This window comes from Netta rufina (assembly GCF_964035555.1).
Source record: "Netta rufina genome assembly, chromosome: 2".
NCBI lineage: Eukaryota > Metazoa > Chordata > Aves > Anseriformes > Anatidae > Netta > Netta rufina.
The window spans coordinates 126428789-126500877 of NC_140124.1; the positions used below are offsets into that span (position 1 = coordinate 126428789).

Consider the following 72089-nt stretch of genomic DNA (forward strand, 5'->3'; position numbering starts at 1 on the left):
TTCTCAGCCAGAGGGGAGAAGAATGTCATAGGGCCCCCAGAATAGCATCAGCAATAAATATGGTCATGCTGTTCTTCCCCTGAGATAGACCCAGATCACATTTGTAGCACCCAACAGGTCTGCTGGTTACCAGACATTCAGGGCCTTTGATGAAACATTTACAAATACAGCTGCAGTTAGGAGGGATCTTCTTCTGCAGTGAAGAAGTTGACATCAAGAAAACAGGAGCAAACAGGATCTCAAGCCAGAGAGTTCAAACAAAACACAATTTAGGGGGAATGCAAATTTAATCACAGTATAAAACACTGCTCCAAGATGTGAGCCTGTTCTTGTTGGACTCCCTTTTCACGTTAACTTGATTATGTTTTTGAGTGACTTGGAACCACTGAAGCATGAAGCTTTTGTAAGGGAGGAAAGGTGGACTGAAAAATAGCTCTTTGTTTAACTGTCTTAGGTTGTACACAATGTCAAAATTGGAATTAATATGTACTCTAACTTGAGGTCAGAGGCTAAGATTAAAGACACCCCTCATCATCTCCCCCTCCCCCCCCCCCCCCCATTTGTTCCAGTTATTTCTCATTTTGTGCAATATATTACAATAAATTGTGATAGCTTTCAAGGTCTATGATGGTGGCCTATCTCACTCATTAGAGGTTAAATTTTAATTATTCAAGTCTAAGAGAAGGATGTGTTCATTTCTTCATCTTCAAAATATAGATTATCCCCCCTGGGCCAAAAGGATGTTCTTTCTTTTCCCTAAGCTCTGTCCATATTGACTATGGACTGACTATGAGCACACCTATTAATATAGACTATGACTATGAACATATCTATTAATACAGCTTTTATTTTTTTTAATATGTATTTTATTATGAGGACTTTGAAATGACAGGAATTAAATTGAGGCATGGTGCATTCCCACCTCCCCAGACTTATGCATCTCTGTAAAATTGGAAAAGCTAGTTTCAGCTTCTCAGTTTGGACTTTGCCTGGCCACCCTGTATACTAGCTGGGGTGTTAGTGGAAAGGGTTTGTTATTTCAGACACATACCATCACCTGCTGCACTCACTTCTCTACACTTGCACAGGGCACGGAGACAACTTCATGCTTTTATTTGTATCAGTTACACACAGGATTTAAATTCATCCCTTTCTCTATATAGCTTTTTTTTGTTTGTTTGTTTGTGTGTGTGTGTGTGTCAGATAACTCGGTAAATGCAAGTGCATTTTTATACATGTTCCATCAGCTGGCAATAATACACTACATCTATTTTCCTTATGAAAATCTCATTGAGATAAATATGATGAAGGAAGTGTGTTTTCAGAGCAGTAGTTCTGGTATTTGTTCTCTATTTGTGAGTGACGTTATGCAGTTAAGAAAAAATCATGCCAGCATGTTTCAGCTAGTGCCAAAAGAACATAGACAGCTATTCAGTGCCCAGATCTATTGCTGCCCAAGACTGTATCTTGTCCTATTTATACTTTCACAAATGAGGGTCTTGCTTACAAGAGGAGGTAGGTGAATATTGTGTGTGCTGTTTGGTAATGAATTTGTCTAGCCACATTTTATATTCTGCTGCTCTTTTATTTCAAGCATTGAAAAATTGACATTTTAAGTGGCATAGATAGTTTATAACAACCAAATGAAAAAATCCCAATTTCTTAAATGATTATTACTCACATTGGAGTTAACTTCACTGGAAATACCCGGGTGCCACAAAATACCTTTGTCCATAAAGCATTAGAGTTGACCTTTTCTTGCTATTCAGTACACCCAAAACACACTTGATTACTAAACTGAGAGATGTTTTAGAAATAAGACTCACCTACAGACTAAATATATATATATATATATATATATATTAGACTCTATAAATTAGAGTGGAATATAGTCCTTTTTGGATCAGGACTCAGGGGTTTATTAAATATAAACCCTCACCTAACAATTCAATTCTTTTGTGCATTTTCATCAATACTCGGCAAGGGGCTGAAAACCTCAAGGAACTATTATCAATCAAATACGGAGTAGCAATTTTGTTACTATGAAGAAAAATCAGGAGAAGAAATCTAAATCTGTCCAAAGGCCTAACAAAATGGGATTCTGCTGTCTGGCAGAGGAGAATGGAGGTTGTGTAACAGGAACTCTGAGTCTCCCTTTGTCAAGCATAGAAATGAGAGCTGGTGCTACTGTAAGTCATGCGTGCACAGGGCCCTCCACTGGGAAATAGCAGGAATAAAAATTCCAGTTGGCTGGATATAGAGAAGTCGAACATGATGAAAATTTCTTCAGCTTTTCAAAATACAGTAAATATAGTAAGTTTATAATATCATAATTGACCGTTGTAGTTTTCTTTGTGTCTGTCATACTATAATTGTGCAAAGATGCTAAAACACATGCATAGTTTATGTGCTTTAGTTTAAAAAAATAAAAATGTTGCTCTGAAAGGGAAAACACTCTATCCATGCTTATGGCCTCTGCCCCTACATGAGAAATCCTGAGCAGGACTGCTCTGCCTGCCCTGATGCTGATACATAGAATCCCTGGGTGTCATGGGGCAGCTCTGGTGTAGCACAGGACAGCCCCTGTTATTGTTCCTGTTCTGGTGTTCCTCTCCAGAACAGAGGGTGACCTAAGCTCTTAAAAACACTTTTTCTTATTCCCATCTAACATGAGTGTCTGACTGTCTCCTGAAGTGAGATGCCAACAGAAATATTTTCCCCTTAGCATTTTTTTTTTTTTTTTTTTTTTTTTAAGTCCAGGCTGGTCTGAAGGTAATGAACAAACATCAAGAATTGAGGTTGAAGAAATAAGAATTTCCTTATTTAAAAACTGTATTTTTTTATGTTTTCTTAACGATTAATGTCGTTTTAAGTAATGGCACTTCTGCAGTGTCAGCTATCTTTTTATTTGACAATGGAAATGTATATGATAACTCTTTAAAGTATTTTAAAACTATTTTTGTGAGCAGTTGGCTGAAAAAGATCAAATGTTTGATTTAAGCTCTTTCTATAAGTTCAATTAGGAGCTTTGTTACCATAGTTTCAATAAAAAATGTGACAAATTTTTTTTAGAAATTTTTGAAAATGCTAAAACTTTGGGCTTATTTCAGACCCTTCAGATTTCCTTAAGGTTCTCTTTGGTTGGTTGTCATCCCAGCTAGGGGATCTTCCAGTTTTGCAGCATGGTTGTAGTAGAATTTGAACAGGCCTAAGACCTGTTATATGACCCACTGAAGTCATTACGGATCACCCCACTAACTGTAGTGGACCTTGTTTCAGCAACTAAATAATCTATTTTACTAGCTCAGAGTTGAATGTTCTGTTCTTGGCCACAGGTATTAGGTGTAAGATACTATTTTGTATTTATACTATACTATATACTATTTATATTATTATTCACTATTTGCGCTGTGTTAGTATGTAAATTTTTTTAATGGGCAGCCAAAACCCAGTGTGCTAGACAGTGCTGTGCCATTATGTAACATGATGTCAGTCTTTGCTCAACAAACTGTCATCACTGTTACATTAAAAACAGAATATAAATCCACACCTGGATGCTCCTCACAGAGATTCGGAGCACAGGAGAACATTTTAATAGAATTTTTACTCAGGCGAGTAGTGACATTTAAGTTGATGTGAGAAAAGTTGAGCATATGGAATTATTTGCAGAACTGTTCCTCGGTTCCTGGGGAACTATTAAATTCCTTAGCCAGCATATTACATGTATGCACAGAGACAAGAAGCACAAAGTATGTTTATAGCTTTTGATCTTTTGAATTTGGCTAAGAGATTTTATAATTTGAAGATATAGTTTGTATTGGATAAAGCTGTAATGATAATACCAACATTTTAAGCTTTATTCTTAAGAAGTTATGTTTTTAAGAAGTTTTGTACTCCAAGGAAATATATTAAATGTATTTCTGTCCTTGTTTAAAAAGCCTGATGTTTCAGGAAAACTGATTACAATCATTAAAACTGTGGAAGTTCTTAAAGTGTTAGAACAATGACAATTTTTATTGTATCTCAAGAATTAGAAATGTCTGCAGTCACTACTAATTATTTTGTAATAGGCTTTCTGTATAACTACTAACAATAATTTTATAAAGAAAAAAAAAACACGTTATTAGGCAGTATTTCTGAAGTGTCAATATTTGAAACTTCTGCATGGAACATTCATTTAGGGAAAAATTCAGCAGAATGTTATGGTGAACACCCTGAAGAAAACCTAGTATGATATGGCAAGTAACTTTGAAAGTGAGTAAATAAGTTCTATAGATAGCTGGATTTTGTTGGATGTAAATTGGTAACTCAGTAATTATATTTCTTAAGAATATGCATGAACTATCTAGGATTACCTAGGTTGGCACCCTTCCATGGTTTTATACACAGTTACATTAGGGCACAGATATCTGAACTGTGGCTGTTGGGATGTAACTTTGCTCTGTGCTCTCACTGTTTCTAAATAGCTGCATATCTAATTTATCAGTCATATTAAAAGTCATATAAAAGTCATTCATCAGTCATATAAAAATATTAAAGACATTTCTTGTGTCAATATTAAATTCACCTGCGTATTTGAATTTAATGCTCTGCTCTTTTTAACTTATGTCATTGCCAGTAATGCAGAGTCTGCAACTGGGATTTAGCCCAATAAATATTGATGACAGAAGGTTCAGAATAGAATCCATCTTATTTTCCCAACCAGTATTAACTCCTGCAACACTTTCAGTTAGACCAGTTCTGTGGCTGGGTCTGAACCAATGATTCTGCTAGCGATGCACATGCAGATTCCAGCTAATTTTCACCTATAATGGCTATGTCTGCATAGAAAAGAAGGACAAATACGTAAATATGTATTTCTGTAAACAAATCAAACTTGGCTTTGAATCTGTACAAAGAACTGATCATTTTGTTTACTTGCATCAATCATTTCACATATGGCCTAGTTGTTTCCTGACAATATCATGGGGTGCTAAAATAAGGAAGAAAACCAGAATACTGATTTCCAGATCTTTGACCTAATTTATACAGCTGCAACTTCAATTGATTTTTGGTACTGCTTATCTATTGGTAGTATCTGTGTATATTACTTTTTTTTTTTTTTTTTTTCCATGATGTAAAAATAGAGGCACGAAAAACCTTATAGAAGTGTGTGTATATATAAACATTTCTATATATATATTTTTTGTATGTATACAGATATAAAATAAAGAAATGCAAAATGCTAAAAAGAAGGCCCATGAGAGGCCATGTAGAGAAACAGGGCAAGAATATCAGTATGGAAAGAAAAGTGATTTAACACACAATGCCAACAGACTGCTTTCAATGACTAAGTGCTAAAATGCCAACGAGATGTGCAGTTTTATGTTTTTGTGCTTTGTGCTGCTTTTGTAATCATTGCATTCACACATTAAAAAGGACCCTAACAGAAACTAACTTTACTTTTGATTCTGTATAGTTTTGGGGAAGTCTATATAAATGTATTTGGATTAAGGTTTTTCAAGATGCTTTGAGCCTTTTCATTATCTGGCACTTCTGCTCACTTTTATTCATGCATTACAAGTTTTAGGGGTTTAGGAGAAAACATACGTGGATAGGCATGTGTTTATTCAGAATGAAAAGGCATCAACCACATTTCTTCCTAAGCATCTCAAAAGGGAGAATTTGCTTTGCTTCCTATTTTTAGAAAAGGGAGGCCTCTTGTGGTCAGTTCTGAAAACAGCTTCTTGCAAGTTCTGGGGAGGAGGGAGCCCACCGCAAGCACTCCTGACCGCAAGGTATGTACGTATGCCTGCTCTTTCAGCGACCTCTGACATAACCACCAGGTCTGACTCCACCTTTAATAGCATTTCTGTATCTATTGGCATATCCGAAGGGGTTCTTAACCTTAAGTGTTGTTTATGCAAGCCATGAATGTAAACATGGATACACTGGTGGTATTTCATAGCTATAGCTATGACTGGATTTAAGGGAAAAGAAGTATCTGATTATGATTGCACATGCTAAATTGAATGTGTAATTAGTTTTGGATTCTTGTCTTTTTTCAAATATGCCAAAGAAACTTTTTTATTTTTTATTTTATTTTTTCCTTCCCCAATGGATTCTCCTACAAAAACTGGCATAGAAATCTTCAAATTTTAAGACGCAGATGTTGTTTAATCAAAAATATAATAGGTATTCTGTGGGAACATTACAAGCTTCCTGTGTTGGTGTTACTTATGAAACACGTAAGGTGTATAATTTTGAAATGTTTGGATGTGAGAACACAATGCAAAGCATTTTATTAAAATCTAAATAAAATGAAATCTTTGCTGTTATTTGTCATTTCGTGGTTCCTTACAAATTAATTTTAATTTGTTTTAAATGTTATTTATTTGGGAAGTTAAAGTATTGAACTACTTTTAATGTATATTTAATTAAAGAGGTTTAGCACTTTCTGATCTAAGCTTTAATGGCCCCATAAGGGGAAATCTTGCTGCATACATGGATATGTCAGTTATTATAGTTATTATATTACTTCTGAGCTCCTTTCCCAAGATAGTAGGCTTACATTTGCCCCCAATGTTAACTAATAAAATATATATTTTAGAATGTTGTAATAAAGAATTCATACTTGATTGCAGAGCACTTGCATGTGGTTGATGTGATAACCTTAATAAAATAGCCATAGGCGTCACTTTCTGCAAATTTAGGCCTCTAAATCTTCCTATGATCATCCCTTTTGATGTATAAGATGTGTCTATTAAATTGTCTCCTTTAGTGATTTAAATTAATTTCCTTGATTAACGTTAGCTAAAATTTCCCATAAAATCAAATGTACTCCTTGTCATAACGTAGCTCTCAACGTACTGCTCAGTTTGGGTTGCTACCTGCAGGATTCATCGGGTACACAGAAACTGATCGTGTGCATGGCTTCCTTGGGCTCACCTGATGCTGTCACCTTTCCTGCTGCCCCGATGGTGAGGGTGAAGCAAAGCAAAAAGTGTTCCTCTGCATGGCCCCACCGGCTCTCCTTGCTGCCTTGCCACCCTGACACAGCAGGTAGTGCAGGCCTCATCCCTGAGACGTGATCAGCAACTGCACCCCCTGAGCTGTCTACAGGGTGGGGTGAGATATAGAAGAAGTGTTTTTTGTTTGTGTTTTTGTTTGTTTGTTTTGGAAGCTGTGTTTGTTTGTTTGTTTAAATCAAATGCTTTACAGGACATTACTTCATGTACCCTCTTCCCCTCACCCCCCCCCCACCCCAGTTCAATTTTCCTTGATGGTGTCAAAAAAAAATAATAAAATTGACAAGCCTTGTCTCTTGCCATTGAAATGACACCGCTGGAGACAAAAACAATGTGTATTATTCTGCATTTTTACTTCTCCTTGCTATGGCTACAAGCGATGTGCATTTGGCAATGGAGTATGTATACCCACAGGGTCTGATTCAGGAGCTGTTTTCTGGTAACCTTTTTTTTTTTTTTTTTTTTCCGGAGAGCATGATGCCATTGTTCTTGACATTCACGGTGAAAATACCTGTTCAAGAAAAAAAAAAAAAAAAAAGATTTTAAAAAACGCCCTGTGACCTTTTAACCTGCTCCTCCATCTTTCGGCGCCTCCCTCGGGCGGGCGGGTGGCTTCCCCGCAGTCAGGGGCCGGCTGGGGGCGAGCAGCACCCCCGTTACCCTCCTCCCCCCTCCCCCCCCCCTTGCAGCCCCTTTCGTTTAATTTCCCCTTTCGTTTAATTTCCCGTTTCGTTTGATTTCCAGGAGCAGGCCCCGGTCTCCTGCCCCGCCCGGCGCTGCGCAGCGTGCCGTGCCGTGCCGTACCGTGCCGCCGCCCGCTCGGCTCCCAGAGCGGCGGCCGGGGATGGCGGGTCCCGGCGGGGCGGCGGCGCCGCTGGTGCTGTACCACTGGACGCAGTCCTTCTCCTCGCAGAAGGTGAGGCGAGAGGGGCTCAAAGCCGCCTCCATTTGCCGAAGCCGCGCGGTGAGGGGAAGGCGGCTGCGGGCGGGCCGGGGCGCGGCGGGCTGAGGGAGGGGCCCGGCAGGGCCCGGCTTTGGGATGGGCTCCTCAGGGCAGCGGTCACGGCCCCGAGCTGCTGGAGCTCAAGGAGCGTCTGGACAGTGCTCTCAGACACATGGTCTGGGTTTTGGGTGGCCCAGGAGTTGGACTCCATGATCCCTGTGGGTCCCTTCCAGCCCGGGATATTGCCTGATTCTCTGACAATGCCTTTTCAGGTGCGCTTGGCAATCGCAGAGAAAGCCCTCAAGTGTGAAGAACACGACGTAAATCTGCCCCTGAGCGAGCACAATGAGCCGTGGTTCATGCGTTTAAATTCGTCTGGAGAAGTGCCTGTCCTTATCCACGGGGAAAATATCATTTGTGAGGCCACCCAGATTATCGATTACCTTGAAGCAACCTTTGTAGATGGTAATCGTAAAGACGTTTCAATGCATCATCTTTCCCATGTATTTTGCAGCAGTGTCAGAGTCAGTTCTGTATCACTTCGTGTTTGTTTTGTTCATGAACACAAAATGTTTATGATCCCACAGGTAAATGGGCTGTTCTGGTAGCTGGTGGTAAGGATGAAAACACCTTCATTTCAAACCAACTAAGCATGACCTTGTGGTACCTTCACAAGAAGCAGTGTTTCAAAGAAACGCCTCTGTCATTCTTACCTGTTCTGGTGGCACAGAGACACCGATAAAATGACAGCACAGTGCTGTGCTAATTCTGTACTCAGGCCGCCACTGAAAATAATGTTGCACAGTGCCAGCCATTGTCAGACAGACCCTGCTTTTCACCAAGAAAAAAAAAAAAAAGGATAATTTACACTACTATTTAATTCCAGAAAAATCTTGGGGAAAAAAAAAAAGTAGAACAAGTCAATTATTTTTGGAGCCAAAAATGGAATAAATATATTTTAAAAAATGTAGGGAGAAAATTCTTGTAAGTGATTGCTTTTGAAATTCTTTGTGTCTGTATTGCTCAATTTTTAAGAAAATGCAGACTCGTATTATTTGAGGTGCGAAGAGGTGACAGTTTGTGTTTCAGGGGTTTTGGCTTCTGCTATGATTCCTAAGGAATGAAGAAAATTTCACTGTTAGGCCAACATGATATGCATTTTATACTGGCATTTTGCTCAAATGAGGAGGCAGGGCCAAGGTAGACTGAGGATAGGGTAAAACTCAGTGGTGTGCAGGAGTAAAACTTACTATGAAGTTTTGAGTGGGATTCCTGTACCTCAGTTTTTACAGCATTTTGTTGTAATGTTTCAGGCATAGTAGCTTATCAGAACCCATGTTGTGAGAGGGCTGAACTCTAGAAGTACAACATCCATGCTGAATTCCCTGGTTTGAAGGCCTCTTAAACACATGCTTATGTGGGTTGCTGCAAAGGTATAGAATTATTCAATGGTTAAAATAAAGCATTGCATAATATACATTTTGCTGAGCCCAGATAACACTATTGAATGACACTGGGGAAGAGAGAAGCTCTTGATGGCTGTGTCATTTGTGCTGGTTGAACTAACTGAGGTCATGTTGGAAGACTTTTGATCAGTTGCATGATTCTTTCCTAACTTTTATTTTGTAACTGTATTGTAGAGGAAGTGCCAAGATTAATGCCAGAAGAAGGGAGCATGTATTATCCGAGGGTGCAACACTACAGAGAGCTTTTAGATTCCTTGCCTATGGACGCCTACACACATGGCTGCATCCTCCACCCCGAGTTAACCGTGGACTCCATGATTCCAGCCTATGCTACAAGCAGAATTCGTAGTATGTACTGGTATAGATCTGAATGCATGTCATTTAGTAAGATGTTGGATTACATTCATCTTGTGTTTTCAGCAGAATATATTGAGCACGTATCTCTGATTTTAATACTGCAGTTCTAGATAACTTTTGCATATGCTTTTTATTGATTTTGTAGTCTTATGCTTTGGAAATGGAAAAGGTGTGTCATTTTTGACATGTGTATGAAATTAATTTTTCTAATGCTGGAAAATACGTTTCTTGTGCATAGCAGAAAATGACAGCTGTGACAGCTGTAAATATTTTAATTTCTGATTTTGTTGTTTATACTATAAAGAAATTTCCAGGGAAAAGTAGTGGAAAGAAGTAGTCTAGGTTTATCTGGAAAATGGAAATTGTTGAAGTACAATTTAAACCAAAGTCCTGTGTGCAAATAACATAGCAATATAGAACCAGGATAAAGAATGAAGGGTAGGTCTGATAGAATCAGTGGTAAAATGTCCTTTGACTTCCCTGGGGTCAGTATTTTACCTGATACTGGAGGTATCAGGTAATTTTACTGGAGGTAAAATTTTTTACACATACCATTTTCCCATGGAAAAATATGTTATGAGCAGAAGCAATAGCTGCAGGTTTTGTAGCCTGGTTTCCTGAATAACAGAGAACCTTCCTAAATGAACTCCTGATTCAAATCCAGTAGTTTTCAGAAATACTTAGTTTTAAAAAAAGTTCACTGATACTTAGAAGAAAAAACCTTGGCAAACAATCTTTCAGTTCTCGCAGATCTTTTATTTTTTTTTTTTTTTTCTGAGTTTGGACACCCGAACTGGAATTTGGAGTGTGTTCCCTTTGGTATCAATGAGGAGATAAAATTTAATTTTTTATTCTTGTTTTATTACTGTATTACAGAATTGTATGGGTAATCCCTGTTCAGCTGATGTTAAATGATGACCTAGATTTTCACAACTACTTGCAGACTTGCTGCTCTCTCTACAAGAAACATGACCTGTATCTTTTGTGGACTGCATCTTTTGCTTCAAATTATATTTTGTACTGGATTGTATTGAAGCAGGTATTGGTTTCTTAGGCCCAGGTTATCACCCAGTCCAACTACTAGCTATCACGTGATGTTTTTTCTTAAATTATGTTCCTGCTCATCTTAATACTATGGCAGACTTTTAATTAACACTTTTATGTTCCCTCCTAAGAATTAAGAAAAGAACCGAATAGTTCTAAACAGACATGAAATTTCATCTTGAGAACTCCACTGGATGGTGATTCCCTGTTTGCGGCTATGGTTTGAGATCTGATTTTTTTTTTTGTCAGTCAGTGATCAGTCTGATGATGATTTTTTGTATTATATTCTAGAATGCTCCATAGAACAAAGTCAAAGACTGCAGATACTTTTAAATATAACCAAATTTATAACATCACAGAAGATGCTGTGTGAGCTTTAGAAACTCCATTTCCAACAAACTGTTATCCTCCTCCATAAAATTTTCAGCAAGTCAGTTCTCCTATCAGCCACCCCATTATTTTGTCAGAAGTCGTATGATTGTTTCTCCTTGTAGTTACATGGGTTATCCTTTATAAAATATTATCACAATATTAGTTTCTTTTTTGTCTGCTGGAAACTTCTTGAGTATTTCAAAAGTCAGTGTTGCTGTTCCAATTATCAATGTCTATTTAAAAGTAAAATGTGTATAGAAAGTATCTGGTTTGGTCTTGAATAGGTAATTTCAGTAAGCATAGTTAGCATTCTTTTTTTACTGAAATAATGTGAATTATCATATCAGTGTACTTCTCCCTGCACCCCAAATGTGGATGATAGCTGTTTACTGAGCAATTCTGATTTACTCATAGGCATTATTGATAGTTTTTCTGTTTTCACAGGGTAATAGTGCCATTATTACAGTTCATTTTCCAATGTTGACTTTTGTTCTGTCAACATGTGTGCTTTCCCTTCTTGCTTCTAGTTGGTTTTAACTGTTTTCAGTTCACAGGCACATATATGCATGCATTTATGTTGGTGGAGATAAAATTACTGCTTGCCTAAATAGGGAAGTGTTCATATCATTTTATGTTTAAAGCAAAGCCTACTTTTTTGATTTCAGGCGTTGTGTGAATAGCACATAGATGTTCCTAAATAATTCCATTGTTCAGTCTCATTGCTTGTTCAAACTTTTCCCAGATGGTTTAGTTTTCAGCTTTGAAAAGCTGATCTTTTTCAAAGTGCTAGATATAATAACCCATCAGCCAGTTATATATTGTTTGTGCATACCAAATTCAATTAAGTAATTAATTGCATATAGAAGGCTTTAGTTGTGTGATGAAATCCTTCAACTTTTTCATATACTGTGTTGAAAGATGGCTTTCCCAGTCACATCAGGCTGAAACAAAGAATGTATAAAACAGTGAGTTCATTATTCTGTAGAAAGAAGTTTTTATCAGTTCAATTTAAAAGATTTAATTGGAACTAATCTTAATTACCATGTACAAGGAAGGGGTGATTCATGCCCTATAATTATTCTGTTCTCAGTTTATTACTAGAAATATTTATTTTTAGGAGATAACTTCTTATGCATCTTTTGATGCCCTAGGCTTGTAAGTATGTCATTTTCAAGCAAAGCAAAAATTCGGGAGAGAAAATGCTATACATGTGTAACAGAAACCAATAAAATTACCTAAATTTTTAACAGCTTTATTTCTTTAAACCATGTAATGAATATTTTTCTAGTGTATCCATATACTCCCTAATAAACATTTCCAAAATCTATGAATTTAGGTGTCATATTTTAACTGACTGAAAACATATTAGTTCCGTATTCAATAGCATTTAGGCTTTTGTTGTGGAGTTGTGCACATGACTTGCAGTGGCATTATTGAAAATCTCACTATGGGCCTGTCTGTGTATTTACAGCATCAAAAGTATGTTGGGAACCCAGGAATTGAGGCAAAAAAAAAAAAAAATCAGAGACATGGGGTATTCGTAGTAGAATTTCAGGGATTTAACATAGTTGTTTGCAGCAAAATTATTTTATCTGAATAAGATAAAAATAATAACAGGAGTTCTGCTGTTGCCTGACAGATCACCACTTTATATAGCTTATTGCAAACTGATGAGCAGAAGGTTTGGTGGGGTTAATGCAGGCAGCAGTTAAGTTTTCCAAACAGTGATGTTTCTGAATCCCAGCTTGGCAAGGGTGTTTCACTGAAGCACCAGTTCCCATTTCTTTGGTGTGATATTTTTACACAAAGTATCGATTATTTTCTGGGGGTTGAAGAATGAGTACATTTGGATATCTAATGCCATTCCTTTGTCTTTTGTATCAGGCCAAATAAGTAACACAGAATCAGAGTTGAAGAAACTTGCGGAAGAAAATCCAGACCTTCAAGATGCCTATATAGCAAAACAGAAGCGCCTTAAAGTAAGAAATCTCTTTGTGTTCCACCCCTTTATTACCAGGTTGTTAGTGTGAGATTTTTGCTGTCACGATACAAACATTTGTTTCACCTGTCATTACCAGTATAGTCATGCAGTGATTTAACCCTGCAAGGCGTGAAGCACTCTATCCCCCAAATCAGCTACACGCTTCAAGTGTGTGCTGAAGTTTTGGACTGGTCCCCCAGACTTCAGAGGTAAGTACACATCAGCGGTTGTGTTGGGTTGTTGGGTGCCTTGCAGGTTGAGGCAGACCTCAATATCTGACGTCTCTAATTTTTTTTTTTTTGGTGTTATCTGAATTGTTATGAGTATCCAAATGGTATCCAGCGGACTATGTAGAGAAAATCACATTTTATGTCTAAGTGCTGTTGTATCTTAGAAGTTTCTCTTGTAAAAGTATAAACTCTATACAGTGATTAAAACACTAACCTGTATATATTTAGTCTAAACTGCTGGATCACGATAATATAAAATACCTAAAGAAAATACTGGATGAACTGGAGAAAGTTTTGGATCAGGTTGAGACTGAACTGCAGCGACGAAATGAGGAAACACCAGGTAAGGAATTATTCTTGCTAAATCCTCTTGATCCTTATGTTTGGCAAGACTGAGTAAACCAGCTGACAGCACCATTATAGGACTGTCATTAGTGCATCCAGATAGGTACTTTTAGCATACACTGATCTAGGTTCACTGAACAGATCAATACTGATTTTAAATACTTGTTCAGTTTACTGCTGCTGTTAGTGAGTGGAAGTCTTAGTGCTTGGTCACGTTTTCAGCATAGTGTGAGTATAATTGGCTGCACAATTTTTGCAGCCATTTGTAAACAAAACCAGAAAAACTGTAGCTACAAATGTTATTCTTGATGTTGTAGTTGTAGGATTCAGTTCAATACTATAATGTTTGTGATCTTAATGTTAAACACAAGTAAGATAAAATTAAGGCCTTTTTTAAATACCGTACAGTCTTGGGGTGCTGGAATTTGTGGCATGTGCAGAATTAGCAACCTGTGTAAATACTCTGTTGGTGCAATCCCCCACCCTCTTGAAAAGCAGTGGTGCTTACCTGTCATCCACCTAAATACAAGTTGAATATTGTTTAAATAGGATTAGTTATCTTCTTTTTGAGAGTTTAGTACGGTTCCCAGTGGAGCCAGTAGGAATGCCTCTGGCTTCACTGGGAGCTGAATGAAGCAGCAATCAATATCAGCTGCATCTGTTCAGATCAATAACGGTGCATTTGGCTTTATAAATAGCTGTTGTAACAGTTATTGGTTACTATTAAGACAGTAGATTTGAAACAGCAATTGAAAATCGAGGGTAAATTTTCTACTGACTCAACAGTTAAAGAGGCGTGGAAAGAGGTTTAGCTCACACAGGATAGTAGTATTTTGTTTGGCAAACAGTCTGTCACCATTCCCAGCAGCCCCTTGCTTTTTCTGTTAAATAAACTTTCCAGTGAGTCAAGTGGTATGATAGTGATGAGCTTGTGAAAGCTGACAAGCTCACAGGATTTAGTAAAACTTATGACTGTTAAATACTTGAGTTTTGTCTGAGGTATTGACATTTGAGGGGGTTGTGAACAGCACTTCTGTCAGCTGATGGCCAATCTCTGCGTCTGCTGCTTTTACTGCTCAGATCCCTCATTCAGTTATTGCTGCTGCCACTGCAGACCTCTTTCTTTCACACAGCTTACCTTCTGTGGTCTTCCTTTCTGTCACCTTAACACACTGGGTTATCCCCAAATACCTTTTCAGCGAAATAGGACAGACTCTCTCTTTCTTCCGGACCTACATAGCCAGTTGAAAAGGATAGATACCAATGGTGTGCTGTACTGTGGTGTGCTTTCCTCAAGTGGCAAATGGGTTGACAGGGATATTGCAGAGTTCCTCTGCTTCTGCAGAGGTACAGGTGAACATTCATGCCAGTGGTTCTGTAGGCCTGCAGTGTGGGAAAAACTGCAAAATGTTGCAAATGAGGAGGGAATGGCATAGTTCTGTTTGAGATCTAAGCTAGAGCAGATTACTCACACTGGCAGCTATGCTAGATACCTAATTTCATATCCTAGGTTTCAAAAGTTCCCTGTACAATCAGTACAAATAAGCCCCTTCAGATCATCTCACTGAAATTAGAGGTGTGATGCTGCCTAGCAGTGCAGCTCTGAGTCATCTCAGAAAGATTAACCTCTTTCCTTTGACTAGAGAGGGAGCCTGGGGTCTCCAGTTGTGCTTCTGAGTAACGGTGGACGGTGTGAATATCCATCAGTTCTCAAACATTTCAGTGTAGACAACAAGGTTTTGGGTCAAGAAAGGCACAAAGTAAGGATAGGTAACACAAACTGTTTTCTTGATGAGCCAATATGTTTGGTGCAGATTAGTCACCAGACTCATTTCCTTCTGATTTAAAAGTCTGTAGCAAATTAGAAGATGTTGAGTGAATACCATAGAGCTGAGTTATATGGACAAGATGATAAATTCTGAAGGCAAATGGTAGCTTTTAAGCAAAAGCTAACCCGCTCCTGTTTCCGCTCCTGTTACATTTAATGTAGATTTGAGAAATGTACTTGAGAAAAATAAGTGTTTGGTAAGGGGGTTAATTCAAGAACCTGAAATGTGGCTCTTTTTTTCCTTTACAAATTTAGGCCAGGCTGCTGAACCTTTATGTTACTGCATAAATAGTGGAGAGAGGGTGTGAACAATGGGAAGAAGACTGGTAAAATGTTAAATTATTAACGTCATAGCTTAGCTGAAGTGTTGGTGTTGTTTATTAACATCCTGAAATAACACTAAACTAAATCTTGGGCCATGCAGGCTTTTGTGTGTTTGTATGCCATCAGCTACTAATTCTTTGTTTTATCTCTAATTAGAAGATGGAAGTCAGCCTTGGCTCTGTGGTGAATTCTTCAGTTTGGCAGATGTGTCACTTGCTGTCACATTACATCGGCTGAAGTTTCTGGGTTTAGCAAGAAGAAACTGGGGAAATGGAAAACGGCCCAACTTGGAAGCCTATTATGAGCGTGTCGTGAAGAGAAAAGCATTTTACAAAGTTTTAGGACATGTCAACAATATATTAATCTCAGCAGTTCTGCCAACTGCGTTTCGAGTGGCCAAGAAAAGAGCGCCCAGAGTTCTTGGCACCACCCTGCTGGTCGGCACGCTGGCGGGAATGGCTTATTTTGCTTTCGTGTGTCTTCGGAAGAGATTTGCCAACATGATGTTGTCAATTAGAACCAGACAAAATTATTTTTAGACCTGTTTGTCCCCAGTGGTGAGTGGAGGTCATCTCTATCTCTATCCCACTAGGAGACTATCCCCAGTAAAATACAAGCATATGAGAAAGGCTATGTCTGTGAGTTAGAATGTTGTCACATGGTAATCATCTCCTGCTGTTGTATAATTGGACTGGCATTGCTGAGATATTTGCAGAAAATATATGTTATGAGGTGACAACAAAGGAAAGAAGATATTCTCTTTTTAGATGAGGAGGTATAAGGACTGTGATGGTGTTGAAGTGGTTAATGTTTCAATCTTCTTTACTCATTAGCTGACCTAATTATAATGTTTTATTTAATAGATATGCAGCAATGTGACAGCTTTTCACTGTGGGTGAAATGCATTACTGTACAGAAACCAGCATTGTTGAAACACTGAAAACAGCACTTAGCTTAAATGCTCAGAGTAGGACTTGAGTGGAACACAGGCTCAGTGCCTTCAGAGCTAAGTGTCTCTGTACTGATGAATGTCTTGGTTCGCAGTTGAACCTTTAGGAATGTGTTACAAAGCAGCCTTGTAGTGCCACTTTTTTCATAGTATGTTCATGCAGTAGTGTAGGAAGAGATCTGATATGCATATAAACATGAATGATTTGTGGGCCACATGAGTGAAATTCTCTAGAAGCATCAGCAGTCAGCAGATTCTGGGCTTCCACTGATACACAGATGGGTGTGAAAAACCGGACGCTTGTCTTTTAAATGTCTTTTGGGTAGCTTTTGGCCCAGCCAGATACTCAGCTCAACTACCAGCCCTGCCAGCACACATCTCCTGCTTTCACTCCTATTTGCTCCTTCTCTCTTTTGCTCTTGTGGTGGCTTGGTACAGTTTTCTCCGTGGTAGTGTCCCATGTACCTGGTTTCCACTCTGAGCATTGGCTGTTTTTTGCACTCTTCTTAACTGTGTTACTAATTGCATGTGCCTCTGAAACGTTTGCTCACAATGTGCCACAGCCATCAAGATAAGGTATGCACAACAACGCCTTTTGTAGAAGTAATTTAAAATAGTTCACTATGTTTCAGCGTGGTTGGGTAGCCTAGATTCAAAGTGAAACTAATTTAGCAATCTGTTCACTTAGGGAGAGTTGTCGTATTGGTGATAAATGAAAATATAGGTCAGTTTGGTGGCAGATGATTTGTACTGCAGATTTTTTATGAAGCTACAGTCTTGTAGGTAAGGTATAGAAAAACACTTAGATACTTTTCACTGCTCAGTAGGTAATGGCACTTCTTTTACGTTTGAATTGAGCTCCTGTTTCAGTTAGAGATGCCCATTTACTGGAAGGTAGACTTTGAATCATTTTGCAGAGAGGAAGCAATTAGGAATGGCTGAAAATTCTGATGGCAGTTGAGTAATTTTACTGTATTCTGATGAACATTTGAAAGCCTCAGAATATCTATAAGCTGTATATAACTGCAACAAGCAAAACATAGCTTTTGGTGTTTGCTTGTCAGCAACCAGTGCTTACAGGCCTAAGAGCATTTTCTATCCCATGCTGGTAGCTGTGGACACCCCCTATAATTACTTTTGAGCACTAAGAAGACCTTCACTTAAGTTTGCTGGGGAGAGTAGAGGCAGTTTCTGTCCTGGCAGTCTCACTGTCTTGCCAATGTCAAAGTGGGTAAAATTGTTGAATACTCCTACTTATAATTTAATATTTTAAATTATAATATTTTAAGTTCTCTAACAAAATAAAACCTAAGTCTCATAGCTCCTTTCCATTAATAAGAAACTCTTACCTAGGAAGCATTTTTTTTAAATCAAGAAGTCAGTTTTATATAACTCTATTTCATTTGTTTTCAAGGACTTGTTGATTTTAATCTGCCCTATTAGAAAAACTTCATGCAAGTTTAATCCAACAATACTATTGATGTTCTGGCAGCTTTAACTGAATTTGTTTGTACATTGCAGTTCATCTGCGTTTAGGTGTAACCAACAAATTACGCTAAATTAATAAACACAGAATGAGACCTGTAATGTAAAACTTATTTGGCATGTGTTTCTGACAGGTCATCTGTAAAATATAATCCAATCAAGTCACAGAGAAATTTGTTATATGTGACATCTCTCTGAAGGATAAATTTACATTTCATTTGTTCCTTCCCCTTCTTTTTTTTTTTTTTTTAACGTGTTAATTGTAGATCAGAACACACGTATTTACACAATATGTACTAGTTCAGTTTACCCTACCAGCCCCATGCCCTGTGATACAGGCTATTAACGAAGTTGCATAGTTCTATGCAATAAAACCCCAAACCCCAGTCATCTCTGCACTTCAGCTAGCGCTCATTGCTTGCAGAATCTGCAGATATTATTGGGAAGGACTGAATTGACCACCAGGTGTCAGTGGTCCTCTAGGGCTACACTTTGGCATGCCGTAGATGTGCATGATCTACGGATCATCAAGTTTTCATGAACAAAATATTAATGATTTCAGTGTAAGATGGATGATCTGAGCAGCCTCATCAAACTAGCAGTGTCTCAAGAGCCTAGAAACAACTGCTTCAGTCTACTGCAGGCTAGTTCTTTAATATCTATAATTTATGCTTGTGAGTAGTTTCTATACTGGATAAATAGGATTGTCCAACAGAGGGCACAGTTTACATGATAGGTCACAGTAAAATGAGTGTCACTGAGTAACAATTAAACTTATTGTCTGCAAGAATAAGTGTGGATAAAACTTACTGAGAAAATTTTGGGTCCCCGTTTTCAATAAAGGCCTGTTCTATTCGATAGGCTGCTTATTTTCACTGCCCTGAAGTACTATGTGCAACATTGGTTTCTGTACAGGTGGCAGCAGAAGGCTTATCCACGATTAAATTTGTTGAAATAGGATGAAATTTACAAGCACATATGCTATGTATGACTCTTTGTGCAGAGTACCTCTTGTGTGGTGCTTATAAATTTTATTTTCAGCCTGTCTGATTTTCTTTGCTCTGGTACCTCTGGATGCTATTTATACTGGATACAACAAATGATCTTCTGGTTTTCATTTGCTATTTGTTCTTGTATCATGCATCAGATAGATTTCATATCATATCTTTGTATGTGGGACCAGCAAAATAAACATAGATTGTAAGACTACTTTCTAGACTGGTTTATGTCTTCTTTTTTTCAGTAAAACAGCACATTTGAGGATCACACAATATTTCTGCAAGGAGTCTGATGCTGTCCAAGGAAAGAAGCCTCTGATATTTCAGTTTAAAAGGTGTTCAACAGATTGACTTGCATTTATCTGGAAACAACAGTTAGAATGCTAATTTTCTTTGGTTGTCTGTCTGACCTGTATATGCATGAAGCTCAACAAAGGCTATTTAATAATGTTAAAAAGCTATTTATTTAAAGGAGGTCAAGTGTTTTTTGTGTTTTCAATTAATCCATGTTAAAAAATAAAATTAAAAAAATCTTTCCTTCTGAGTGTGACCCTGATTCTTGGCGTATATTGTTGAGTTGCAGAAGCTGGGGGCTCCATTCTGTTACCTATTGTGACAAATGCATAAGCTGTGTCTACACTGATGTTGTTAATGAGACCAACCAGTGTGCCCCAGCTAGTGGTAGTCTGGCCATAAGTTTTTGTTTTGCACTGTAGTAATCTGCATTGGATCATCTTCATGTTAAGCAAAGGAATAAATAACAATGTCCTGCTGAAAGTCAACAGAGCTCCTAGGATCAGACTGCTTATAGGGCTTGAGTTTGAGGATATTATGGCAGGTATGTTCTATGGACCAGCTGTGAAGTGGCCTTGATGTTAGCATGAATCAGAAGTATACAGAGAGCCCTTACTGAGAAGAGCTTCTGTCAAAACAGACAAGAAATGAGTGGATGGGACGTTAAGTAGGAAGAGTATAAATACCTTGTCCAGATTCACAGTCATATATTCACTGTTGCGTATCATATTTTTAAAGGTATTTATTGACTTAATTTTCAGAGCAAGCTACTAGAACTTAAAGAGCAGACTGGTACGCCTTGTCTAATTCATGATGATTAGAAATGGTAGGAGACAAAGTAGGTGAAATGAAGTGGATCTAGTTAACTAGAGAACACTGCTCTGCAATAAGGCATATGATTGATTATTCTTTACTGAGGCTGCCTTAATAAACTCGTCTCTTTGTTTAGTTCATGTTAGACAAAGAGGTGTACAGCTGCACTTAGGCAATTTACAAGATGAGTTGAGGAAGTCAAATGCATGTAGAAAAATCCCAAAGTATATTTTTTCTTCGTTCCTTTCTTTAAAAGGAAATTTTTAGGTTTGGTGCAATACCAAGTCAGAAAGTCAGGCACGCAAAACTCAGGAAATTCCAGAAGCCAGAGTTCTTACAATACTATTAACTCACTCATACAGTACTTCAGTAGCATTTTGATTTCTGTTTTTATTTCTAAATTATAATCATGGTACATTATTCAATGTGCTATTAAAAATATTGCACCATTAAATAGTTAAGCTGTGGATAAGCTTGATGTTGGGGAACAATCTTGGAATTTGCAGGCTTGATTTCTAGCTATTTTCATTTAGCATTACATCAGCATTAATTTTACTACAGTTCAAAAAATAATTGTATAAATGAGTATTATGTAAACTAACACACAGAATAATTCCATATTAATCTAATTCAGATTCTTTATATGTATCCTGTATATAATCCCTTTTTATCCCTTTCGTGGTTATTCTGCTAAAAACAGATAATTGGCAGTTACATATATTGCTATATTTATTTATAAAATCCATTTATGAAGTTAAAATAATGAAAATATAATTGATTTTTTTTTCAAATTAACAAAATGATAATCATCCTTTCTTGGTCCAAATGCTGCTTTATTGTGCAATTTTTTGAGATGCTTATAGGATTGAAAACCCTGTCTAAAACCCTCTGTGAAGGCAGATCAGTCCCCACCAGCAGCCTGCCTGGAAAGGATTAAAGGAGATGTTCTTTGCATGTCTATCTATGACTAAAGAAGCAGCTTCTCTAAAGGAAATTGCTTTTCAGGCAGAGCTGAGACCATGCAGAGAGGTAACCAGTCAGACTCTTGGTGTCACTGGAATAGTTCTGTGTGGGTATGTGTTCCCCTTCACTATGTTTCTATGGAAGACATCATCAGCTGCTGTCTTTTGGTAGCTTTATAGCAGGATACGATACCATTGCTACCCTGTGGATATAGAGGCTTGAGAACAGACATATTTGGTGCTGTGTTGTTTAATCTGCATCGTTAGTTGATCATTCAAGTCAGAAGCTGAATGCTACTGCATTTAAACTGGACAAAAATAGCCCCAGTGACAAGAACTCACAGACAGTCTGTGCTAGTTGAGGCCAGATGCCCTTTGTCCAATTCTGGTGCATTAATGAGTTGTGGACCCTTCCATTGTGCTAACTCTTAGACTGCTCTAAAACACAGAGGCAGAAGCCATTAAAAGTTAAGGTGGAAACAAAATTGGCCAATGTTGCAGTAATGAAGGTATCAAGATTGTAGTTTCTAATAGAGCCACAGTCAGAGCTGGTATGAGTCATTATTACAAAAAAAATCAATGGTGCATCTACTTACATCAGACCTGAATTTGATTTTAAAGTCATTATGCCATGAATCATGTTTTAAATCTTTGCCTTGAAAAGTTTTGTTTTAATCAACCTGTTACAGAGATGAAAGCTTTGCAGTACCTTTCAGAAAGAAAGAATACATGCAGAGCTTAAGTTTTTAAAAGCTGTTTAAGCTTCTAAGATGGGGAGCACATACTGAATCAAAAATTTTGGAATATGGAGTTATTTTTGGAATAAAGAACTATTTTAAAACAAGTTCAAGAATGTATGTTTAGGACTGATTCCAGAACAGCATCATATTTTTTTTATTCTTTGGATTTGAAAGAAAGCCAAAAAGCTATAGCTGATTTAATTTTTCTATTGTGTAAATTGTGACTGTGATATAAGGAAACTTAACTAAACAAAAATCAGATTTCTCATATATATATAGGTATATAAAAGTTAAAAGATAACTGTGCTTAGTTAAGTTTCTTGATGGTAGCATTCTGGATCTTCCCATTCTTGTGTGTTATAAGAAATTCTTAGGATTCTTCTGCACAAAGGGAAAGATGAAAATCTTGCCTAAATGGCTGGCAGAACAGCAACACCAGCAACATCAGCTGAGACTGCAGTTGTCCATCTGTAGCGGCACATGGAGGTGGAAGTCCAGCAGTAACTGCAACCCCCAAGCCTTGTGTGAAATACGGGAGGAGAAGCAAACCAAGCTTCTAACCCAACACTAGTGGCAATGCTGAAACTCAGGAATCCCTCAAAGTGTTTGGACAGCTAGGTGCCCAACGTGTTCAAGCAGATTTGTATCTTGTTCTTAAGGACACAGAAGGGAAAAAAAGGACACAAGGCTAAGTTATTTGTGCCTGACATTCATAAGACAGCCCAAAGACAGCCTCTTCAGAGCAGGGGCAATAATGTACCAGTCAGATCAGCCATGAAATTTCTTTCATACATCTTGAAGTAAAGAGGCAGGTATTGTTATTTAAAGACTGGAGATACCTTTTCTCCTCAGACCAACTACCTTGAAGAAAGACTGAAAAACTTTTCTTGGTCTTCTAAACTGCAAAAGGTGTTTCGGTTCATACAGATTATGTTGCATAAAGGAAACACCAAGGGAGCTTTCTGTGGAGCAAGGACTGTAAGGAAGAAGCAGAATTCTTGCCTCAGCAAGAATTAGATCTGAAACGCAAGCTTTAGCTTAATGCTTCATACTGATGCTTCAGCACCATCATGTTATGGGAAAGAAGATGAACAAGGAAAACATTTATGGAGACTCTGAAATAGGACCTACAAAAAGCTAAGTTGTATTAGCATACTGTAATCAGTTCTCATTGCAAAGACAATCTCATTGTCTTTGTTTTTGAATAAAGAATAAATCCACACCTGATGATAGAATGCTATGCTGCAGTGCATGTAATACTGTGCTGTGGAGGAGATACAATCACAGGATGTTGTCTTGTGATGAGCAGATAGAGAAGAGACTTTTTTTATTGTGTGTGAGAGCATAACCAAACGTCATTTTGTTGGGGATTCTTTGTGCTAGGAAACAAGTATTATTTTTACATGGTTCATTGACCCATTCAATGATGGTTCTGTTTAAGGAGGTACTCTGTATTTCAGCCACAGTTTAGAACATGAATCCAGGACAGTAGTAAGTAACTTCCCTGCTTACGTCCACTAATGATTTATTAGGTATTAGTAAACGTTATGTTTTTGTATGTATTATAATTAATCTCTCCACAAGACCTTGCCTCAAAAGTGGTTTTGTCCTGCTACACTGCAGTCCTTCATCTTGTGTTTGTTTGTGCAGGAGTGGTTCTAGTCTGGGCTGTTTGCCCTGTAACCTGCAGTTCCCCAGGCTCCTGCTGGCTGTGGGCACTTTTTGTAATGTTGTGTCCTGTTGACATGTAACCACAGAATTGAATTTTGGAATAGCAGGCTGACATTGTCTAATGTTACTGTGTCACAATTATACAGTGTACTTCAACAGTACATGGCCATTTGGCAGTCTAAAGGTGCTTAACAGTACTAAATGAGACATATCCATTAACATTAATGCAGTAGGAATACAGTAGGATTGAGTTAAATACTTGTCTCACAAATGAGAAAAAACAGAAACAGAGTTAAATGATCCTTATTTTAACAGTTTTACCAGAGCTGGTGGAGTCTTAGGTTTGACTATGGAAATAGGAAAATTGGAGGGGTGGTGGTGGTGTCCCTTTCAAAAAAGAATAAAGGGCAAAACTTTAGGCAGACTTTGTTTTTTTTTCTTTCTTCTTTTTTTTTTTTTTTTTTTTTTTTTTTTCCATGAGACAATGGCCTATTTTAATGTTGCCTATTATATCACTGCTGCCATTTGTATTTACAGTGCTTTGTGTAAGGACATTGGAGTTGCGCAGACTGATTCTGGCTAGCAAAATGTTTTAATTTAAAGTAATAGCTTGCTGAGCTTAAGAAACTAGGGAATTTATCAAGTTTTATGTGCTCTAATGCAAAGTTCTTGGTAATAATAGCTGCTTGGCATTAGCTGTAATTGATATGACAGATTCTTTTGGTATTTCCTAGCTTTCCATGAGGAAAATACATGCATATTTCTAACTTTACATTTCTTCAATACTCAAATTCCACTAAGATAAATATAACAAAGTTTCTTGCAGTAATCTGCAAAGGACAATGCCAATTCTTCAGACCTTAAATAACAGAGATCCATTTACTATTGTGAATACTTCATCTATAACACAATGCTCTTTGCATGACTGCATATGAGAATGTATCAGTCTAATTATCAAGGCTATAGGGAATTTAAAGCTCTCACCTAACTCACTAAGACTGTGGGCAGTTAGGACCTCTGAGGTCAGGTCCACAGTTAATGTCCATATTATTATATATAATGCAATTCATGTGGGAGTAATGTACAAAAGTAAGGTTTAGAAACAGGTCATTTTCACATAATAAAATTCCTTAAACCTTGCATATAATGGGCATGTCTGATAGAGCATGGTGCGACAGTGATCAGTCTGGTGGATTGGTAATTTATCCAAAAGCAAAAGTTTAATTTTACAAAAGCTTGTGGAAACTTTTTTTTTTCTTCTATAGTTGCACTAAGATTTTCTGAGTTTTATTATTTGAGTCTCATATTCAGACTATCTAAAACTTAGACCAGTTAATTCACTGGCTACCAACTGTAAATTTCTCATTCACTGAACTTACTCTGGAAGTGGCCTGATTAGGTTCAATGTGACTTCTGAAAAAGTGTTCAAAATAATAAGCAGTGGTTCTTCAGTCTGGCTCCCACTATTCCAGGGCTTCCCCAACATCACCAGATGGAAGGTTCAACAGAAGTGCAAGTGCTCATTTGTGCAGTTTTTATATCAAGATTTTTCACTTCTGTGCTTGCAATGAAATACTGAACATGGGACAGATTTAAAAATGGAGCTAATTAACTGTTTGGGAACATGTATTTCTTCATTCCTTAAGCTGGAGAAAAGTCCATTAAACACCTACATATATTATTTTAGCAACTGTCTTATTCTTAACTGTACTACATGGGAGACAGCTAGATTTCAGGTGAATGCATGTGGAATTTTCCTTTCTAGCCTAGCCATGCCAAATGTTTATGGGGTTTACATGACTACACTTGAAGCTTTGCTGATGAAGTGTATCCATTGTGCTTTACCAAAAGGGGCTCAGTACAAGTACATGGTTTATGGTCAGGAGTGTTTGGGTAAGGCATTTGCATAATTTTCTCAAGTGGCAATGACTCCACACTGTCTGCTCAAGTAGCTTTAAGAAAACACTAGATAATTTTCCAAATGGTAGTACCTCTGTTTGACTGTGAACCTTGCTGCTGTGTTTAAAACAGAGTTTTTATACATGATAGATTATTTTTTCCCTTTGGTCTCTGGAGTCTGGCTGATACAGTGTGTGTAAGGAAGATGAGGTATAATTTCTGAAAAACTTTTCCAGGCCTGTAACAGAAGTAGCCCAACAAAGAATGATGAATTAATATATACTACTGCTTTGTATTTCAGCTAACACTAAGGTCTGATAACTTTTGACATAGTTAACTAGAGGAAGAGATATTTTATTCTATGAATTGGACTATATTCTTAGGCTATTGATTAACACCGGTCATGATTTGGCCTAATTTGGATGGTGCCGTGTGTTTTAAGGATAATAGAGAACTTTAAATCTGCCTAAAAACATCTTGGTACATTTTCTTTCTTCTTCCTCATTATAACAGTTGATATCCTTATAACAGATTTTTTAAGAAATTGTCATCTCTCCTGAACTCCTCTTGTTCCTACATTAAATTTGGAGTAAGGTATAACATACACTATAAAGGTACTAAAATGTGCTTTCTTAAATTCACATCTTTGTGTTTTCCTTTCCTTTTTTCCTAAGAAACATGAACCTTCATTGTTACTGTTTAGTCTTACTGAAATTGCTAATGCATGCTCACAGTCTGGTGGTTGGCTATAATCCTATTAGCTGTTTACTTCACTTTCAGGAATAAAAAGGCACATACTAAGAACTTGCCTAAATTCGTCCCACTATGCTGCTTTTAAAGATATCTGAGGAATATCTGCTAAGCTTTGTGCCACAGCTGATTTGCAAAAAGCCTAATAATTTTAATATTCTGGACTTGTAGGTCTAAAAAGAGAGCTCAGTTTCAGGGCATTGCTTCCTGTGCCTATCATTATTACAGGAATTTCAGCAAGTCTATTTCCTTTCTTCATCTGAAACAAAGTGCTAAGTGGAGAGAATTAAGAGCAGGTTTATCACAAAGAAAAAGGCACCATTTTGTCAAGTACTTTTTGTTGCTTTTTCTCTTCCTTATTTTACACTTCATGTCTGCCCTCAAACGCCTCTATTTCCCCGTTTTTTTTTTTTTTTTTTTTTTTTTTCCCCAAGTCTTTGAACCAGTGCTTTTAAACTATCAATTTTTGAGGCCATCTCCTCATTTGGGTGCAGAGATCAAAGATCAAAGGGCTGGAAGATAGAGCCTCCTTGTTCATACTTAAAATAGTTTTGGCTCTTTTCAGCATCAGGCTTTAAATTGTAAGCTACCATGGAAAACACCAAAATCATGCCTCCTTCTCCCATGACACCTCTTCAGTGTGTCAAACTTTTCTGTCAGGTTGTGTCTTAAAATAAGGTTGGCTTCTTGCGCCCCTATCATCTATTGCAAAGCATCTACTGCAGAATCTCACTTCTTCAATGATTAAAATATGTAATCTAAGCTTATTTCCAGCTTTCATAGCTTAGTCATACCCCATTGTTCTTGTACTAGTAATGTTGTTACAGCTTAAGCAAATTTTCTTTCTTCCTGGTATATGCTTACATAATGTATCTATGTACAATAATCATTCTATAAAAATAGTAGAGCAAAATAGCAAAACTAATAAACTACTGTATTTTACAGGAGAGAAGAAAATTTCCACAGGGTGCTATTCCCAAAAGGTAAGATTATAAGCAAATATCTGTACTTGGAGCCCATAACTTCTGAAGTGTATTTACTAAATTAAAGCCTATCACACAAAGGCATAAGTGAGAACAGTATTCATCACAAATCCAGCATTTTCAGCAACATGCTAAAAAAGTTTAAATGCTTGAAAATAAATACAGTATTAATAATAATAAAAAGAAAAAATAAAACCAACTCACAAGACCTTTAACTCCCCTTTTGGAAAATTAGTTCACATGAATTCTGTTAGTACTGATAAATAAATAGTGATTTCATGATGCTGTTTATTTACTGCCATTTAGATTTTACCTTGGATCAAAATATGTAAACAAATACACAACTCCAGCAGTTTTGGAATTAAATACAGAACTGGTATTAAAATTATAATTCCAGTTGATACAAAGCATGATCTAGCCAGAAACTTAAATTAAGGTTGAATCACAAGCCATCTGTATTGCTATAAACACCCTTGCTGCATGCAGAAATCTAGTCACAAAAGAATACTCCTTGTTCAATGCTGAGTTTTGTAAGAAAAACACATTTATTCATCCCATTTATTTTATATTGTTTTAATTATCTCAACAATATGATCATTCAGAGAAAGGCATTCTTGACCATGAAGAAAACTGTGATGAATGATTAAGATAAAAATCGTCATTTCAGAGTCTACTTTAGAAAGTTTCCCACTTGCCAAGGAATTGACATCATAGGTGACACTGGCAGCTTCATAGTATCATGAATCATCTATGACAGAAGAGTTTCCATCCTAGTTTGAAAATAAATATTAATAATATGTAATTAATTACTAGGTTTCTATTTTCCAGATTATTAAAAAACATTAACAAGTCCTCATAGCAACACTCTTCTCATTTTTCATGCAGAGAAAAGAACAGGCTGACTAGGTACTTCACATTTACTTGGCCAACTGTGTCATCTGCTCCACTCAGGGCACAGTTACTTGAATTCCCCCCTTCTAAAGTCCCAAGTGCTGTCATCTGCAAAAGTAAGTTCAGCTGCCTCCCATCCCTTCCTGTCCACTTCTGAGGTCACTGGAGGTCAGCTATGACCACTGAACCTGCCCCAGCTACACAGGAGGCTTTGAACACGGGCTATGGGGAACCCCTTCAAAAACAGAGCAGAAGATAGGCAAACATGGGAGTACTGGGAGCACTGGCTTGTGAGTCCTCCCCACCTCACAAGCCTTTGCTTCATCCCTCATGGGTACAGAGGGTCTTTGACATCAAAGACCACCACCTCCCAGAAGGAAGCGATAGGTCATTGCCTTCACAGAACAACAGGTTGGAGGGGACCCTTGGAGGCCATCTGGTCCAACCACTCCCACTCAAGCAGAGCCACCCTGAGCCAGTGGCCCAGGACCATGTCCAGACAGCTTTTGAATATTTCTGAGGAGGGAGACCACAACCTCTCTGAGCAATGTGTGCCTGTGCTCGAGTACCCTCACAGAAGAGGGTACCCGAGTACCCTCAGTTCTTTTCATGGCCAGTTCGAACTGTTCGAACAGGTCCTCTGAGAGGCCAGAGGACCTGGCCTGCGCCAAGGCCTTGGGCAGTCAGAGGAGCCCAGCAGGCCCTCAGCAGGTGCATTAATGAAACTGCAAGCCATGATGGCGGGGTGGGACTGAGAGGTATGTGCATACCTGATGGACTGCAGCCATGGGCCACCTGTGGGCCACCCAGCTGGCAGCACTGCAGGTCTCGTGACACACCGGTAAAGGATCACCACCCATGATCTCTGCCATTTCTGTTCCTCTTCTCTTCCATAATATCGTGAAGGATCTCCTCTGTTTTTCAGTGTCAGCCTTCTTTCTGTTTCCTCCATTTCATTTTTCATCCGTGAGCATTTATGTCGCATAATAAGAGAAGCAGAAGCATTTATGGCCTTTATGTGGATGAGAGAAGGAGAAGCATCAGTTTTCTGCTCCTTCTTTTCCTCAACCCAGTCTCTGTTGCCCCTCTGTTTTGTGTGCTAATGTGGGACAGTAGAACTAGCCACAGTGCAAAAAGTTAAGTTGCTCAATTCAATGGAGAGTACTATTTAGGCCAATGCAGTCATTCAAGCAAGCAATCGAAAGCACAAAAGGTTGGTGCCCATGCCTGTGAGCTTTGGTCACGATTGAGTTTACTGCATTGAAAAAATGTATAGGTCAGACTCACTTGAACAGAGCTGGCTGGCAAGGAGTTGGTAATCAGAAAAATATCAATGTTAAGTGTATTAGACATTAGGCAGTGCTGCTCCATTTCTTTTGCTGTACTGTTTCTCCTTTGCTTGTACAGAGGAAAAATGTTTTTCCCTAAAAATATTTTCAGACAAATATGCACAGCATAGCTTCATTTCTGAAATAAATGAATGTTTGCACTGATCTCTTTCATGCTTCTGTCTCTAATTTTATACTTTATTGTGCTAACTCTTCTTCAAATTTCCATTTTCATTCTCTTCTTTTGCAGCTCTGACAACTGGGCTTTTCTCCAGGCCTCCACCCATCTTTATACATTTCCTTCTTTTCTTCACTAGCAGTTTGCTTCACAGAGGATTTCTCTCCTATCTCGTGTGGTTTCTCTCCCTACATTCCCATTTTTTCTTTTTTTCACATTTTACCATGAAATTCCCTCCCTCCATTTCTTTTTCCCACCTCCTTCTCTCTAACAACATTTTCTGAAATATTATTTATTTCTGGTGATTTCTGGTTATAATTTTTCAAGCTATCGTTTGCCTCCTTATCTCTTCAACCTGTTGAAGACCTTTCAACCTTTCTTCTTTCTTTCCTGCTATTCATTATTTGCTTCCTTAGTATTTGATCTCTTTGACTTAGTCCCTCCAAGTCTATGTCTAGTTATGCTTTCCATTTATTTGGCATTTATTTTCTAGAAAATGCTAGATAGTCCTGTTAGATGATGAACAGCTTCCAAATTCAGCTGAGTTCAGTGGATACCAAATGGCATTCTCCATCTCATGGAATTTGATTCTCTCATTCTCTCTGTTTCTTTCCTGTACACCTGTCCTCATGTTTCCCATGCCACTTTTTCTTTTGTTTTCTTTGATACTCAGATTTTTTTCATTCTCCTGGGTTGATTCCTTGTCTTCCTCCCTCTCCTAAAGCTCCATTTCTTTCTTTACCTTTAATAGTAACTCTACTATTTCTTTTGTTTATAAGTAATATGAATTTGATTGCAGTGATGATAGTGAATTTAATGAAATATATAATAAACCTAGTGACCAATATGTATTATGTATAAAATAAAAACAGTGCTATGTTATTTTTTATACAATTTATTAAGTAAAACATAAGGATTAATAAAAATTATAAATAAAACACATTAACTATACAACATCACAAAGTAAATATAAATATCTTCTTTGATATATTAATGTTTTGGAATATCTGTCATTGAATCAGATTGTACTATAAAATCAGTTGTAGGTAAAAATTTTAATCTACAGAGCATGTGGAAATTTTATATTTTCACTGTTTTAGAAAAAATTAAGATATATTTAACTGTTGAAAGATGAAAATCATCTTTGGAATTCATTTGGATATTGCACTTTGCAAAGTGTCTAATTTTATTTCCTTTGGCTTTTCAGAACTGTAACCATACATGTAATCCTTCTCTTCAAGAGGAAAAATATTTCATTTTATTGAAATATAATTAAATGTATATATAATTGCTAAATATTAAATGTTATATATATAACACTAAATCTCATGAGCCAATTGTTGCCTTTATTTCCATTATACACTATTTAAATATGTAAAGAATGAGTGTCAGGAGAATGTAGCCAGGCTCTTCTTGGTGACATTCAATGATAGGACAAAGGGAAATGAGTGCAAGCTGGTGCAATGGGTTAAGCATAGGAGGTTCTGCTTAAATGTGAGACAAAACATTTTTATGATGAGGGTGACAGAACACTGAAACAGGCTGCCCAGGGGGGTTGTGGAGTCTACTTCTGTGGAGACATTCAAAACCCACCTGGATGCGATCCTGTGTGACGTGATCTGGGTGTTCCTGCTCTGGCAGTGGGATTGGGCTAGATGATCTTTCAAGGTCTCTTCCAATCCCTAACATTCTGTGATTCTGTGATTTATTACTGCATGTTGTTATTTTTTTCTCTGCATTTCAGTAAGCTGCTGGTGCTTTTCACTATCCATGAAAACTTTCCTGACAACACCCAAATCTTCTTTTGCTTGTGAGAAATGTTTTGCTTTGGCTCTTCCAAAACAAGACTGAAGGCATTTTGGTGGTACAGACCATATGGCAAAATTGGTGAGTAGTGCATCAAAAACTTTCCAGTGGTTGCATTATTGACTTAGAGTTGACTTAGAGGAAATGCTGTTGAAAGAGATAAGTTTCATATTAGAAGTTATTTTTCATTGACCAAGAAAGCTCTGGGTCATACTACTTCTGCTGTTTGACAGCTAAGTAGAAGGGAAAGTCCAAAAGCAAAACAAACCAAATGGATTCAGTCTCAGTCCTGTAACTTCAGAGCCCTCATAAAGTAGCTATATGATAAATCTAATCTAATGTAAACGTGGACCATCAGGGAAGCCTTTGGGAGTTTAAAATGTAAACATTTTTATTAAATTGTTTATACCTTATGTCCATTTATGTACTACACACAGTGAAAATTTGACTTTAAAATTCTGGTGGATATAAAAACAGTTATTATGATCTATTACTTCTTGAGAAGATTATAAATGTCAGGGTGAGGTTGGCTGTTGCAATTGTAAATTAAACATGAAAGTTACCCGAGAGTGTTTGTAGCCTGGACCCAATTCTCCGCCTTGAGACTGGAATGAGGCTTATTTGTTTTTACTTGAAAAAATCCAGTTAAGAGAGTACAACCAGGAGTAGTTATCTATATATTGGTGTGAATTCAGAGTTTATAAAAGGTTCTGGCATGACAGTAGCAAGGACTGAACTCATTGACTTGTCCTCAGACATTTACAGCAGAACTCACTCTCTTCTCTGTTCAGCAACGAATTTTATTCTATTCTAAATAGTAAAAAACAAAACAAAACAAAAAACAGTGCTCCTTTTTTTTTTTTTTTCTACAGCTAAATTATTAAATCTACAGACTGGTATACAAGCAATGCTTTGAATTTATCTGCCAACCAAAGAATTGCTAAATTTTATGATGCATTCACCTTGTGGATGTGAACTGGATTGGAAACATGCATGAGGAGGAAAAGGCAAGTGAAGACGGTAAGAAAAAACACAGTGCTTCCCCAGATAATCTAGAGAAATAGTGATTTTTAACCCTTACTCCTCATATTTTTCCACTATTTGGTACATGAATTGCCTCTCACCCTGATTCCCGAGTGCCAGAATACCATCAGCCCCTGGGATATGGAGCTATGTCTCTGGGTCCTCCCACTGCACTGTAGAGGATTAGTTCTAGTCCTGCTGTACCAGAAGCACCATCTTTGCTGAAGAAGGAAGGTCTGCCCTCTCACAGAACATGTATAAATTTAAAAGCAGGTGTTGAAAAGTGTTGCAGCTGCAAAATCAGTTGAAATAAAAATAAGAAAATTCAGCTTTCCATTGTGATCTTTCAAAGTACATTTGACAATAGCAATTACAGATGACTCCACAGTGTAAAGAAAATATAAATCTGGAGTTTCAGATTATATTCCTCCACATTTAAATAACCTCAGCTGTGCTTATCATCACTTCAAGCTAATTCAGTTGAATGAACTGTAAACCAAATAGATGCTTGTCCTCAAAGACAATAGCTTCTGTGTCCAGGTCAATCTCTAATATTCACAGTGGTGGATGAGGAACTGATAAAATAGTTAATGAATACATTATGTTAACATGACTGTTGAGATGACTGTTGGGTTATTTGTGCAGTTGAATACTGGTCTGTAAGAAAAGCAAACAAGAATAGTCTGAGATAAGCCATATCTTGGCAAACATTTAAAAGCGGAAACAATGAAGGCAGAACCAGGGCCTTTACATGTACTGTCTTAATCTCCCATTTAGCTCCTTGTAAGGAAATAAAAACCCAGAAACTGAAAACAGGCTGGGTTTAAGGAGTGTCTGTCTTAATATATAGAACTGGTAAGTCCTGGGGAGGGGGAAGAACCAGGCCATGACATAACCATCTGTTTCAGCATTTGTTGTTTTAAAGTCCATTTTGTACTCTCTATATGAAAACAAGCCAAGGAGCATCACAGAAGAGAGGCTGTATTAGGTCATTCTGCACGACTCTCTTGTCTTGAACAAAAGCCTAAAGCAAATGCCTAGGAAAGAAGACAAGTTTAGAGGAATAATATCTTGCTCTGAGAAAATTCCCAGCTGACAATGGTTTGTAGTGCAGGGACTACCTGAGGTAGAAATGATTTCTGTGCATTTAATGCACAGAAATTTATTGTTTATTTCTTTTCAGTGTTCTTATCTTGTCTCTTCTTAAACATATATAAATTTTTAGCACTCACTATCCTGTGTCAATGAGTTTCATTAAACATATGTTGTATGTAAAAAATGTCTCCTTCAGTTTGTTTTGGATCTCCCACTTGCTGTCTTTATTTGAATGCCCTTCACTCTTGCATGAGGTCAAGATCTAATGAAAGCAATTTCAACAAATACTGAAAACTATTTCAAGCAAGTGTTTTTGTCCTTATCAGGGCCTCCAGACAGTACGCAAGTACATAGACAAAAGGAACAGGAACAGTATACACCTGAGACCTGGTACATAGAGACATCCTCTGAGAGATCGTTGAGACAGCTGCCTTGAGAACCATTTTGAGAACCAACCTTTAAGAAGCATTTGAATTGGAGAAAGCTGAAAATGAGTTCTTCAACGAACACCCATCACAATGTCATAACTTGTAGTTAAAAATGCAAACAAACAAATCCATCATTAACTTTGGCAGAGAGAATTCTCAACATTGACTATTCATTTCTATCATTAAAATTCAATTTTAAGCCAGCTGGTATCAGTTGAAGTTCACGGTTTATGATGCCAGTGACTGATAAAAATAACAGACTGCTTTCCTTTTTATGACATGCTCTCTATCTCATAGGTAGTCAGCTAGTGGCTCTTGGTTATGCAAGTGTAACTTTGCAAAATTCAGTGAAGTTAGTCCAGATTTCCATGAGTAAAAATGCATTTGTATGGCCAACTGACTCAGCTGATATCTTTTTACTCCAGTGTAAGATTATCACCTTATCTTAATCTTACATCAGAGACAGGATTTTCTAAGACCTCTTTATAACCTGTAGAGTCATGTAACAGAGTAATTATTCAGGTATTCAGACAGCAGCTATAACTTCTGTTTGCAGTAGAGATCTGACATCTCTTTACACTAGTTTTAGTCTAATAAAAATCTGTGGTGGAGAATCACACTTTTATTTCAGTTCCTAAACTGTCCAATGTCACTGACAGCTGAAACAATCAAGTCCTGCACAGAATTTGAAGAAATTGTTTCTTCTTTATTTTGTGGAAGATACTTTTATTCTTTATTAATGACACCACATATGCTTTGTTTTTCTGTGACAGCCTGAACAAGTCAATGCAATCTATAGTAGTTTCACTGAATTGTGTTTATCCCTGTCTGAATGTTATGTGGTACTTATAAATAACTAACAAAAGTCAACATATATTTTATCCTGTACAATTTCCTCTATTCGTTAAAAAAATACTACTTAGGCATGATACTGTATTATGAGTATGCATTGCCTTTATCACATTTTATACCACTGCTTATGAATTGAATGATTGTTGGAATTTCAGAAGAAAGTTCAGGATATAAGTAATGGATAAGGCGTATCCATTACAATCTCTGATCCCTTGCTGCTAGCCAGACCATGGGAAAGGAAAGGAGCTCATTGCCATGTTAAACCCTGTCTGAAGGAACCAAGGGTGGAGATTGTGATGGATTCCTATAAATTGTTGTAACCCATGATCTGAATTGCATGTTATAGGAAATTCCTATAGAATGAACTACTCAAGCCAATGGAGGATGAGCCTTGCAAGACAGATAGCAAGTGCAGCAGTGACCTGACCTGAGCTGCCTTTGGCATCCAATAGCTTCATGCAACACACCACTTTTCCTGTCCTGAATTACCACCGTAACAGATGGAAGATAAGTCATGGAGTAAAAGAACTCAGTGGACGTTTAATGAACATTTTAGGAACATTTCAAAGAGGTGATCCTTAGAGCAAGGAAATGATATCTATGCATTAATTAAAGGGTGGTGATTAATGAGGATTTATGGGACCTGAGCATGTTGTAAATGGTATGGAGTAAGGGGTAGGTGCTGTTGAGATTTTGGCTGGGATAGAACTAATTTTTGGTTATATAGGCTCACACAATGCTGTGTTTTGGATTTTTAAAGAAAATGGTGATAACACACTGGTGTTTTACTTGTTGAAGAGCATTGCTTACACTGAGCCAAGGACTTTTCAGCTTCTCATGCTGCTTTGCCAGTGAGGAGGCTGGGGGTGCACAGGGAGCAGGGAGGGGATACAGCCAGGACAACTGACCCAACTTGACCAAAGGGAGGTCCCACACCATGTGGTGTTGTGCTCAGCAATAAAAGCTGGGGTAGAAGGAGGAGGGCAGGGATGTTCAGAGTGATGGCGTTTATCTTCCCAAGAAACCATTGCATGTGCTGAGCCCTGCTCTCCTGGAAGTGGCTGAACACCTGCCTGCTGATGGGAAGCAGCGAATGGATTCCTGACTTGACTTTGCTTGCATGCATGGCTTTTGCTTTACCTATCAAACTGTCCCTATATCAACCCTTGAATTCTTGCACTTTTACCTTTCCAATTCTCTCTCCCATCCCACTTGGGGAGAGCGAGTAAGCAGCTGTGTGGTACTTAGCTGTCTTCTGGGTTAAACCACACCAGAGTCCTATTGTAAATCATCGAGGCTTGTGCTCCAAGTGTATTCTGTCACTAGAAAACAAAACAGACATACAAAAAACAACCTCACAGTGCTTTAGTAATTATTTCTGCTATGATGTATGAGAATAACACTTACTAGCCTACAATTAATGCTCTTCTCCGTTTCTCAAATGGATGATAAGAATATGTTACTTTCTTTCTCTTGTTGACCCATAATCTTAAAGGGAAAGAAAGATATAATTCTTGTTCTTTGGCCATTCTGGGGTGAATTCAACAGCACTTGATTCCCTTCAGTCAATCTGACAGCAAGGAACACCAAAAGAGAGCAATAAATGGCCAAATGTTAATCATAGAGTAATATTCAGCAACTGCATATTTCTATTTCCTTGGAGATAGACCTAGCTGCAGGTAAAGGTAAGGATTGTTAGTGCTAAACTCACATTGTTGGATTAACAAATAACTTCACCTGTACATTCTGTACCTGTTTGTGGAGGTATGTAAATTTATATGCATATCATGCCTCTAAGGCAACATGGGAAAAAGCCAACATGCTATTGATGCAGCCAGCCACCAATAATTTTTAACCTGTTTTATTCTGTTTCTTCCTTTTCAGTATGAAGAAAGAATTTTCAGATTCTTTCTCGTACCACCAAAAATGATGCAAACAAGAAACGGTGCAAGTAATGCATTTCTTTTAAGAATTATTTTTCATGATTCCTTTTCTTGGAGAGGGCATCAGCTGTTTCTAAACTGGAAAAAAATGAGTATAATGAAAATAAAGGATTGTCTTGGGAACGAAATAGTCATGGTAAATACTGCAAGTTCAGAAACAAACATTTAAAAAGAGATTTTTAGCAGAATTGTCACTGAGTTCCCTCTCAGGTGTCCCATGGATCATAACTATTTTCTGTCTCCACTTCTTCTACTTTAAGTTGTTGTTTCTCTCACAAATGGAAAAGTTTAAGCAAGCTTAAATGTTTCAGCGTCTGAGATCCTGATCTGAAAGATGTTATGAAAAGGTAAAGAATTGCAGTGCAATCTTTCTCAGCTTAGGATTTAGATCTTGTTTTTGAATTGAAGTTATCCTTGATGAAATGAAGTTTTAGTTTAGAAAAACACATCATTTCAGAGCAGAGAGCTGGAATATGTGGTGTTTGAAAGCAGTCAAGTTCTCTGATACTTATCAACAGCTACAGTTTCTTGGAGAGAAATATGATAAATGAAAATTCTGGACTGCCTTCCAGGAAGGGTTCAGCTCCTCCAAAATGGAACACAAGTTCAAAAGGAATCACTGATGAGCCAAGGGAAACAGCTGTAGTTAGTTAACATTGCAAAAATTAAGCAGAATAATTGCAAGATGATGGTAATACAGCTAAATGATTTCAAACCAGCATTTTAAATGAAATTCATTACAGTAAAAGGCTTGCAACTTTATACTCTTGCAACATGAGAAAACAATGATGAAAAAGAAACAGATGAGAATAGTCTTAGTTAATTTCTTAGTTCATTACTGGTAGATTTACAGTTTGTATCTATGTGCATACTATTAGAGAACAGTGTCCTGAAGATACCATTTTCCTAAAATCTCTCTGTCCTTAGAAGTACCTATATGTAGCGCTCGACAGTATGTATACCCAAGCCACTGTAGCCCTGTTTAAGTGCTTTGTTGTTGTCGTTTTGTTTAATTTAAAACATATAACTAATGCACAAAAGACTAACATTAAGACTAACTTTAACCCTGGGCAAATAATCTTTCTTCTTATTCTCTATTTAGCTGTCCATCCCAGTATCTATTCTTGGCAACTAAGAAATTTCAGTGTTCTGGTGTTTGTAACACAGAAACTCTAAACTAATTGTGATATATTTTTGAAGACAGTGCCAGGAAGTATAAATGCCATATTTATAATACTTATTATGACAGGAATGTGTCAAAGAATATTCTGCAGAACTGTTCTAGTTAGCACTGTTGAATTGTATGAATGTCTCCATGGCAAGTGGAGCCAGACAATCTAACGGGCCTTTGGACCTACAGACATCTTAACGGATATGCCACCAATGGCTAGAGTAGACCTTGTTGAAAATTTGCTCTTAATTGTTACAAATTCTGCAAATTCAACAACTTGGTAAAAACTTTAGAGAAAGCCAAGACATTAAGCTTGACTGGAAGTAAACACTTATGACCAAATGGTTGAGGGCAGAGCTGAGTCAAAAGACAGTTTAGGCTAATTTGCTGGAAGACCTGAAAAGTATTGCAGACTGGTTTACCTCATGTGCTCTGATTAGATGTAAACTAGCACTTCTTTTCTTAATTCTGCATTTAAATTCCAACTATTTTCAAAAAAACTACATCCATTTCCTTCCTAAGTCATAACTTTTCCATGCAGTGAAATAACCTGAGGTGTGAATTTAAAGCATAGCAACCTTCCATGTGCTATATATTCTTCAACACTTTATTACAAAACACTGCCGAAGTAGCTTAAAAGGCACCCATGTTGAAGGATACAAACAGTTCTTAGCTTCATCTGCCTTGTAATTTGGTTTGGAAGCTAAGTAGCCACACTGTCTCAGTAAAGATATGTCTCCTATTTTATGCTTCAGCAGCACAGAGAAGGACGAGCAACAGAGGTGCAGACAGGAAGAACATTTAAAAGGGTAGGCAAAAATGAAGCTATGATTATCACTTTGAAGCTTTCCTTCTTCCACCTCCTCAAACATCATTATCTGTACAGCCCCTGAGGCTCACCCAGGATCATTTCCTTCGTTTTTCCAGCCTCCCCTGGAAGGAAGCAGACTGTCACCTGCTCATCTGTGTGCACAAGGCAGCCTGCTTCCTCCAAGTTTGGCAAGCTTTATGCAGCTGAACCTGCTGATGCTGTGTGCTCATTCCCCTCCTGCTTGTTCACACCCGTGCTGCATCCCACTGTATCAGCTTTCATCTGGCACAGGCTTTCCAAGAAGGCTGGAGGAGATGTTGGCATAGTGGGGAGGAAGGATGAGAGCAAAGACTCTAGAGGTGGGGGGAACACAGATGCAGGAATAAGATCTGTTCTGCCTCAATGCGCTCATTCTACCCACATACATATGCTCAGAGAGTGGTATGCTGCAGCCAGGGAGCCAAAGTTCTCAGCTTGACAAGATGTGTGGTAATGTTTACTACTGGAAATGTCTGAATGACTGTAAACAAAGTTGAAACAATTTATATTAAGAAGATTTATTTTCTGATAACTATTGTGAAACTTTCAAAAGCAGTATTTTTTTTTTTTAATTTTATTTCTTCTTATTCTTGTACACTAGCTATTTAGTATTTATTGCCAAAGGAAATTAGATATTTGTATTTATCACTATTTCTGTCTTTAAAAAGAGGCAAACTGTGTTGAGTTGCAAGCATGGGGGCAAAATGGCAGGAGTCTTATAGGTAATGAGAGAGATTATACATAACAGCCAAATAATTGAGAGGTCAGATAATAAATATTAATTTAACAATATATATGTTCCCTCCTCGCCTTTCTTTAAAATGCAGTTTCTGCCCTCTGTCCTTTTACTGTAGAATCTATTCTTTCATAAGTTTCAGGATTGAAATCTTGTCCTTATGGTTTCATTGGAACTAGATCTTGGCCCTCCTTTGCACCCTCCCCCAGTTAAATCATCGCAAACCCCAATTTGTACCATAAAACTGATGGGAGGATTTGGGATTTATCCAGCTGCAAAGAGGCTGACTCATACCAATTACAGACATGCAATCTGTATTCTGAATTTTCCCCAAATGTGAATGAGTGCATAGAAGGTCACTGATGGGACTGGGAGTGAGCACTAGAAGACTTAATTCTCCACACTATCTGTAAACTCTGTCTAGCTCTTTTTTTCTGTTAAGAGGAAGCACTGTACTCAAAATTCAAAAGTATTACCATTAGTTCAGTATACTTAATCCAAGATGTGGAAGTAGGAAAGTAGGAATCCCTTTAGGATGTACAAAAGCTAAATGTATCTTCTTCCATGGTCTGAATACTTTTTTTTTTTTTTGTACTTTTTTTTTTTTGCTCTTTCTTTAGATACATGTTGAGTTTTTCTCTGTTTTTTTTTTTTTTTTTTTTTTTTTTTTTTTTTTATCTTCTCTTTTTAATCTTCCTTTCTTATCTCCTTCAAGTTCAGCAATCAAGGTTTGCTGTTTTTTTTTTGCAAGCAGTTGAATGGTGGCCCATGTCTGATGACTTCCAGGGCTCAGGATGGATGGAGTTGCAGTTGCTTGCAAAATGCATCAGCTGAACTGTGATAACTGTCCACAGGAGTGCTCCTAGCCCATTGTAGATGTAAAGTAAAACATGTTTTCAAACTGTGATGAAAAGTGTTAAAGCAAATGCATTTCACCTGTTATAAGATCAAGTTTGAAAGTTGTTTCTGGACTGTTCTTGAAGCTCAGCTGAGGCACTGTAATTCATTGACCCATGGTAACTGAACCAGGTGCTTGAGCCTTATGACAAAGAAAGTGAGAGTCAGATGGAGTATGAGTAGTCCGGTTGTTTCTCCAGCAGACTTTTTTCAAACCAGGCTGTCTAATTTAATAAGGGGTGAGCTGAGGACACTTCTCTCTAGTGCATTTGTTTATTCACATAGTGTTTGTATCAGAATTCCCATTTGCTCATCCTTCTCAGAAAACCCTTGAAACTTCTGTAATTTTCTTATCATTTAATGAAAGGCTCTGCAGTACTGCATGTCCCTCTGTGTCCTTCCCTCTGATAAAACTATCATACTGGCTATGACAGACATTCTCAACAGATCATCAGTAACAGATAAAGGTCCCCTAGGAGGAAATATAATCTGTATGTAGCATCACTGCAATTACAACATCAGCCTTTGTGGTTCATGCATTTGGATGGTACTAAACCCATGATTTTACAGAACAGATGTAAACATTTGCTTGAGCCCACCTATAACATGACCATTGTGTATTTTCAGATGAACATGTTTGTTTACAATGGCATATGATTCCATTATTTATTATTGCATCATGTTAACTTGTTATATTATTTTATAGTGATTTACTTATTTGTGACAGCTTTGAATTTCATTGTTTTGGATATTGCTGTATGTTAAATCATCCCTTCGTTAGAGGTCTTGTGATGGAACACTGAATGTTAATTCAGGAAAAAAGTAAGTGGGCAAAAGACTCGGGTTTGCCATTAGGTCAAAATTTGTGCTGTTCTACTGAATGAAATAATTGCTCAAAATAATCAGCCTACTACTTTGATGTGCCATATGCAGCACAGGTGAGTAAAATCCAATGTGAGATGTCATTCAGATGTCTTAAAAATGAGGCAGTTGTCATGTCAGAATCAGCTTCCCTTGCTTATGAACTCAGATATGAGGTACTGCCTGTTCTCTGATGACAATCAGTGAAGATGAGCTGATAATGAAACTTACAACTGTGTAATTTTCCATCCTGAGATACCACATCAGTAAAACATGCTCAGAAACAGTACAGTCTGCTCCACTGATTTCAGCAGAAACTGATCTATGGAGAGACAGAAAGACATGGAGTGTCCTGGAAAAATCAGGGAGTGTGAATGTGGAAAAAATTAATATAAAACATGATTGTCTTTACTCAAAAATGAGTAAAGTGACCGTATGGAGCTAGAGTGGCAAGAACATCTCATTTGATGAAGAGAAGCAGGAAATACAAATGCAAACCCTTCTTTTCCATGCACTGTCACATGAGAGTATAAAAATCCCAGGACAGCTCCACGTTTCTATTATTGTAAAACTTACACTTTCTGTTGTCCCTGTACACAGCCTCAAGCCATCTCTGCATCCTTGGCTGTGTCCATCAGCACACAGTTCAAGATTAACATGATACTGGTAAGTGGCAAATAGCCTGAAAGTCATCATGTAGCTGTCTTATTGTGAGAGGGATTTGTTTGCTTACATGCCTTACTTAAGAAAGAAAAAAAAATATGCATAAATTTTGCTCCCACCCTCTCCTTACCAAACAATTCATTTGTAGATTAATTTGTGTACTGTCCAAGTACTTTATGCCATATTTTCACAAATGTCCATTAATTTTTTGTTGTTGTTGTTCATTTTGTGATTACTTATCCAAAGTAACACAATGCTATGTTGAGATCTGCAAGAGTGGTGCAAACATAGTGGTATTTCCATTCAGCGCAGTAGATATGTGATATAGGGTCTGGAAGCAATAGGGCTGTATTAATCCTGAACTGTGCCCAGATGCGTTGACTGGGATGTTAAATGGGCCAGATGTGGCCATATACATTGCTGGCTCCAGAACAAGTTCAGATATTTTTCCATTGCATTATTGGTAGTTGAGAAAATATCACTTATGCTGAAATAAATGAACAATTCTAGAAAATTACTATGTTTAATTTATGTGTGTATTTTGTAATAATACCTGAAGGCTTGAGAATGATTCCCAGCCATGAGTTGATGATCTTGATACTTGCACTCCAGGAATATGAACCTCAGAATCGTTGGTGCCTGCAGTCCAACTGGATACTTATAAATGACCTGCCACAGTCACTGCGAGGTAATGATTCGTCTTTAGCTCCACATTTTAAGTTGCAAATCTAATTAAATATTAGGAAGACATGTTTTATTTTTATGTTTATATCTAACTGATTTATTTGCCATTCTTTTATTTGTAGGTCTTCAAATGTAATTTTTTTCAGGTAAAAGTGAAGAAAAATGATGGCCAGGCCAAAATAGGCTTTGGAACTTGATGGCTGAGTTTAATTCAGCAAACTTGTAATTTAACTCTTATTAGCCAATAATTCATAGATTTGCAGGCCCACTATTTTTTTTTTTTTTGCTTGCTTGTTTTGTTTTAATCTAATTTTTATTAAATCAGTGGGTTTTGTAAGTGAGAAGTAAGTATTTGATATTATTCCCATTATATTCTATTCACTACTTTTGGTGCTATATAGTTGTACCCAATGCTACCATGAGATATTTTGACATTTTGAGGCAAATGACTTGTTTCCTTTCCTGTTGGTTCCTATACTTGAACATTAATTCTCTTTTGTTCTGTGCCCTACAACTGTTGAGAGCTAAGCTCAGGAGAGAGTAGTTGCAAGTTCACAAAGCAATCTGAAAGAAGCAGGATAAGGCCACTACAAGGTCTCCAAGGACTCTTCTCTTCTACAGGATGAACAACCCAACTCCCTCAACCTGTATTTGTAGGAGAGGTACTCCAGCCCCTTGGTCATTTTTGTGGCCTTCCTCTGGACTTGTTCTAATACTTCCACATCCTTCTTGTGCTGAGGGCCCCAGAGCTCAATGCAGTGCTCCAGGTGGGGTCTTACAAGAGTAGAGTAGAGAGGAAGAATCACCTCCTTTAATCTGCTGGCTATATTTCTTTTGATGCAGCCCAGGATACAGTTGGCTTTCTCCCTCTCCCAGTGCATTGTTTATCTACTGCTCTTTGTCTTCTCCATGTGGCTTTTCATGAACACAGAACCTCTGTTCTATTTATAGCTGCTCTTTAAGCATGGGAATACTATGAAAAGATTCCCCTTAAGCTTTCTCTTCTCCAGGGTGAAAAGACCTAATTTTCTCAGTGTTTCCTCACTGAACAGTTTGATTATCTGAAAAGAACAGGGAAAATTATTATTATTTTTTTTTTTTGTTCAAGAGCAGGCAGGAGTTCAGGTGTATTCCCAAGAGTGCACTCCTAAAACCCATTTCTGAACTGATTCACACAGACTTCTTGTTCAATTTGAGACTGCAATTAGCTCCAGTTATCTCACAATTAAAGTATATTAGAGTGGATCTCTCACAAGAGAAATTCCTTCCTGGATGTTCAAGGTCTTCCTGATTCTTTCTTTCTCTCTTTCTTTCTTTCTTTTAATAGATAATTTTAAACTAGTGCTTCTCACCAGTGTCTTGTGTTTTATAACTGTTTTTCAGCAAAAAAAATACTCCCATGCTGCCAAAAAAAACAAGCAAAAAACAGCCAACCAACCACCACCACCATCACCAACAAAAAAAACACACCAAAAAAACAACAAACAAAAAGAGTATTTCCAAGGTGCCTAGAACTGAGTAGATAGACAGGTCTGCTCTACTGTCTCCACAATAGAATGCTGACACCCCAGGCAGTGCTGATGGAGTAATTCTTTTTCTTCTTGGGTGGTTCAAGTTCACTGATTTTAAGTTTTATAATACTACCTGGGGCATGCCATAATTATACCAACATGCACTGTCTGGAGTATATTACTCCTTGATCACTGTAGTTTTGCTGCACTGCTGGAAAATCAACAGATCAGAATTGTTCCAAAGAATTCTAACTCATCTTGAAATGTGTTGTCTTTTTTCTATTTTTAATTTCTAAGCTAATGAAATCCTGGGTCTTACTATTGAAAACACTTCTGTTATAAAAAAAAAATAAAATTACTTTTTATTCTTAGTCCCTGCAAGGATTAGTAATATTCAAATATACTGTAACAGCAACAGTCATTTGGAATTGCAAACCCCAAATGTGGCACTTGAAATAAAACCAACAAATTAAGCGTGGAATGATAGATTTATTTTTTGCCTGTTGTGTCTGAAGAGATTCCGTGATGCCTATAAACTTCATTAAATCTCCAAGATAGACATTCAGAAAAGCAGACAAATAAGAAATACTTTTATTTTCTTCCCCCCTTTTTTTTTTTTTTTTTTTTTTTTTTACCTTCTTTCCATTATTCTTGTATTCTAGTGTCTATTGGAATCAGTGCTTTTATGAATTTAATGTGGCTCAAGTGAATAAGAGACTATTGGAATGTACATTGTATTTTCATAGCATGAGGTATTCCTATACAGACCTGTAGATCAGTAGTCATATCCAGTGAGATGCGGATGAATGGGCAGATAGGCCTATGCTTCTCTTCCTGCAGTGAATGACAAATAAATGAAACAGTGGAGGAGAATTTTGTGGTGTGCTTGCAGAGGTGCAGAGAGAAGGAAAAACAGTAACACCACCTGGGAGAGATTAAAAGAGGGAGAAAACAGCTTACTGAGCTGGGAGTTCTGCCTAGTCGTGAATATCATTTTATTTTAAGGATAAAATTTCAAATGGAAACTTTGAATTTGGAGAAAGGAGTTAGTTTTGTGGTGAGGAATGGTTGAAAATTTTTTTCATAAAACTGGCAGAGCATCATCATCCAATGAGTGGCTTTTACACAGCAACACATTTTTACACTGAAGCTTACATCCTTGCCACAATTAAAGCTAATGGTATCCTGGGCCACATTAGCAAAGTATCACCAGCAGGATGATGAAGGTTATCCTTACTTCTACTGAGCACTGGTGAGTACACACACTTTGGGTACTGTGTCCAGTTTGGGGCTCCCAAGTTCAGGAGAGACATGGACATGTTGAAGAGAGTCCAGTGAAGGACCACAAAGGTGATGAAAGGATTGGAGCATCTATTTTATGAAGAGAGAACTGGGACTGTTCAGCCCAGAGAAGAGGAGGACCCTCAGGTTCTCCCGAGGAACCTCGGGGAAGACCTTGTCAATGTGTACAAATATCTGAATGGAGAGTGAACAGAAGAGAGTGACAGAATAGAGAGTGACAGAATCAGTCTGTATTCGGTGGTATCAAGTGACAGAACAGGAGCCAATGGACACAATATGAAACATGGGAGGTTTCCTCAACATCAGGAAGCACTTCTTTACAGTGAGGTTGACAGAAACAGAAGAGGTTGCTCAGAGAGGTTGTGAAGTCTCCCTCCTTGGAGATATTCAAAAGTTGTCTGGACATGGTCCTGGGCAACTTGCTCCAGGTGTCTTCTTGAGCAGGGGAATTGGACTAGATGATCCCCTTTCAATCTCAGCCATTCCGTGTCTGTGTTTCTGAAAAGGAACTTCTGAACTTCTCAGACTGGACATGCAGTGAAAAAATGAGAGAATATTTGAAAGGTAGGTTTCTTCTCTGAGAAAGGAGCTGAAGGGGGGGAGGGGGGGAGAGAAGGGAGGAAGGGAAGGAATCTAGAGTAAGTTTATTTCATGAATTTCCTTTTGGAAACTGTACTTTGTGGTATAAGGTGTTGGCCACTGGCAGAGATGGGCTGGACTGAAATCATTCCTACTATGAGAGTTGTGTAAGAGTCCCACCCTAAAGCTTTCAGGGTTACTCATGATAATTGTCTTTGCATTAAAAAACTGTTAGCTTCCACTTTTCTGCAAAATCCTATCATTTGATTCAGGAGTCTGTAAGGATGAACTTGATCTGATATTACATCTGCAGGTGAATTATTTCTTTCATTCAATTGTAGAGCTTATCTCCTAGGCTCTATGTGCTAGTGCATTTTTATTTGCAGTACAAATGAGACAAACTCTTTGTACAAAGAACCCCATAAAACACAAGAAATCATGATTCTTTATTGCAGAATGTTCTCTGAAGGTGGACCTCCAAAAAGACTGAATTCCAACGTGAATGGCCCTCCACTCACATTTCACCTTGTAACAAGGCTCCGTGTTGTCCTGCTTACTTTGTTCAAGTGACATATTACTAAAACAGACCATTTGTTTCTAATGTTTTGCAATAGCTCTTCTGCACATTAAATGTCTGTTTTGGTCTACAAAATGTATACTTGTTTTCTAAAATGAAGTGTCTAGTAGATTTCTTGGAGTACAATAAAGTATTTCATACAAAAATTTAAACCCGTAACTTGACACTGCAGAGTCAAGCCTTTTGAAGAAAAGAAAATAAATGAGTTAAGACAGTTTGCATAGTCTAAATTTTCCTCTTGTGCATGTATGCAGAATAATGTTTAATTATATGATCATGTAAGTTCCCTACTAGGAAGCCATACCCTGATTCCATGGCAGCTTTCAGCTCTCTTCTGTTAGAGCACGAGACAGCAAGCAGCAGTTGTATTGTCACAGGAGATCTGTTGACTGTTGCAAAGTAGAGTATTATCAATTTCACAACAATGAAATGGCGGTAATCATATGAGATAGCAACGAGTGGCAAACACAACCCTATCAGACACAGTGGTTTGCGTTTAGCGCCGCGCACTCTAAGCCTCCACTTTTTTGAGTAGGGCTGGCTTTGACTCTATCTTGGAGCTCCCTCTAGTGCTTTAGTGGTCTAGTGCAATTAATATTTAAAATAACAGGACATGTCGAGAAGGGTTATTTTGGAGTGAGTCACAGTAAATACAGGCAACTATAAATAAAAAAGAAAAAGTCTACGAGTCTTCAGATTTCAATTATTCTACCTGAAAGTTGCCCGGTTACTTCCTTAAAAAATTATCGGGTTACTTGCTTTTGTGCCAACCATCTTTTATTTTCATGTAAAACAAGGAAGCATCTTCATCTCGAGCTGTAGTACTGATAACTGAAGCTGCAGCAAAACAGCTGCAACTTGGACCTATCTGATAATGACAGTAGTAAAAAAATGTGTTCATGTTTTCTGTTATATTAAAAGATTGTAGAAGAAATGTATAAAATAAATGAATGGGATTGTTTTGCTCTACATTTTTTTTTTCTCTTTGTGGTCTTTTTAGATGTCTTTGTTGATACCACAAAACTGTCTAGGCCTGAAAAGCTCTCATTTGATATTAATGACTATGGGATAAGTTCAGAGTCATCCTCTGTAGGGAGCTACAGTGTGGGGTGTCTGAGTAGACTAAGATATTTTAGACTACACTAAACTGAGATCAATTGGTCTTCAGTTGCCTATTACAGTGTGTGCTGATTTTTCTTCACGTGCCATCATCCTCATTCAATCAGTATTGTAATTTATCTGCCTTTGTTGACAGACCAGGGCAGGCTTCTACAGAGATTGCAGCAGCTTGCTTTTTGTTTTTTTTTTTTTTTTTTTTTTTTTTTGTCTCTTGGAAATGATCCAGTTTCTCCACTTTGATGTTAAAGAAAGAATGCTTATTTCCTGCCATTGCATCCAAATATATCACCATCTGAGGGACAAAAAGAGAACTTTGCTATGTGTTATGGGACTAAACACTTGACATCAGTATCTGTTGACTCAGTTCAGCGGGAATCATGTATTGTGAACTGATGTTTGGTGCAAAACTTATTTGTACTTGTTTGTTTATTTTCTTTTAGAACATTAAACACAAAGTATCTGTTCATTCAGACTTTGTATGCACATGTTAGTGATAGCTGGAAAACTGAAAATCTCTTGCCAAGGCAAATAGTTTTCACCAAAGTGAAATGTTATCCAGGAATCTGAACCAGCAAATTCTTTCTGCTAACATTCTAGCATTCTTAGGGAACAATAGTGAAACCTGCACGCAGAAAGAAAACAAAGAATAAGAAGAAGAAAAAAAAAGGAAAAAAAAAAAATCTGATGTTCTTGGCACTTCAATTTGTAATTTATTACTCTCTTGTTGACTTGAACCTGCAGATATTCCTGTCAGCGGTCCGATGTGGGGCACCTCATTCAGTCTGTTCAATCTTCTGCATTTCAACAGCAGCTTCTTTCAGAGTGTTTACCATATGTTTGGATCCCACCTGCAAAACTTCAGTTAAATAAGCAATGGTCTTCTGGGAGATCATTATCTGCAATGGGAGACATTATGAATGCTAACCCAAATGCAGTATAACTCTATTGTAAATGCTGTATAATCTTAATCAACAATATTAAGTATACAGGGAAAGTATGTTGTAACTCACATTGTTGCTGAGGAAGCAATATGTTGTGGATCAACCTGAACTTTAATAATGAAGTACCCCTATAATATCTTTCCTGTTTTATATTACTGTGGGCCAAACAAACGTAAGGTTTCCAGTTGTGAAAACTTCTGTATTGTTCCTCACATATTCAGGCAGAGACTGATCCACTCCATCAGAATGGCTATGAGAAAGACAAAAATCTCTTTGTCTTCTCATTCATTCTCATTTCTCAACTTCATTGCTGAGATATGGGTCTGCTTACTTGCTTTGCATCAGAGAGGCTTACAGCTCACTGGGCAGACCATTTACAGTCCTTCTTCAGAGCCACCCCAGGGATCTTTATTTGTAGACTTCAGATGTGGGTAGGAAGTAGACTTCTGTGTGTTTTCTATCTTGCTAGCTGAACCAGGAAACACAGCATAGATATTAGAAAAAGTAAAGTAAAACTAAGCTGAAATGAATCCTACTACAGAGGGGAAGGGACCTCTGGAGATCACCTAGACCAACACCCCAAGAAGTTTTCCTTGAGCCTTCAAGGCAGAACAGTCTCAGGTCTCTCAGCCTTTCCTCAGTGTGAGAGATGCTCCGGTCCCTTATTCATTTCTGTGGTCCTTTCACTGGAATTGTTCCAGTTTGTCTGTGTCTGTCTTGTACCGTGGAGTCCAGAACTCAACCCAGCACTCCAGGTATTTCTCACCAGGATTGATTAGGGAAGAAGCATCACCTCCCTAGAGCTGCTAGCAATGTTCTTCATAATGCAGCTGAGGATGTTGGCCTTTGCTGCAGGCCCACATTGCTGACAATGGAGGATTCAAATGCATTTGTGTCAATACGTCTTATTACCCTGTAATAAAAGGGTTATTTTTACCATCCCTTCTCCAGTTGTCTTTGCTGGCTGAGCACGGGAGATATCAGCTTTAACACCTGGAATATCGTCTCAGGATGTTCAGTACACATCCTGTCTGTCAAGGGGGGAGACTCTTCTCCTCTACTCAGCCTTGGTGAGACATATCTGGAGTGCTGGGTTCTGGAACTGGTTCTAGACTCTCCAGTACAAGACAGACATGGACACCCTGGAGTGAGTCCAGTGAAGTGCCACGAAGATGAATAAGGGGTTAAAGCATCTGTCATATGAGGAAAGGCTGAGAGAGCTGGGGCTGTTCATCCTGGAAGGCTCAAGGTTATTAAGGTGTATAAATACCTGATGAGGGAGAGTAAACAAGATGAAGACAGACTTTTCTCAGTGGTATCTTGTGACAGGACAATACTCAATAGGCAGAAACTTAAATGTGGGAAATTCCATTTAAACATAGGAAAAAAAGCTTTTTACTGCGAAGGTGGTCAAACACTGCAACAGGTTGTCCAGGGAGGCTGTGGAGTTTCCATTCTGGGAGGCATTCATATCCCAAATGGATGTGGTCCTGAGCAGCCTGCACTAGTTGACACTGTTTTAAACAAGAATGTGTTTGACTAGATGATCTCCAGAGGTCCCTTCTAGCCTCAGGGATTCTATGATTCATGCACATAATCTGTAACAGATATCTCTTTACAGACATCATTTATCTTTAAACACAAATAAAAACAATGGCAAATGTGTACAGCTATGTGTATATGAATGAAGGAATAATCACACAGACACATACAAACTGGTCAGATCTACTTTAGGAAATGATTTTGGAATAAAAGAAAAGCTTTTAAATCATGAAACATCAAAACAAAATAAAAACAACAACAACCTCAAGAACAAAGAAAGTATAAACTGACTCTTTCCGCAATGATACAGACCTCAGATTTAAAAACAAATTATCCAAAATGAAAACTCAGATTTGTGATAAAGGCTAAAGAAGAAGGGTAACTGGGGGTAAAAGAAACAATCAAATGGGGCTGGTTCAGTCTCTCAGAATAACAGACAATCAGCGATTTTTGTGTGTGTGTGAGATGCAAAGAAAATTTGTTTTAATGCCTCAGACTACTCATTGAGCAAAATGCTTGCTATTACTTATCCTAAACTATAGTTTCTGTGATTTTCTTAACCTCTGTTAGCAAATATAATCCAGAATTTGTACCTCATTTTCTCAGAGAATGCTTCAGGAAAGTGCTCATGTATCTGTAATCAGAGCAAGGGTGGACAGGACTGTGTGTATGCACAACAAGTAATCTCTGCAGCTGTGTATTTCTTTTCCTGAGGCTGGCACCGTTATAGACTTTTAATCCCATAATAGATTTATGTGTGATTAAATGCCAGCTAATCATTAAGCACAGTATGTGCTTCCTCCTTGATTGCCAAGTAGTGCATTTCCTTTGAAACACACCCTAATGATGTACATATTATTCAAGCACAGTGGTACAGGAGGGAAAAAGTCAAAAGCTGAAAGTAAGAACGCCTTTTTAGCAGCAGACTAGTAGAGCTAAGCAAAAAAACCCAAGGTTTTTCATGGTCATTGCAACTGTACCACTCTTTCTGGGCTAAGAAGTAGGGAAGTACAAATTACAGTAATGCAGGCAAGCAAGGAGTCTTGTGAGTCATTAAGTTTTGTCACTTGTTACCACAGAAAACTTTATCATATAAAACCTTTCATGATCATGAGTAAGACAGAGGAATTACCACAGAACTGGGAAATGAAAGAGCTTTGTCAAATCTGTGGGCTTTAAGTCTTCAAAAATATTTTTGCTGCTTTCTACTCTCCCTGATTTTAATGTGAGATTTTGTGGACAAAGGTGTATGCAATCTATAGGAACCTTTTCTCCAAAGCAAATTAAGGCAATTTAAACCAGTTATCCCATGGCTTAAGTGCCAAAGAACTAGAATTTCTGGAATGCAATGCTTGCATAAATAAATTCAGAAAACTGGAAATAATTTGGAGTGAGATATTTGAAATGTAACCATAGCTTCTGAGGAAAAGGTCAGCAAGGTGGTGAGAATTCTTCCCAACTTTGTGAAACTGCCTACTCTTATCCATAAAGTTTATCCCACTCACTTAGCATATTAAATAACTTCAAACAAACCAGCCCTGTCAACTGAGATTGACCATGACCAACAAGAGTTGAACTAAGTTTCCAATTTAAGAAAAATTACTGATGCATGTGATAGGATATCCCCTCAGTGCACTCCACTGCAGCCCACTGTATCTGTTACAGTATTCACAGCAAGGCAGTTCAGCCAAGGTACCTGCCTGATAACCCTCCTTGAGGGAATGCTTATAGCAGATGGTGAAATGGCATTAGCAAATGGAGGGCTAAGTGCTTTCTCCTCTTTAACAAAGAGAGTGCTATCAATCAATTTAATTTAAGCATCAGTAACTGTGAGCTTTCCTTTTCATCTTGCCATTCCTGCCCTGTGGGCCGAATATCTGTAGGCCTGCTTTATGTGAAAAACGAATCCTCCTGGGACTCCTAAATGCTGCTTGGTCTTGAATGAGACTGCCAGCTTTCTAATGAACAATCAGTTAATTACTTAATTCTGTTTAATTTCAGCATTGTCATGTCAAAACACTCAATAGATACAGACACAAAAGGAACATGGAAGATTTTGGAATGTGCAGAATGTAGATTTGGAAAGAGAGACAAAAGACAGGGTTTGAAAACAGCCCTCCGAAACATACATAAAGCCCAGTTGAATCTCAGATTCAATTTTAGGAAGCCTGTTGCTTGCCAGTTTCTCCAAGCCTTGTCTTTCATTGTTTAAAATTCTTATGCAAGAAAAATACCTACTTCTGTATTAAAATGCTTCCTGTGTTACAGGGAGATACAGGAACTTTAACAGATCTCAGAAATACCTGAAAGTAAGACAACAGCTCTTAAACTCTATTGGAGTTAGTCCATCTGCAACTGAACACAATATGCTATGGATGCCAAAAAAGGCAAAAAATCCCAACATAAACCAGAGGTGAGTGCCAGTATTCTTAAATGAAGCAAGCTGCATGAAACATTTAAAGTGCTTCTTTTTTTTTTTTTTTTTTTTTTTTTTTGAGAAACGGTGTCAAAGGGGGATCTAATTTCAAACAAAAGTAGATAGGCAAACAAAAGAGGCTCAATTTTATTCTGTAAAAGTAAAATATTTACAAGCAAATACTCTGTCACTGTAACATGTGGAGCCCATAATGATTTCAATGTCTTTCTGCTTTATAGCAATAGTTTCCCTTAAGAAATTCTAGATTGAAAAACTGAATGTTTACGGGAAAATAACTGATTCACCAAAGGCTTGTATCACGTAAAGTTCATCCTGTGCGGTAGGCCAGTTGCTGGAACAGATAATGGGTGTAGTCAGGAAGACTGGAGAAGACATCAAGCCTGGGAAAATCACAGGAAAACAAATGGATCAATGACCTGTCTGTTTAACATTTACAGTGTGGACTCTTTTGCCCTTAACACAGTAGGAGATCTGGTACATTACCAATGGATACAGATATCTATGGGCCTTCACTGTGATTCATTGAACTCTTTGTTAATTTTCTTAATACAAGCAAAATTTTTGAATGTTTTTGAGCTTTAATTTAAAGATTTCCTGGTGTCAGGTAGCAGGGAAAAAGGAAGGAAGTATCTCTATAGATACGCTTGTTTGGGTGCTGACTATTTAGTTTGATTTTGAAGTAGCAGAGACCGAATTTGGATCAGTCCTAAACCTTGGCTCATGTACTTGGGATCATAATCAGCTCCTGATGTGCAGCAGATCTGCAGTGCTATGAAGGTGTTACTTACCTCCTTTGTCTTTTATTTTGGACTGAATAGCTTGGCTGTACCTGAGAAATGAGACGAAGGTTAGAGACCCAGAAGGTGTTGAATGACAAAGGACTGTTTGAGCAAGGATTAACATCTTTATTCCTGATCTTAAAAGCCAAATAGCAAGCAGGCAGTCCTTTACAAAGAGAAGGAATACCTTACAACAATGTCTAAAGGAGAGCTAAATTATTCTAACGCCATCTCCAGAGTAGAATGAGAGTGAAAATGATGTGATAATTCCTAGTGAAACAAACAGCAAGGGGCAAAGTAAAAGTAAAGCAAATCTGCCAAAGGGGGAAAAAAAAAAAGAAAAAAAAAAGAAAAAAAAAAAAGGAAAGAAATCAAAAAGAAATCAATACTTTAGACAACAAAATGAGTTACAATATATTTATTTATTTTATTTTATTTTATTTAAAATTCTGAAAGGAAAGGAAGGGACAATTTTCTGAAATGTGAATTGAGATAAGATTAGATGGGATCACTACTTGCAAGTGAAGAGAGAAAGGGAAGATGGCCTAGAAATGAGGGCTGATTACAGACTCACAGAGAAATTGCACTAATGAGCACTGGTGGATAGGATTTGGGAAGAGAAATTGTCCCTGGTCAATATTTGAAAATACAGTGTAGATGGATATCAGCTACAGGTTGGTGGAACAGGTTGGAGAACAGAACAAATTTTCAAGCAGAGTACTTTATATACCTATGTGGTTTTTATGAACTTTGTTGAGTAAGAAGGCTTAGTGAGGCAAAGTTAAATTTTCAATAAGCTTGCAGATCTCCAAAATCATATCCCAGTTTTGGGTTGAGTTTGATTGTCTAAGAAGAATCCTCTAGTGCTGCTCAAGTGTGGTGTCAGGAATCCACAATGTTGGTCCAGATTGATCTCCATTGCTCCCTGTGTATTTGCCAGTTTTGTGTATATGTCACAGACACTTTCTGGGGTCTCAAGTGGTTTTATGCAACTGTTTAGGTAAACTATTGGAACTGCTCTTTCACACCTTTTTAGGTTTCTCTTTGGTATTTTCGTCCATGTTAAACTGATTTGCCACTGTTCTGTAACTGTCCCTGTGTTTCAAATCTTATTTTCCTCCAACTATCAATCTTACAATACAACTCTAAATGTTGCCTTACTTTAAAACTTTAAAATTCATCTTTGTAATTTTTTAACTTTTTTTTTTTTTTTTTTTTTTTTAGTTGCATCTTCTATCCTGCCGCACTTCAAAATCCTCTCACTCTGTGGGCATCAGCATGTTGTATCATTGGTGCTCAACCACAAACATACTTCTTCTGGTGATAATGCCCCTAAATAACTAGTCTGCAGCCCAGTATTTTGTGTGTTGCACGTAGTCAACCCCTTTCTACTCTGCCCTGAAACACATAGTAACTGTGTATGATAGAATCAGGAATGGTTTGGGTTGGAAGGGACCTTAAATATCATCTAATTCCAGCCCTCCTGCCATGGGCAGGGACACCTTCCTCTAGGCAGTATGAGAGTATGAGTTAGGATACATGGTAATGCTCAACAAATCGCACTGTTGAATGAATTCTCAAGAACTAAAATAACTTTCAGCAGATTCAGGAAACTTCCTTAACAGAAGCCAAGAACTGTGTCAAATTATGCAAGGGGCACAAGTGAAAATACTCTATCTTTTTATTTTTTTATTTTTTTCCCCCAGAATATTTAAGATTGTATTTGAGTTTTCCCTCAAAAGAATTGTACCACTTTGTTTACACAACACATATACACTAGAATGACTTAGATAGACTCATATTGATACAGTGTGCCAAATCCTTAAGTCACTGGTGTGAATACTTAAATATTAACCATAAAAGCTTCATGCAATAATTACAGCTCTGTTTTATGGACACAATGAAGGAAAGCCTACAGATGCAAGTTGTGCATACACATCATCCCCATAACACCCTATTCTTTTGTTCACATTTGGCATATGATTACAGTTTGCATTTTGTAGATAGGTTGCTATAATTTCTGCATAGTGATGCAGAATCTGACCATTACTGTAATTGCCCTGCACTGGACAAAATTCTTACATGATAAGGTAATAGCTACACCTGACATAGAATTGTTCAATATTTAAAAGCACATTTAAGACAGAAAGTGAATCTTACTAAATTTTCTTTAATATGTACCATTGGCTGTCAAGTAGGAAGAGAAGGGCAATCTGAAGAACGGACAGAACCCTCCAAGATCTTTGCTAACCTCTTCCTATTTATAAAATGATCTTAAGGACTGAAATAAATATGACCCAAATGGTAGCACATGTGGTGGTGCAGCGCCTGAAGCCTGAATGGACCTGAAGTACCTGTAGTGGGTATTTTATCTAAATGTGAAATTGCCACTTCTAGAATAATCTAAATGACAAGTTTTGATTTTTCCCCAGGATTTTACTTTTAATCAGTTGCAGAGCTAAGAAAATGACAGACTGAGGAGACTGTTAACTTGCCTTAGGTATTTTTAGTCTGTTTCCTGCATATTTCTTTTATTTCTACATTTCAGAGTGAAAAAATAGACTGATAAATCATTCTAATGTACACAGATATGGCTAAGATTATACCACTTTTTTTTTTTTTTTTTTTTTTTTTTTTCATGCTATGATCTGGATTTATCTTGACTTTTTGTTACCACTGGAATTTTTACTTATTGCAAGTGATTTAAGAGAAAGTCCATGCCTTCACACAAGTCTGCATGGTTCCTAGAACAACAAAACTTTAAATGTGAGCAGAGCCTTAGGGCACTTTTTCTGACTAAATATGGACCTTTACTGTCTAACCAATGTATTTTGAAGTAGGTAACCAAGCATATTATAAGATATTGAAGAATGGATTAAGATTTGGGGTGCTAATATCAAAAAACTAGGTAATAAACACTTTCATCCCCCCTAAAAAAACAGCATAGAGAAGATACTAAAAGGAGGATTTTTCTCTGCAAATCCCTTGGAAGCAATTCTGCCTGGATTGTTCTGTGGAGAAATTAGGTCACATTTGGCTTACATCAGTATATTGTCAGGGTAACCTGCTCCTTTGGTCTCTCCTGCTTAGATGTGTATGTATTTGTGATAGTGTGCACTTTCTCACAAAGACTCACTAACAGACTACTCTGGGAATCCAGTAAAGAAGCAGATTTTTTTCTTTCCTCCCACATCACTGCAGGTGTTTTAGAAAGATGTGGACCAAAAGGTTACTAAATGTTTAGGCTTGTTTGATCTTGGCATTCTTTTTGGTATCTTTTTCAAGAAAACCTATTTCCAGTGTAGAAGGTTGAGAACTGCTAGGCTGTTTTGCAGACCAAAGTCTGTGTTGTAGAAAATAGCCTTCCAATAATAATAACTGTACAATGTCATTTCAGACTAACCTCCTATTATCTAGTCAATATTGAACAAAGAAAAAGAACATCTGTTTTTTTGTTTTGTTTTGTTTTGTTTGTTTGTTTTGTTTTGTTTTTATTTCTTAATCTGAAAGAAATCCAGAGTTCAAGAGTCTTTTGGCCTTTACAAGAACAAGTTCACATGATTTACTCATATGGCTGCCATAAAATTATGATGCTTTCTTTATAGCTCTGTTATCCATCTGATATTTAAGCTATCATAATTAATGTGTTAGTATTATGTGTTATTCCAAAATCCACACACAACTTCAGAGGATGCCAAGTTTTCCTATATCCTCACAATTTTATAAATACAGACAAATCTAAGTTATTTGTGGTTTTAAAATAGTAACAAATATAATGCTTCCAACCAACCCAACATGTGTTACACACCAGAGGTATACATGTATAATCTGAATAAACAGTCCCTGTAACACAAATAAAAACAGCAAGCAAATCCCATACAATAAACCGTACAGCCTCCCAGAACAAAATTACTTTGAACTGGAGACCTTATGAGATGGCTTTCTATTGCCATTGTGGTTGTAGAGTCCTGGGGCCAGTAGGGACTGAACCAGACTCCACCACAATTTGTGAAACAAGAGTTTCTGCTTTTAATAAGGGCAGTGGTGTAGAACATGGGTCTGAAGCAGCAATGCTAATTAGTCTGAAAGGGCACAAGTGGAAATTAAAAAAAACCTCAAGATGGAAGAAAAACTCAGTGAGCTTAAGTTCTAACCTAAACTGTGAAGGTGCTGGAATTCCAAAACCAAATAAAAAGGATATTTAATAAGTTAAAGTTCTTGGTTTTATTATGCAAAGGAAGAACAGAAAAGAGGAGAAAAAAAAATTGAGTAATGTCAATTATATCAGCATAGCCCAAACTGTGGTAAAAGACTGAGGACTAATTTTAAAGGAAAAATAATGAAGCACATGGAGGTAAAAGAAAAATAGGATAAAATGCAATATACTGTTACCAGAGACTGATCTTGAAGTTTAGCCCAATATTTTTCTTTAATAAAACTGGATTTTTATACTAGAGAAATACAGTAGATCTGTCTGGATTTCAGTAAAGTGTTTGATATGTTGCCACATAGGAAATTATTAGTTAAACTGAAATAAATGGGAATTAGAAGAAAAATTGCAAGGTGAGTAAAGAACTGGCTACAAAGAAAACTTCATGGGTTTTGCTTAAGAGGGAACTCTGAGTCTAATGGGAATTTGCTAGAGGCATACATAAAGTATCTATGCTGGGCCAATCTCACTAAGATGAGATGATTTGGTAAGAATCCCTGACTGAGAAAAATAACAAGAGCACCGTTTTAAGAGCACTTGATGACATGAAATTGTGATTCTCCATGCTTGAGGGACACAGGCTGTCTTTTAGGGAAATAAATCTGGCTTGCAGCCAGGTCCTACCTTTTTCCAAAGAAAATGAGGCATATGCAAGAAAGCAGGTCCGAAGTTCCTGACAGGGCATCACCCAGGGTAGTCTCATTACAAATTGTTTCAACAATGTTCTTCAGAACCACAGAACAGCAATAGCATAGCTTTGTGCTCAAGACAATGCACCCAGCCTCTCGTCAGGGCGTACTAACCCTGGCATGGTACTGTGTGAAGGCTCTTACACAGCTCTTGGGTCAGACCTGACTAGGGGCTGCCCAGATTGGCAATGGGACTCAGATGTAGACAGATTCCAACAGCGCTTAGCTAGTTTAGCCTACCAAAATGAAGGCTCAGAAGAAACAAGATTGCATAGTAATTTGAGGAATGGAACTACAGTAAATTGTTTCCTTAAGTAACAAGAAACTGGATTTGATGTTCCTTCCAGTCTCATGTCCTAAATTTCTCAGTCATGCCTAAATAACTGTGGCCACAAATGGCTCTTTGGGCAGCAAAGGCTTGCCAGGATGGTCTGTAGCCAAAGGATGTACACTTGATTAATTCTTAAGGGTAGCTGTGGATGGAGGTTTCTACCATCTTTGTACAACCATGTACCATTGGAGGAATCACCAAAAAGAGAAATAAACTGCTTGTGGTCTAGATGTGATAGGTGGTAAGAAACAACTCATGTAGAGAGCAGTGAGCGAGGGCATTTCCTGCCTGAAAGAGAGTGCAGACATTTTGAAGGAGACAGGAAATCATATCTTTGGTAGAGAGGTCACAAGCCTCCATTGGAGCAATAGAGAGGAAACAGAAAGGGGTGGTCAGGCTCTTTTTTCTGGGGTGAGGGTGGAGGGTGGTGTGGAACTCAAAGCTGTTAGTCTTGAAAACCAAAGATTACCCTTTTAGCTATGCTGTGTGATTCTGCCTAAGAAAGTTTAGTCATAGTTCAGTCATTCTTTACACATGAAAATGGGGCTGACACATACTGTCTCCTCTGTCTTTCACAGAAACTGGGCTTCTTTGAAATGACCAGTCAATCAGATATTAACTTCAGCAGCAAGACTGTCCTTTCCACAGACTAAGAAAAAACAAAACAAACAAACAAACAAACAAACAAACAAAAACAAGCAGGTTGGAACTGATTCTCTGCCACACCTGGAGTACTGTGTCCAGTTCTGAGCTCCCCAGTACAAGAGGGACATAGAGCTACTGGAGAGAGTCCAGAGGAGGGCCACTAAAATGATTAGAGTATTGGATCACCTGTCATACGAGGACAGGCTGAGAGAACTGGGCCTGTTTAACCTGGAAAAGGGAAGACTGAGGGGAGATCTCATCAATGTGTATAAATGAAGGGAGGGTGCCAAGAGGATGGAAACAGACTCTTTTCGGTTGTGCCCAATGAGAGGATGAGAGGCAACAGGCACAAAATGAAGCACAGGAAGTTCTGGCTGAATATGAGGGAGCACTTCTTTACTGTGAGTGTGACAGAGCACTGGGACAGGTTGTCCAGAGAGGCTGTGGAGTCTCCTTCTCTGGAGATATTCAAAACCCTTCTGGATGCCATCCTCCATAACGTGCTCTAGGTAGTTCTGCTTGGCAGGGGGGTTGGACTAGGTGATCTCTAAAGGTCCCTTCCAACCTCAACCATTCTGAGATTTTATGATTCAGCGATTGACCCAGAAATATCAAAGCAATGAGAAAGGGTCCACGAGCACCATTTTTTTCTTCTTTTCCTTTTCCTTTTCCTTTTCCTTTTCCTTTTCCTTTTCCTTTTCCTTTTCCTTTTCCTTTTCCTTTTCCTTTTCCTTTTCCTTTTCCTTTTCCTTTTCCTTTTCCTTTTCCTTTTCCTTTTTTCTTTTTCTGTCTGACATTAGAGGCAGAAGTGAGGCTATCAATTTAACAGCAGCTAAAGAGTCTAATGGTGCAGAGGTCAGCTGACCTCTTACTCTACCAGAATGGTAGAGTAAGGTAAAAAAAGAAAGTAAAATAGGTTCTTCAGTAAGAACAGAATTTGCTGTTGCTTATTTTGTAAAACAAGATGTACCTCATTTCTGGTTCATATCACAGACTTGAAAATGGTGGGTGATGTAAGACTATTTCTGCAGAGCAGTGTTGCACAGATAGGTGATTTGAAGAAGCATTGTTTCCAAAGCTGGTGAAGTAAGCTGTCAGAGCAAATGAACTGCACACAACTGTAGCATAGTGGTTCCTACATTTCTAGTAGAGTGGTGGCAAGGAATGTGAGAAAGCAGCTGGAGTAAGAAAGATCATTCGTACATCCTAGTGAGACAGGTGAGATCTCAACTTTTTATGTTGGGCAGTCTGTTCCTTTCCTTCCACCTTGGCAGGCATCTAAAGAATGGGTCAAGTGCTGGAAAGCCCTAGGTTTTCCAGGTAGCTGGAGAAACTGTCTACCTTGAGTGTGAGGATTTATGTGTCCAGGAATGGAAAATCAGTGGTTAGTTTCCACAGTCAATATCTCTGAATCAGTCCTACTTCCACCTTAAGTCCCACAGCTCCCATAGCAAAACTTTGCTGTTTGAAGTGCTCAGTGCCTGCTGTCTGGGGAATCCTGGCCATGCAGCTGGCACTATAATAACATGCTGGTTATGCAGAGGCTCACCACTAACCAGTTTTGGACTAGTGTTCAGTAACACGCAGATGTTACTGTCACTATTAACAATAATTGTGTCTGATGCAGCGGGCAACTGCCAGGGATCTTAGGAAACACATTTCATTTTGGAAACACCTTGTGTTTAAGAGTTTCTGAAACTAAATATGGTTGGACTTCAGTTCTGTGAACATTTTCAAGAGTTTGTTTTTTCCTCCCAAATCAAGATCAAAAACATTCTCGTAACTTGGAAATTATCGCAAAATGGAAATTCATTTCCATGGCCAGCTCTATTTGTGAACACATTAATTCAAGTGCTAGCCTAACGGCAAAAGGCTTCATAGACTTTAATTAAATTGGAAGTCTGTGCCTTAGAGTTGTCCCTCTAGTGTTCTTTCCACAATCTACTTGAGTTTCTTCCTACCTTCCCTCACTGTTGGCTATGATGGCACTGGCATTAAGAAACTAGAAGAATGCCAAGAAGTTTATTTCCTTGTGCGATTTTATATGGCACTTGAAGAATAATACCTCAACTAGCAATCCTTTCTCTTCACTAGTGAGAAGACCATTTACTTTTAACCAAATTATTAAAAAAATAGAAACAAATAGTAAAACTGAATGCTTCTCATTCTAGATATTCCTCATCAATGTGGTCTTACTTTCAGAATGTCTGTTATGGTGATGCAGACAAGGACTGTTCTTCATTTAATGCTTACTTTTAGGCCTACGGAATTTAAAAGCTTGGCCTACAGTCATGAATATTCATTTTTTTTCTCCACCTTTCAGAAGACAAGACTGTTTGTCTTACTTTGTTTTTGAGCCATTATTCTCTGTGTTTTGTTTTTGCCAGATGTCAAAATATAGTTGTTTCTCTGCTTCAGGGATATATTGCACTAAGTGCACTGGAAAGAAAGAAAGAAAGAAAGAAAGAAAGAAAGAAAGAAAGAAAGAAAGAAAGAAAGAAAGAAAGAAAGAAAGAAAGAAAGAAAGAAAGAAAGAAAGAAAGAAAGAAAGAAAGAAAGAAAGAAAGAAAGAAAGAAAGAAAGAAAGAAAGAAAGAAAAAGAAAGAAAGAAAGAAGAGGAACCTTGCATCACAGAGCTGGCAAATTTTGCCAAGCCAACAGCCAGTCAGAGTTAATATGGCTTTACTCACAACAAACCTGCAGTAATGCTATTACAGTTTCACTACACTGTTTATGAAAAGCTGAGCTAGTCTGGAAAGCATTATGTGAAAGACAATTCTAGGAAAAAGGGAAAAAGACTGTAATCATTGACAGTGCTCGTGTCTGAACCTTGTTTTTTGAATGTACATTAAAATCCACAAAAGTAAATACTGAAGAATGGAGAGAATGCATTACTTCCTGATTTTAAAGCAATAATACACTTTCTACTATAGCAACTACTAAATTTAGTGACTGTCTCACCTACATATCTATATAGAAGGAGAGAACAAGAATGCTTAGGATACATGTGTCTTTACACATGTTCTATTTCAAAAGCTGCTCAGGGTTGGCATAGATATTCTGAAACAATCGTTTATTCATTGTGCCAGAATAAGATTATCAAGGCAGCTTGCTTCAGTGCTGCAGCCATACTGAAACCATACCTACTCTCCACAAATAAAAATACAACATTCCTGCCACTATTATATGTATGGATTAGGTAGAGAAATAGCAATGAACAAGGTAGGATCATAGAATCATAGAATCACAGAATTATTAAGGCTGGAAAAGACCATCAAGATCATCTGGTCCAACCATCACCCTACTACCACTGTCCACCAAACCATGTCCCTAAACACCATGTACAACCTTTCCTTGAACAGGTAGGACACCTGCATGTATTTGCAGACATACATACACACATATATACACACATATGCGCACACATAGATTTTCACTGAGAATGTACTTGCCCACTCATGCCTTAGATCTGCATGTGTGGATGAGAATGTTCACCACTATGCTTTTATCCCCCTGGCTGCATATTCTGTCTTGCTCAGGTGTTGTGCTAGCATAGTCCTGTAAGGCACAGTTAGACTTATTGTGGAGCATAGCTCAGGACACTGAGCCTGCTGTGAGCTGAGAACAAGGTTGGTACCTTCAGGGATGCTGAGTACTGGTGCTGTGAGCTGAATAGCCATTGCGCTGTTTCTGACACAGGTCTTTGCAGAGGGCTTCTGCAATTAGGGGCATTTTTTTTTCACTGTATTCCACTGTACGTGATATAATTCCCTTCTACTACACTGTGTTCATTGTAAACCAATGCAGGCATCTTTGTGCTGTATGCTACTGTTCTGTGTACATGTGTCTTGGAGAGCAAATGGAGACTTTTGTGCCTCTCAGATCTGTTCTTCAAAGCTTACTACTATAAATACCTAGATGTTATCAGGCCTATAAACGCCCCATTGCAACTACATGTAATAAAAATCTACTGTTTCTAAGCATTCTTCCACAGAATTGCTGCTGTAAAAAATTAAGAAGTGAAGGAAAGGGCATAGAAAATGATTTCCAAAATAACAAGCTGTCATTCAGAACAGTTTGCCACTTGGAAAAAAAAAAAAAAAAAGCCCTGTTTCGAGTGTTTCCAGAAGTATTTCTGCTATTCATCTCACGATGAAACTCAAAGGCTTTTGTGAACTTTAAATTAAGAGTGAAGCAAATCATTTTGTTTGTTTGTTTTGCTGAGAACCGTGTCTTCCCATTTACCAATGACATTCAGATGCAAAGTACCTAAAGTGAGATAAACACCAACCAAACCCCTTCTTTCTCCTGACTGCATTTTTAGAAGTTATTAATCATAAATAAGTTTAAATTTCTCCATTTTTTGATTAAATGTGGATACCTAAATTGGAGGTTTATACTGTTAAATCACACAATTACTGTTTAGAAATTTAGCCCTCGGTTTGTTGTGTGTCCATGAGAAACACACACCAGCTCACTGGAGATTGTCCCAGCTTGAGCCCTTGGAAATATTTGGCTTACAGGAACACAGAGGGACTTTAATTGTTACACATCTTTTGAAAAGCTCATGTGTGAGCTCTTTTGTTGGCTTATGAAGCAATGGGAGGAGTCCACAAGATTTTCCCTCTGCTGGCTGAGCTGAATGACCACATCATAGTGTCGATGTGGAATTATCACATAAGCATATGGTGAACAAAATCTGGGTTTGTTTAAAGGGGCATGAGCACATCTTCGGTTTTTTACAAACCCTACCTTGGTGTCCTCATTGTAACAATTGCTTGTTAAATGCTGTCATGTGCCCAGCAGAAAGCATCACAGTTGCTTCTGGGATCTTGCAATGGTAAGGGACTTGGTATTTTGTTGGGACAGTAGGACAAATTACAGAAAATCAGGATTGTCCCTGTTGAACTTGTCTGGCAATCATTAAGTGTTCTAGTGGCAAAGCAGTTCAAACACATGGATGAGTGCCTTCAAGACAGAAAAATAAGAGTGGGAATTTAGACCAAAGATGCCATTAGTGTCTTTTAAGTCTACTTGAAACCAAAGCCTATTCAGAGAGACTGGTGAACAATTTTGTCCAGCTGTTGGTTATGAAGTGTTCACGCTACAAAAAAAGGAACCCCCCGACCATCTTGCATGATGGGCTCTGGACCGTACTTTAGGGCAGGCCCAGGGTGAAAGATAAGACATCTATGAGGAAATTAGTCCTCTGCTCAACTCTTTTTTGGGAATATTTGCATCACCATGCAACTGGGAGTACTGGAAAAATGAACACCCACATGCATTACAAGTTTGTCCTAAAGCAGAGGACATATTTTGTGACATCTGGTTTGGCCAGTAGAGGTCAGTATTTTGGAGCTGAATGGGCAACTTTTTTTTTTTTTTTTTTTTGGTCTGGTAATCTCTATTATGGCCATAAAGACAGGAAGCACTGTACCAGACCTTTCCATGCGTCAATGTGGTGTTTACTATGTGTCATCTTGGCTTGACACGGGAAAGTGAGTACATTCGGCAGCAGTCAAGGGGTTATATTTTTGAACAGCGTGAGAACAGCTGCAGAGAACAGTTATTACTCACTGATTATGTAATAAAGTTGCATCTTGCAGAGTACAGTCGTGGTTTACTGTGCTAAATACACTTTATTGACGTCACTGCATAATATGACACCAGGGCAAAATGTTAACAAAACCAATAAGAATAATTGCCTAACAGTATCATAGAATATCCTGAGTTGGAATGGACCCACAAGAATCATCAAGTCCTACTCACCGCTCCACACAGAACTACCTAAAAATTAAACCATGTGTCTTAGAGTGTTGTCCAAATGCTTCTTGAACTCCAGCAGGCTTTGTGCCACGATTATCTCCCTAGGGAGACTGTTCTAGTGCCCAAACATTATGATTAAGCTAGAGTTCAGAGGTCAGCTCCAAAAGATTTGGCTCTTCTGCTAGCATGGCTGTCACTGCTCTCCCCCTGCCCCTCAACCCCCTTTCCCCCTGTTGCTGATGACAAGATGAGGTATGTGGCAAAGCAGGTACACACTCTTTCTGGGCTATTTTTTTTTTCTCTTCAGTGGTGCTGGGATTGGAAGGGTCTTTGAATAAAATGAGAAATTAGTGGTGTACACCACCAGTTGTCAGTAACTGGTGGTGAACCCCAGGATTCAATACTGTTTTGAATCCTGTCTAACATCATCATTAACCGTCTGGATGTTGTGGCAGAGTGCACCATCAGCAAGTCTAGAGATGATAAAAATCTGGGAGGAGTGTCTGATATGCCAGACAGTCAAGCTGCCTTCTAGAGGGACCTTGACAGGCTGGAGAAGTAGGCTAACAAGAACATCATGAAGTTCAATAAGGAGAAGTATGAAGTCCTGAACCTGGGGAGGAACAGACAGCCCCAAACACATGGCTGGAAAGCAGCTTTACAGAAAAGGACCTAGGGCTCCTGGTGGACACCAAGTTGAATATGAGCCAGCAATGTGCCCTTGTGGCAAAGAAGGCTAATGGTATTTTGGGCTGCACTTGGAGGTGCATTGCTAGGAGGTCAAAGAAAGTGATCCTTCCCCTCTCCTCAGCACTGAGGCTACACCTGAAGTGTTGTGTCCATTTCTGGGCTCCCTAGTACAAGAGAAGCATGGTGAAAAATGAAAAGACTGGAGCATCTCTCCTATGAGGAAAGGCTGAAAGTGTTGGGACTGCCCAGCCTGGAGAAGAGAAGGTTCTGGAGGGATCTTATCAATGTAATATGGACACCTGAAGGGAGAGTCCAAAGAAGATAGAGCCAACCTCTTTTCACTGGTGCCCAGTGCCAGGACAAGAGGCAGTGGGTGTAAACTGAAACACATGAGGCTCTGTCAGGAGCATCAGGACACATTTTTCCACTGTGAAGGATACTGAGCAATGGAAGAGGTTGCCCAGAGTCTTTGTGGAGTCTCCCTCCTTGGAGATATTCAAAAACTGTCTGGACACAGTCCTGGGCAACCTACTTCAGGTGTCCTTGCTTTAGCAGGGGGGTTGGACCAGATGACCTCCAGAGGTCCTTTCCAACCTCAACCATTCTGTGATCCTGTGATTCTGTAAAGACATCTCACTATTATCCTGGGAACAGAGGCAAAGTCTGGGAGTGCAGTGAGGGGGTGGGCAGACCCAAAGGAGGTTAGAATGCCTGGAAATAGGAGCTGGAGAAGCAAATGGTTTGCTGAGAGAGCCTCAACCTCTAGTTCCCTGCAGACATCTCCCAGCCCCTCTGTGTCACCATTACCATCTGCTTTGCACTTAATAATGCTCTGCTAATCTTTCCCAGTCGATCCTTATGTTCCACTCAAAAATACATTTTGTCATTCATATTGTATTCTAAGTGCTATCACTGCCAACTATGAGGAAAAATAAATCATTTTGTCCCTCTCTGTCAGGGCAGCACAATTCACCTCCAGAAAGTCTTCATCTGTTTTTTTTCACCATTACCATGTTACCAGTTTAGTCATAAATAAAGCCACACCTGAGACATGAAGCCAAATTCTGCTCAGATTTTCACTGTTTCAAATCTGGAATATGTAATGGGTTGAATGGACCAATTCCTGATTTACTGTGTCTTAGGAGACAAAAAGAACTTGGCTGGTTTGTAGTGTTTATCATTTGAATAAGTTTTTTCTCAAACACAGAGATAGATACAGAGGGTGAAAAGCATGCTAGTGAGATACAGCCAGCCTACTCCTTCATATTATTACTTATATGAATACGTAAACCATCCCCCATTTTTTCTTTTCTGACTTCCAGATGGAGTGGTTATGGTGAGAAACGTATGTGGTTTGTTTCACCATTTTCAATTTCATAAGAAAAAAAAAAAGAGTTTTGCCTTCCAACATTTTATTTCGGGTAGCTGAAAAACACAGATTTTTTTTTTTTTTTTTTAAAGTGACAAAAGCCAAAATATCTTGGGAAAAGTAAGATCTGTGGTACGTTGTCTTTTTCTTTCCTGGAGAAAGATTTTCACTGAAAGAAAACAGGTCACTCAGAAAACTGCCCAACTCTCTTCTCTTTGAACAAGGGGATATTTTGAAGGTCTTCTGATAAAATGAATATTTAACTCTATCTTGCAAAATCAAAGACAATTATTTTGTGACTAAAAGTGATATATTTATCTACATAAAAGTCAATAGTCTCAGGGCTGAGGCGAGTTAAGTTTCATTACTTTTTCACTGCAATTCTATGTCTTTAGAGGCATAACTACATGACTATCTTGTTCCTGTAATATAAATTAAGTTAAACAATAGAAGGCAGATTCTTACAATGTAAATTCAAACACCCCTTCCTGAAAATATCCTGCCCAAGAAGTAATTACTCTCTCCTTATTTTCTCAAGGCCAGTTTTTTATTAATTTTCTTGCTCTTTGCTTGACCTTTTTGTTGGTCTCTCTCACAATTGCTTCAATCTGTTTCTATATTTCATGTACTTCATTAAATAACACCCACTGAAACGTTCTATGATTCATTAGCTTATTGTGTCATAGGTCTTTCAAGAGGGCTGTGTTTACGTGGTGGCTCCCACAGTTCAAAGTTCTGAACTTCAGTAAGGAACTTCGCATCTTTCCTCACTGAAAGATGACTGCCAGCGTCAGCACTTTCCCTCAAAACACATCACAATAGTAGATTGCCGCTGCGGCTAGATGATGATGGAGCTCATTGAAGGTTATCATCATATTCATTTTAGAAAATTTCTGGGTCTTCACTGGTCGTTGCCATGAGAAGGAATCAAAAATTTCAATTGAAAGACAATTACAGGAATATCTTAATTGGACAGGAAGACTGGTGACACCAATGATGGCAGGACAGAAGTTTATGTCTGATTCACTCATGATAAAAAGCTGCCAGTGATCTTGTGTGATCTCTCATAGAGGAAATTCTGCAGTGTTGTGCTGTGTCACGCATGCAGTACACACTTTTAAGAAAAATATCTTGATTACTATAAAAAGGAAGCTAACAGTAGGAATAGTTATGGCTGTTCCAGGTGAGAGTACATAAAGAAGATCAAAATTATTCTAGGTTCAAGGACCATTATTTACATATACTTAGTTGGAAAACTATTTGAGATGCAGATATAGCTAACTCATGCTGAGAGACGCTAGACTGAATATTTTAAAAACTATCACTGATTAATTAGAATGGGCTACAACATCAGGTTGGAGCTGAATTGAGCATGTCTTTTGGCAGGACCTCAGTTCCATAGTATACTCCACAGCTACATCTGAGTGCTGTTGCCTTTCCTTGCTCCATTGGTGCTGGCAGCAGACCACAGAGTGAGCCAGAAAATTACCTCTGTCACAGGAGTTCCCATTGAAGCTGTACAGACAGGCTTGGGACAAAAGAAATGTCCTGGAGCATGAGGGGAAAGTGGAGAAGGAAGAGACAAAGGAACAAATCTCCTGCTGAAAATATGAGCTGTGACAGAACTGCAGCCATGGCCACCAGAAGAAAGTAACTGCTCACCCTTTAAGTGATCAAAGTTGTGCAAACAAAAGTATCATAAAACTGAAGGCCACCCTTAGTGCTGGAACTGGCAAATTGACACATTTTGCTCTTTCTGTCTCTAATTTATGACTAGGTGCCAGGTTCCTCAGATGAAATATTTATTGAAACTTTAATCACCTATGCTCTTTTCAGCTGCAGTTCCTTTATTCCTCTCCCCATTTAAACACTCAATGTTTGAAGTACAGGACATGCAGACTGGCACAGCATGGCTGACCTTTTCTGCATTAACTATACCACATATTTCCTATGTCACCTTCGCTTTTTTTTTTTTTTTTTTTTTTTTTTTTTCCATCACCAAATTCAGATCTAAATTATACTCTTGAGGGCTGATTCTTTCTTCATCACAGCAGTTTTAGACTTGTGTAGCTCAATGGCTTTATTGGTATTAATGACAATTTACAGAAGTGGTATCAGTCCTCTGGTTTTATAGCTACTTAGGGATTTGCTCCATCCTGCTTATAATTTTATTCTCGTAATAACACTACTGGGCTGAGACAATGTATGCTTCCATAGTCTTTTCTATGTCTTTTCATTTTTCCATAAGTGTGTATTCTTAGCTCACTTTTGATATCCATCAGTCAATCTTTTCCATTTGAATCACTGCCTTGCCTTTACTATGCTACTATAAAAATTTCCTTTGAAGCTTCTGATTGAACCTATGCACAACCTTTGCAGATGAAGATAGTAAAACAAAGGGTGCCTCCAAAAATAAGGGGTTTGACATGATTATTCTTACTCTACATCAATAGGAGATGAAAGCCTCCAGTAGCTATAAAACTGGATGGTTTTTAATGCTAAGCTATAGAGAGACAAATTGTCTGCATTATAGCAAACTATCTGTCTAAGTTACTAATTATCAGTCTAAATAAGATTAGACATGGGACTTTCCAGTTAATTAAAAGCAATCAAACCAAATGAATCAACAAGAAAGAAAAAAAATCTCTTCCAATTATACTTGCATAGAAATGGCACTGTGGGGTAATAGCCTGCATGCAACAGCTGTTTCCAGCTTTGGAAAGCGTACTGTTTCCATGCACAGCTTCTGGTGCAGTCAGTGCCAACAAGCAGAAGCTCTGTGTGGAAGCTGACAGCATTTCTGCCTCAGGGTATGACTTTGTGCTTAGTTGCATCTGCTGAGAAAGACAGTGAAGAAAGAAGACAGCTAAGAAAGAAACTGGGAAAGAAATGGATGGTGTTGATGTGAAAAGGGTATTTACACTCTTCTATTTAACTGAATGCCTTTGTATAGAGCTTTCAAAGCTAAACTTCGAAAGATCTGGAGTTTAATTCCATCTCTAACCCCCATGGTAGGTGCTTAAGAACAAAGTCCTGATCCTCAAGCTCCTCTTGAGCAGCTTCCAGCCTATAGGCAGCTGGTCTGTAGGCACCACTGCTTTTGACATTCAAATTTCTTACACATATGTGGTGTTGCTAAGAACAGTACTTGAGAAGGCCTTGGCTTTGAGTGCCATCAGCAGTGGGGTGCCTGTCCCACAGTCAAGTGTTTTGGTCATCCACAGATTAGATGTTCCTCTGCCTATGTAGTTTGAGAAAATAAAAATTCTGGCTATGGTCTCAAGACCAAATGCCACCAGCTTCCTCACCAAATAAGCAGTGATCAGTGGTAGTGACTAAGTGAGTATCACTATCCCCTCCTGTCCCCTACACACTTTTATTATTATGACAGTATTTAGGTATTTATGTATTTACTGACTGACTGCCCAGTGGCTAGTACACTATTCTAGGCTCTAGGAGACATAGGTTTACTTCCTTTCTCTCCCTGGCTTTTATATCATGCTGGCATTTCTTACTGGCTGCATGGGATATTTTCCTTCATGTGCTGCATGCTCACTCTTATCTGAAAGTACATAACATTTGTAAGACACAGCCTTAGATTTTCAGCTTGTGGTTGATCATCCTTTTCACCAGAGGGGACATGAGTTACAGTGCTTAAGTAGTACTTATGTCATATTGTCAGTCTAGACCTTGAACATCTTTCTAAGGGCTTCAGTCCCTTGGCTATAAAAAAATGGGTATGAATGGGTGGGAAAAGATTTGATTTTTTTTTTTTTTTTCCATAAAAGTGAAATTTACCTGAAGAAAAATTCAAATTTTAACTCACTTGAAAATATTTTAATCACAAGTAGAAGTGGACCATTAGACAAGTTACAGATGATTTATGTGAAATGTCTCAGTTACAGTAAGAACCACATGAACTTTTACCCTGAACTTAAACCAAGATCTTTTTTTTTTTTTTTTTTTTTTTTTTTTTTTTTCCCCAATGTACTAAGTTATTTAGTTAAACTTTTGGTTTGTTTCTTTTCCTGTTCACATGTCTCTTTAGCCCTTATTTCAGCTGGGACAAGGAAACAAAGTACTCAGCTACCACCAGGAAGGCTGATTTGTGAGACTCACAGCCAACTCTATTCTGTGTTGGCCAAACTCGTCCCTGTTGCAGCAATAATACAGTTACGCCAGCCTTCCTAATCTTTTCCACTTGTAGACCAATACTAGTTTTTGATACCAGAAAAAGGAGATGAGCATCTTTCTCTTGCTGTCAGCAGAGATGTCAAAGGTCCCATTTGTAAAGGAAGAATCTCCTTAAAAAGGGTTCTTCAAAGATGCGTCAAGATTTTCCCAGCTTTTGAATTATATTGCATCAATTCTGAATATCTTTTTGGCCTTTTCATATTTATTCCTTCCCTCTGTTACTCTTCTATGCTGGTGGTCAGCATGACTGAATCATTTAAAAAAAACACCGGGTCTGGTACATAGATCTTTGCTGTTTCCTTGCAGCCTGCTCCCCTCTTTTTTCTGCTTCTCCTCTTCTCCTCCTGCTTTTCTTCTCTCTCCTTTTTAAAATCATCACTTGCCTACCCTCTCTGCTCTTCTCCCTCTGTTTTCTCATTCCTTTCTCTCAAGTCTCTGAACTTTCCTAAGCACCAAAACGTGATGGACCAAGTCACACAGAAATTTCCACTGGTTGACCAGAAGAAAATAGCTGGAGGAGGGCTGCAAGCACTGCTGCAGACAGAGAATTTTTTTAACACT

General features: G+C 38.0%; 1 protein-coding gene across 1 annotated transcript; it reads left to right on the forward strand.

Annotated features, from left to right (window-relative positions):
• Positions 1–7810: 7810 nt before the first annotated feature.
• Positions 7811–16436, forward strand: GDAP1 (ganglioside induced differentiation associated protein 1; the record flags this gene model as incomplete). The annotated part of the gene is made up of 6 exons (XM_084281545.1): positions 7811–7923; positions 8223–8415; positions 9591–9764; positions 13074–13168; positions 13629–13743; positions 16054–16436. The coding sequence occupies exons 1-6, from the start codon at positions 7852–7854 to the stop codon at positions 16434–16436; spliced, it is 1032 nt and encodes a 343-aa protein (XP_084137671.1). The 5' UTR covers positions 7811–7851.
• Positions 16437–72089: the final 55653 nt, after the last annotated feature.